We start from the raw sequence: 72,089 nt of genomic DNA, 5'->3' as shown, positions 1-72,089 counted from the left end.
TTACTGGTGGTTTGGTATGAAGAAAAATATCTCAGATTTTATGTCTAGATGTTTGACCTGTCAATAGGTTAAGTGTGAGCACCCGCGGCCAGGAGGTGTGGGTCAAAGGATGCCCATTCCTACTTAGAAGTGGGAGTGGATCACCATGGACTTTGTGGTAGGTTTACCTCCCACATGGGTGGTTATGATACTATATGGGTGGCTATCGATAGACTAATCAAGTCTGCCCATTTTATTCCAGTTAAGGTGAGGTATGTCACGACCCAATCCCGTAGGTCGTGACTGAGTTCTGATCTAGACCATGAAAAGGCTGTCATAGCATATTAACAATTATAACACGTTGTATAGGCACAGATGAAACAAACTAGTAAACAACCCACATATATATGTTTACAGACATCTAAGAATATCAATGGTAACATAAGGTGGGACAGGGCCTCTGTCGTACCTCTGAATAAACAAATATATACATCAAGGGTCAGTACCAAAATTTGGGCTCCAGCACAGTGGAGCACTTCCAAATCGCTGAGTAGAAACCCTAAGCTGGCGGATCTCTAAAGTAAGTACCTGTACCTGCGAGCATGAAATGCAACCCCCCAAAGAAAGGGGGTCAGTACGATATATGTACTGAGTATGTAAAGCATAACACACCATAATTGAGACCATAGCTGAAATAGGGATGCAGGGAACAAACATAACAATTAACAAATTACTATACCTGCACCTTAGGACACGTAATAATATACATCATCATACACTGTGCCTGGCCCGCTAAGGAACTCAGGGTCATAATTATTTCATCATATTACCATATCATCATATCATCATGTCATCATCTCTTTCCATCATGTATAATATTTCATCATGTCATCATTTATGGAATTATATTATCGTATACAGCATAATCTTATTGTATATGTCATTATATTAAATTCGATCCACTATGGGGCTCAAGGTCACAAATGTATCCCTATATTTTCATATGCATGCCTACGTAAAGTATCCGGCCCTTTAGTGACGAACTTGGTGAATGGAGTAGTGTACTTCTATAGCGTATCATTATCATATATATACATACCATACCCGGCCCTCTAGGGAGGGACTCAATACAATTATCATATGGTAAAATATGTCGAGGAATGTTCGGCCCGATCCATAATTTAAAACAATGCCGCGGAACGTATGACTCGACCCATATTTTCATCATATCATCGTATATATATATCCGGCTTGGGACTCGTGAATAACATCATCACATACGGCATCATCATATGCTTCATATTCATCATATATGGCATTTTATCATTGTATACTTCATACCTATATATATCCAACTCGGGACTTGGTGAAGTAGTAGTAAAACTGCACCCGATATAATTTCTGGCCCATCGTGGGATGCGGAGAAAGAAGGGTTACAGCATGCACGAGTGGAGTAGTGAGAAACTATATGCAACTAGGTCATTATTTGAGACTCGATAAAACAGTCAAGTGAACCGTCACTTGAAGACCCGGGGAGTAATTATCTGAGGTACCCCTTTAGATGTCATTAGGCTCACATCAGTTGGAGCCTCACAGATTACATACATGCATCAAGATAATGCCACACAATTTATGCAATCAGAATCATAGTTTTTGCAATCAGAAACACAACGTACGCGGTTAGAGACTCAACTTATGCAATCAGAGACACAGTTTATACAATTAGAAACACAACATACGCTGTCAGAGACCCAACTTATGCAATCAGAGACACATTTTATGCAATTAGAGACATTGATCATTTCAGAGCCTTTAGGAAGAGGAGCTTGTATCTCCCCTTACTATTCAACATAAGGTGGCTTAGGAGTAGTGGTCGAACCACTTTAAGACTCTTAATATTCAAAAGTGCCTACAAGTCATGAGTGATATCCAGAGTTTATAAGGGAGTTACCTTCAAATCCATATCCTATATTACATACATTCAAGTCTTTCTACAAGTAAGAAGAGACAAGTTTTACATGTGCTGCTTTTCATTTCCTAGACTCAACTATTACCGGAGTTCTAATATCAAGAACTGAATAGGAGTCTAGACTCATACTCAGAGCTTTAGGAATGGAATAAATCTCAAATTTCACATACATAACACTTACATCTAAGACATGCCAAAAAAAAAGAAAGGATAGGCTTTACATACCTGTAGTAGCTCGATTTTATTCCAACTTGTTTTGCGTCTCCTTCAACCTATTTAACATGAGAGTAATACCAAGATTACTAAATTTCAACTTTCCAGTTCCCAATCTATACTCAAGTATCTATAGGAACCATTTCCTTGCTCTCCTTCCTAGACTAGTCTGTTGGCTAGTTCCAAAGTTAACGGAAATCGGGCAACATCTCCCCTATAACTTGTCCTATATGAACTTCCAATTTTAACCTCTAACCTTAGCAGACATATCAACAACAACAAGCAGTAGCCATACACCATCGAATCACTACCATATCACGCAATACAAGTTCTACACAACTCACCTAAAACTATGACGCCAAATTAGGGTTTAGCTTTTTATTTTGCAAAATCTTAACCGTATGAAAAGGAGTATTAAGAGGCTGAAACCAGCGGCCTAAATACTCATAGTTAACTTTGTTCTATCCATGAAACATAGATAAACCACCTCCAAACACAACACCATGCTAATGACAATACTAGCCAAATTTTAACTTGCTAGAATAGCGTCAACATAGTCCCTACATGACCTGCGACATCTTTCAGCCGTAACATGTATATGTTCACATTTCCAACTCATATTTATACACCCACAAGCTGTTTAAACACTTTCCCAAATGTGGTAAAAGGGAATCAAGCCATACCTTAGCAAGCGAGCTTCCAAAACTTGCCGAAAGTTATAGGTTTATATCGAAACTCCTTGCCGCTCTAACTATCAAACTTTACGTCATTAAGAATCTTCATTTAGTTGAAGAATACCTTAGATAATTAATTGACAGAGTGAAATTGAAGGCCTCACCTTGCTTCCATGGCCATTTCTCTTTTGTTTTTGTTCTCTTAAAGTTTCTCTTAATAGCTCTAAGTAACAAGCTGAAAATATGTCAAAGTACAAAGCTGAAAATAAGAACCCTTAGTCATGACTTAGGTTTTTATACCCTTCCTTTAAGAGTGACACGTGGTAGCCCCTAGGGGTGACACATTTCCAACCCCTAAGGCACCACCTCATGCCATGCATCCAATCCTTGGCTTGCACATGGCAGAGTGGGCCCCACCCCAAGTAGGTGGGTCACCTACTTACCCCAAGTAGGTGCATCACCTACTTGTCACCTACTTGCTTCTTTTCATAAGTTCGGAACCTAGTTTTTTCTCCTTTTCATAGGTTCGTGGTCTTATCTCACTTTATGAATCTATATAACCTTTGCTACCTAAGCTCGGCGTATAATCACATAGCTTAATTTTGTAAAATGTCCAAATTGGTAGCTTATGCGAGTAAGTCGGATTCCACGTCTTTTTACTTAGCCTCCAACTCCTTCCACATCCTTTCAAATCTATTTCCAATCATTTGGGACGGCCTCATCCTCCCTTCCTTAGGATTGTTTAGTCACATTGTAGATAGTAGGGGTCACATGACAATTTTCAAGAAGCTTAAGAACACGTCCGAAGGTACAAAAGTATGGGTATAATATCTTTCCTCCCTTTAAAACATTCATCCTCAAATGTTAACTAATCTTACAGGATTTTATGAAGATTTCGGGTGTCCTCTACAACAGTTGATATCCGCTCCATTTAGGAGTTCAGATTACCCTTGGATATAGGGAACAAATACGAATATCTTTTCTCTATCTCTTTTTTGACTTCCCAGGTCATCCCCTCTCTGTTTGTTTTGCCACAATACCTTGATGGAAGTCACATATTTAGTCCACAACCTTCTAATTTGCCAATCCAAGATGGCGATAGGTTGTTCCTCGTAGGATAACTCTTCCATTTCTTGGACATTATTTATGGGACATACTCTGGGTAGATCACTAGTACATTTGTGAAGCATCCATATCTGACGGACTGGGCGTATAGTTTCCCAATCAGGTGGTAAGTCCAACTTACAGGTAATATTTTCCATCTTACGAGCAACTTGATAAGGTCTAATGTCTTCTGAGCTAAGTTTCCTTTTCTTGCCAAATCTTATTACTCCCTTCCTGAGTGACCCCTTTAAGAACACCTAATCATCAATTTGAACTTTGAATGTCGACGTCGATTATCTACATATCATTTCTATCGACTCTGGGCTGCTAGTTAATAGCTTGCTCAGTCATATCTGGGCCTACTAGCTCAGTCTTTCTAACATCGACCCAGCTAATAGGGGACTTTCACGTCTTGTCCTACAAGTCTTGTACGGGGCCATTTGGATTCTCGAATAGTAGCTATTATTATAGGCAACTTAATAAGTGGTAGATAATCATCACATCTACCTTCGAAGTCAACAACACCAGCTCACGACATATCTTCTAGCATTTAAGTAGTACCTTTAGCCTGTTTATCAGTTTTGAGGGTGAAAGGCGGTACTAAGACCTTCCTGTGTTCCCAATCTCTTCTTGGGCTGATATCCAAATACTAGCTGTAAATTAAGCCCCTTTACTCGAGACAGTAGCTGTAGAGACCTTATGTATTACTCCTTAACTTCCTTAGAAGACTTTAACTGGTACTCTACCTTTTGGGTTTCCCCTCTTCTTTATTTTTCCAGTCTTTAGGGTTGGCTACTGAGTAGCGCTGAAGTTCGTTCATACAGTGACTTTCATAGCCGCTTTGAGCTCTATCTGTCGTTAGCTAGCATAATTCTGAAGGAATGTGGCATTTAAGTTCGCTATCCTTTAGTAACCAGCTAGTTCTGCTCCTCTTAGTTAAATTATTTCACAATTTCCTTATCTCATCTTGTCCCAGCTTATAACACTCTAGATACGTTATCTCGTGTCATCCTTTACCTTTACAAGAATATGAGAATGTGCTCAACTTAACTTGAGAAATATCTTAGCGTCGTCTCTCTAGGTCTCATATGTTACCTTGCCTTTTCCTACCTTATCCTACAATCGATATCGGGATAGATCTTTGGTCCAACCGTGGCCATGTCTTACTTTGCTCTTAACATGAATTCCATATCAGTAGTTTGGCTGAACTCATCTTTGCATCTCTCATCTCCTATCATAGAGGGTTTTCTATTCCTTTGCCTTGGTTATTTACCTATCACAACATTATTTGCCTCCATCTTACCCTTGCAGTTTTCTCACTTGCTTCCCCTCTTAAGAGTGTACTTATACCTTTATTCGCTTATACCTTGCTCTATGTCTCTATGTCCAGTATCAAATTCATCTAATCTCTTTCCCCAATCTATTTGGCATTGTATCATATATCCATCTTTCTGTATATTTTATAACTAGATTATCCACGTACGGAACCTTGGCTAAATCACGAAGCAACGAGAACCTTTTCATACATAATGTGATATCTTATCTACTAATTTGTACTTGAATAATGTGACCCATGAAACAACTTATCCAAGACCACATTCTACTTATCTTTATCAAAAGTTAATTCCCACTTGTAGTCGTTCCAATTTCAATTAGGCAACACTTGTATTCCGACGATGATTGTCCAAGGTTCTGTTGGAGTAGTAGATTTATCCCAACCTATATACTTTTTTCCTTGGGGTAAATGTAGGTTGCACCATTTATTCCTTAAGTTGGCCGTCTTTGTCTATTAAGGGTTCCACTATTTTCAAGGCGACGTTGTGTGCACGCATCCTTCCTTTATAACTTATGCCCCTTACCCTTACTGTGTACCCAACAAAGGATTTTAACTTAGTCAACACATACCAAGTTCCCTTTACTAGCGGTCTTACCTTATCCCCATATTGTTGTACCACACCTTTAAATTCATACTTACATATTCCTCTTTTTGTTCATATTCATATTCAGTTCATGACATCTATCTAGGGTGCTTTTGTTAGAATTTCCTTCCATAAACTCTGTCTTCAATTAGTTGGTGAAGGGATAATAAAGTGTTATCCTAAAGCATATTCCAATCACCACCAAAAGGAAACTAGAATCCAATGAGCATCATAGTGCTCCTTAGTGCTTGACTCACATGGTCTCCCTCCAGGTTTATTCTTGAGTCGTGAATAACTTATCTAGTCCTCCAACAATAGTTGAGGGTTCTGTACTTCCCAACAAGAATGAAACTCTATCATCGGGCATCTTGCCTCTCAACACAAGCTTTTCCTAAGGCAAAGTACGACTGGAGATACCGTGGTCTAAACTTTACTGCCTAGATAGGCTTTTTCTATGATAAAATTTCCCCCAAATAAAAAGGGTGCCCCTTACTGACGATAGGAGAGTACCTCGTACAGCTTTAGTTCACATAATAGGGGTACTCGGTATCAATATCCGAGACATATTAAGAATCTATGTTTCATTCCCCTTTTTTTTGTTCTAGGAAAATTTCGACAGAGTTTCCTCTATACTCCTTACTATCCCAAAACTTGCACGCAAAAAATACCAACAATGCCTCACAAGGCCAACACACACACACATATATATATATATTCATATCATATCACAGCCACACAGGGCTTTCAATATCATCTCATATCGCAGCCACACAGGGCTTTTACTATTAATAATAGTATGAAAATGATGGACTTACCTCGTGTGTCCAACTCAACCTGCATCTGTTACAATTTTCGGCCTACTTTCCTTTCAGTTTTGACTTAATATTTCAATCGTATGTCAATCATATGTCAATACCTTACCCAACAAATATCTTTCGTGCTTTTGCTTACCTACGTGCTTTGTAACTTCCAATGTCTTCAATTACTTCCTCCTGTTTATGTTGTCCTTCTGCTAAAGTCCAAGGTTAGTATAAGGAGTTTTCCTATGACTCAGATCTATAGCACGATCTTAAATATGAAAGAAATGTAACATCCTAAATGTCCTGTAGCCTCATTCTTATAGATATGGCGCGCAATAGATAAACAAGACTCTACTAGACACGGTCTATAAACATTTCAAGGACGAACTGCTCTGATACGACTTCTGTCATGACCCAACTTGGTAGGCAGCAACTAGGGTCCGATCTGGACCCCCCGTATACATAACTATCCGATATAAGAACTATACACCAGACCCTAGTGGTTGATAATATTTTCATTATATACATGTAGCCTCTTTCAATTGTATCCTACCATAAAAGGGCGTGCAAGCCGACAAGGCTTCCATAGCATATTAACAATTATAACATGCCGTATAGGCATAAATGAAACAAACTTGTAAATAATCCACATAGATATGTTTACAGACCTCTAAGAATATCAATGGTAACATATGGCAGGAAGGGCCCCCACCGTACCTCTGAATAAATAAATATATACATCAAGGGTCAGTACCAAAATTTAGGCTCCGGCACAATGGAGTGCTTCCAAATCGCTGAGTAGAAACCCTATGCTGGCGGATCTCCAAAGTAAGTACCTGTACCTGCGGGCATGAAATATAGCCCTCTGAAGAAAGGGAGGTCAGTATGATATATGTACTGAGTATGTAAAGCATAACACACCATAATTGAGACCATAGTTGAAAAAAGGATGCAGGGAACAAATATAACAATTAACAAATTACTATACCTGCACCTTAGGACACATAATCATATACATCATCATACACTATGCCTGGACTGCTAAGGAACTCAGTGTCATTATTATTCCATCATATTACCATATCATCATATCATCATGTCATCATCTCTTTCCATCATGTATAGTATTTCATCATGTCATCGTATATGACATCATATCATCGTATATGGCATAATCTTATCGTATATATCATTATATTATATCCAGTCCACTATGGGGCTCGGAGTCACAAATGTATCCCTATATTTTCATATGCATGCCTACGTAAAGTATCCGGCCCTTTAGTGAGGGATTCGGTGAATGGAGTAGTGTAGTCTATAGCGTATCGTCATCATATATACACATACCGTACCCGAACATCTAGGGAGGGACTCGGTGCCATTATCATATGGTAAAATATATCGAGGAACGTTCGACCCGATTTAAAATTTAAAATAATACCGCAGAACGTATGACTCGATCCATATTTTCATCATATCATCATATATATATATATATCTGTCCTAGGACTCGGTGAATAACATCATCATATACGTTATCATCATATGCTTCATCTTTATCATATACGATATTTTATCATTATATACTTCATACATATATATATATATATATATATCCGACTCGGGACTCGGTAAAGTAGTAGTAAAGCTGTGCCGGATATAATTTCAGGCCTATCATAGGACATAGAGAAAGAAGAGTTACAGCATGCATGAGTGGAGTAGTGAGAAACCATATGCAACTAGGTCATTATCTGAGACTCGATGAAACAGTCAAGTGAACCGTCACTTGAAGACCCGGGGAGTAACTATCTGAGGTACCCCTTTAGATGTCATTAGCCTCACATCAGTTGGGGCCTCATATATCACAGACATGTATAAAGATAATGCCACACAATTTATACAATCAAAAAGACAACGTACGCAGTCAGAGATTCAACTTATGCAATTAGAGGCACAGTTTATGAAATTAGAAACACAACTAATGCGGTCAGAGACCCAACTTATGTAATCAGAGGCACAGTTTATGCAATCGGAGATATTGATCATTTCAGAGCCTTTAGAAAGAGGAGTTTGTATCTCCTCTTACTATTCAACATAAGGTGGCTCAAGAGTAGTGGTCGAACCACTTTAAGACTCTTAATATTCAAAAGTCCCTACAAGTCAGGAGTGATATCCAGAGTTTATAAGGCAACTACCTTCAAATCCATATCCTACGTTACATACAGTCAAGTCTTTCCACAATTAAAAAAAGACAGGCTTTACATATGCTGCTTTTCATTTCCTAGACTCATCTATTACCGGAGTTCTAACATCAAGAAGTGAATAGGAGTCTAGACTCATACTCAGAGCTTTAGGAATGGAATAACTCTCAAATTTCACGTACATAACACTTACATCTAAGACATGCCAAAAGAGAAGAAAGGATAGGCTTTACATACCTGTAGTAGCTTGATTGTAGTCCAATTTGTTTTGCTTCTCCTTCAACCTATTTAACATGAGAGTAACACCAAGATTAATAACTTTCAACTTTCCATCTTCCCAATCTATACTCAAGTATCTATAGGCACCATTTCCTTGCTCTCCTTCCTCGACTAGTATGTTGGCTAGTTCCAAAGTTAATGGAAATCGAGCAGCATCTCCCCTATAACTTGCCCTATCCGAACTTCCAATTTTAACCTCTAACCTTAGAATACATATCAAAAACAAAAAGTAGCAGACATACACCATCAAATCACTACCATATCATGCAATTCAAGTTCCACACAACTCACCCAAAACTATGACGCCAAAGTAGGGTTTTAGCTCTTTATTTTGCAAAATCTTAACCATATGAAATAGAGTATTACGAGGCTGAAACCAGCAGAATATATACTCATGTTTAACCATGTTCCATCCCTAAAACATAGATAAACCACCTCCAAACACAACACCATTCTAACGACAACACTAGCCGAATTTTAACTTACTAGAATAGCATCAAAATAGTCTCTACATGACCTGCAACATCCTTCAGATGTAACATACATATTTTCACATTTCCAACTCATATTTACACACCCACAATATTTTTAAACACTTTGCCAAATGTGGAAGAAGGGAATCAAGCCATCCCTTAGCAAGCGAGCTTCCAAGACTTGCCGAAAGTTGTAGGTTTACATCGAACCTCATTGCCGCTCCAACTATCAAACTTTATGTCTTTAAACACCTTTATTTAGTCGAAGAATACCTTAGATAAGTAATTGACAGAGTGAAATTGAAGGCCTCACTTTGCTGCCATGGCCGTTTCTCTCTTGTTCTTGTTCTCTTCAAGTTGCTCTCAATAGTTCTAAGTAACAAGCTGAAAATATGTCTAAGTACAAAGCTGAAAATAAGAACACCTTAGTCATGACTTAGGGTTTTATACCCTTCCTTTAAGAGTGACACATGGCATCCCCTAGGGGTGACACGTGTCCAACCCCTAGGGCTCCACCTCATTCCATGCACCCAATCCTTGGCTACCACATGGTAGCGGGGCCCTACCCCAAGTAGGTGCATTACCTACTTGTCACCTACTTGCTTCTTTTCGTAAGTTCGCAACCTAGTTTTTGCTCCTTTTTGTAAGTTAGTTATCTTGTCTCACTTTACGTATCTATATAACCTTTGCTACCTAAGGTCGATGTATAATCACGTAGCTTAATTTTGTAAAACGTCTAAGTTGGTAGCTTACACGAGTAAGTTGGGTTCTACGACTTTTTATTTAGCCTCCAACTCCTTTCACATGCTTCCAAATCTATTTTTAATCATTTGGGACAGCCTCATCCTCCCTTCCTTAGGATTGTTTAGTCATATTGTAGCCAGTAGGGGTCATATGACAATTTTCAAGAAGCTTAAGAACACGTCCCAAGGTATAACATTATGGGGTATAACAAGGTACACAACGAATAAGCTAGCCCAGTTGTATATCAGTCAGATCGTTCGACTTCATGGTGTTCTAGTATCTATTATTTTGGATCGGGGTTTAGTATTTACTTTGCACTTTTGGCAGGCATTACAATATGGTTTGGGTACTAGACTTGATATGAGTACAACTTTTCACCCACAGATCGATGGTTAATCCGAGCGGACGATTCAGGTGTTAGAGGACATGCTCCGAGCTTATGTTATTGATTTTGGTGCTAGATGGGATCAACACTTTCCCCTAATGGAGTTTGTCTACAATAACATTTATCACTCCAGTATTCATATGTCCCCAATCGAGGCATTGTATGGAAGATAGTACAGGTCTTCGATTGGATGGTTTAATTCGGCTGAGATGGATTCTTCAGATACAAACTTGCTTAGAGATGCCATGGAGCATGTTCGGAGGATTCAGTGTAGGTTATTGACAGCCTAGAGTTGGCAGAAGAGTTATGCAGATCGGAGGGTTCTACCCTTAGAGTTTATAGAGGTTGATCATGTTTACCTTTGAGTGTCGCATCTGAAGGGCGTGATGCATTTTGGGAGGAAGGGCAAGCTCAACCCTCGATTCATTGGCCCATTTGAGATTTTAGGATGAGTTGGAGAGGTGGCTTATAGATTGGCCTTGCCACCTAACTTATCGATTGTGCATAACGTGTTTCATGTTTCCATTCTCCAAAAGTAGGTTCCAAATGAGTCCCATGTGTTACCACTCAATTCGGTGGAGTTGGGTCTAGATCTGACATTTGAGGAGGAGCCTATAGCCATTCTAGATAGGCAAGTCCTTAAGCTTAGAACCAAGGAGATAGCTTCAATGAAGGTATAGTAGAAGCACCGTTCAGTCGGAGAGACGACTTGGGAGACGGAGGCTGACATGCGTGCTAGATATCCCCATCTTTTTTAGGCTTCAGGTATATTCCTTTACTTTATGTTTGAGGACGAACATGGTTTTTAGTGGTGGATAATTTAATGACCCGTTAGGTCATTTTGAAAATGAGTCCTCCTTCTTTCATAAAAGATCCCTCTCGTAAATTTAAGTTGGAAAATTGTGGATTTTGTGGTAACTTCGGTTAATTAGTTGATGGTTGATTTGAATAATTAATTTAATTGGTGGGCTAAAGTGTTAATTTATTTAATATCCTACACCATTTTATTTATAAAATAAAAAGTAGGGTTGGTTACATTTGGTTCACAATTATCTATAGAAAACAATTGGGTTAAGAAGACTTTCGATTACGGAGTGAAACTGCAGAAAATGTGAGAACTCTTCAGATAACCAAACTTAGAATTCATTGTTTTATATATGTGGGTAGGGATTATATTATTATTTATGTGGGTTGTGAAAGAGAAAGAAAAGAATTTGGAGTTGTAAGTTTAATTCTTTTGCAATCTGTTCACGTAGCATCCTTCTCGAACTTGGGAAAAAAATTTGATTTTGGTGGTTGCACATTCAGTGATGGCAGTGATAGTAGCAAATTATTATACCCACTTGTTGTCAAATTTTTTTCCTATTTATTCATACACTTGTTATTAACTACTTTATGAATCAGTTCCACTTATCCTATTTAATGTGCATAATTAGAAGAACTTACTAGCTTATTTGTATAATAATAACACAAAAAAGATTTCTAGTAGCTAGAGAGAGAACAAATAAGATTGGAGATCACGAAAATTAGAAATGATGTACAAATGAAGTTTTGACATGTTAAGATGGGTAATTAAGTATTAGGTATATGGTATTACATGAATACCATTAAATTTATGATATTGGAGAAAATTGAACTTACCTTTAGTCTTGAAATTTGAAAAATATGAGGGTTGACATGTTAAGTGGCATCCAGATTAGGAACTTGAGTATAGATTTGTGTGAGATCTTGGGTCTAGGCTAGATATATAATAATATGGTGTTGTTAGTTTTGAAATCTTATTGTGATTTATTTGAATAGATTGGATTAATTTGGAAGTCTAACGAAAGGGGAAGGCTCAAATCTCGAATTGATTGTTCGATTAATTAAGGCAAATAAACTTTTAATACTCTGTAAATCTTTAGAATACTCGAATTTCCTTCCTTGTATGTACTGGATAGTAATGGGAATGAGGTGATTGGTTATTTATTCACATGGATTGCCTTTAATAAATGAGCGGGGTTAATAAAAAGACAATGTTTTCCTTGATTGTAATTGAAAGGTGTGAAATGCCTTGATCTTTATATTGGTGACCATTTTTATGATATGCTTTGATAGTTGCATTGTGATTATGAATTACTTAGATTTGTCATTTCCTCAATATTGTGTAAAAAGTTAAATTGCATTTTGTTCTTGAACACTGTGATGAGATGGACATGTGTGATGGCGAGGTCATTGCTGGAGAGAGTTTGATGCCGAGGTCTTTTTCAGTAAGAGTGTGATGTCGAGGTCATTTCCGGTGAGAGTGTGATGCCGAGGTTAGTGAGAGTGTGATACCGAGGTCATTTCTAGTGAGAATGTGATGTCGAGGTCTTTTTTGGAGAGAGTGTGGTGCCAAGGTCTTTACCGACGAGAGTGTGATGTCGAGGACATTTCCGGTGAGAGTGTGATGCCGAGCTCATTTCCAGCGAATGTGGCTGATACTCGATTATTGATTGTGAACGAGCATCCTTTCATACTTATTTATGGTGTATTGGCTCGTGTGATTGATTCGTGTGCTACTTGTGATTTATGTCTTGTAATGACTTAATTGTGATTGTGGAACATATTATACTGTGTCTTGTGAAATCTATGTGGGGCTAATTTTCTATGCAGGTTGTAGTTATGAAGGTTCGGTTGGGAGGAAATGAGTTCTTGTATTCTTTAGATTTGCTTAGTTTTGTTAGTTGACTTACTGGGTACCATGTTGGTTGGTACTCACTCCTTTCTTCTACACTTGTATAGGTTCTGAGTCCGGACACTGAGTTTGAAATATCCATTATCCTCTAAGTCTTCGAGGTGACTTAGATAGGTAGCTGATTGACGCCCGACAATCTTCCTTGTCCTTTTTTACTTTATGCTTTGTTCTATTTGAGATACAAAGACATTTGAGACTTGTATTATCTTTCATTTCATATTTATTAGTAGCTTGTACACGTGACTACCAGATTTTTGGGGGTTATTTGAGATTATTTAAAACTTCCATTCTTGTTTATTTGATATACGTAGTATTTTTGCAGTATCTCCTATAATTATTGGGTTTATGCTGACTTATTCTGGTGGGATAGAAAAAGTGCCATCACACCTAGTTTTGGGTCGTGACATGCACGACCACCATAGAGGATGAAACATAGTGCAAAACATCACTTGGATAGAGCTTGGATTGAGAAGTGATATGAGAGAATATCAGAGCAAATCTAGTGCTTAAGACATCATTATCTTTTGGCGTCAAGGGATCGTTAGATCGACGATAGTGTTCTTGTGACAACCTTAATCAATCCAAAGTTCTTTCTACCACCTCGGCGATGTTGTTCCCTAGTTCTAGAACATACATAAAGGATATTTCTTCTTTTGGAGAAGACAAATAAAAATATGAGATGATTTGAATGGTGCTTGAAGCACTTGTTATCTTAGTATTTCGGTTTTACTCCTTTTAATTTGGTCGATAATTTCCATGGCAACTTTTAAGCCATTTGAGGATTCAATACCCTCAAAAGTATCAGATTCATAGTCGATATTCATTGCGGTCATAGTGATATCTTTTAAACTTTGAACAGAGAATTTGGATCCAACAATTTTTACAGATGTGGATTTCGAGTCAACCTTCTTGGAAACAATCTCAATGTTCTTGAAATTTGATTTTTTTTTGAAGAAAAGAGATGAGAGGTAAAGATTGTCCCACTGAATGTGCCAATTTGTAAGCGAATAAATTTCATTCCTGAAATATAGCGATCAAAAAGGAAAAATAGCAAGCAAACAATAATATTTATATTTCAAATTTTGTACGAAGGTTACAATCTTTATAAAATCTAATGAAAAAAATGTAATCCTCTGATTCTTCTCTTCGCGGTCATCAAGTCAAGAACTTTACTTTGTTCTTGGATTGATGAAATTCTTGTTGGAACTTTACTACAAATACGGAGCCAAGCTTTGATCACAATCGCAGAGGTATGGAAATTTGCAGCTCACAACTTAGAGACGAAGACTTCTTTGAATGCGGAAGACTTGTAGATTATCACCGAAGAGCGGAGCTTTTTTATGTATTTCTTCTTGTTCTTCTTCTTGTCTCTTCTTTTTCTCTGTCTTTCTTTCTGGTATTATGAAAATCCCTTTATATAGGTGTGAGTTAGGATTTTTGGGATATTTTGGTCTTTAAGTAATTTTAGAGGACCTTGGGCTTAAGGAGCATGAATTTGACTCGTCTTGTCAACTTAACGAATTGACCCAAATATAATTTGAATTTTATTTAAATCATATAATTTTAACTTAAATATTAATCCGACTTTATTAACCAATAATTTGACTTGATCAACATGTTGTGAATTTAAGATTTAATCTAAATGTAATATGAATTTATTAATAAAATTTCAGTGTCTACGGTCATACTTTTTGGAATCAACTAAAAAAAGAAAGTGATATAACTTGCAAGACTTAGGAAGTAATAATTTATAAGAAACAATCACTTTTACTTGTTCAGTAATTTTAAAAATAATTTTTTACTTTTTACTAATTTTTAACCTATCAAAAAAGCAAACAAAATAAAGAGTGAAGTCTATATATTAGGGGCACACTCACCCAAACACATCCATTAGCCATTGAAGATGAAGAGAATTTCTGTGCGAAATGGCGGTGTTATTCCCTTTATCTCTTTCTTTCCTACTTGGGAAATTACACTAAGAGATTATTCTTCGTATCATAGTGATAAATCCATTTCAGGAAATGGTAAAGTTGGTTTAGATAGTAGCAATTTTGAGTATTTAGATGATGCTGTTACACTCTTCAATCAAATGGTTAGAATGAAGCCTCTTCCTTCTGTTGTCAATTTCTCTAAATTGTTTAAGTATATGATAAGTATGAAGCATTACTCTGCTGTCCTTTCTTTTTTTGAGAAATGCAGAAATTGGGTATCCCAATTAATGAATTCATATTGAATACCGTGATTAATAGTTATTGTCTGATGGGTCGTTCTGATTGTGCATTTTCGGTGTTACCCATTTACTTGAAGAATGGTATTATGTTTACTGTCGTCACCTTTAACACCCTATTAAGGGGAATCTTTGCTGAAAATAAGGTTAAAGATGGAGTTGAATTGTTCAAAAAATTGGTGAGAGAGAATGTTGACACCCAATTTTGACCATCCATAACTACTTTTCGAATTGCTATCTAAAACAAATAGGCATTTTTTCAAAATTATTTCTTTATTAATTAAATAAGTTTACATTTAGTTTAATAAATAAATCGTATATTTTGATATTCACAATTTATAATATCTTGCTATTTATTAATATTACTACTATTATTTTATTATTTTTATAATAAGCTTAATACGTTTAAATATTCTTATGTATCTGTTTAGCATATGTGTGTATTTTGTTTACATAAAGAATATTTATTAACTAAGTTTATTTTGTAATTTACTTATTCATATTAACATGCATATATTATATATCTATTTTAATACGTATTGTATACATGTGCATATAAATTTATTATTTAATTAAATTTATTATATATTTTAGTTAACTATATTAATTATGCATCTATTTTAGTATGTGTTATATGCATACGTACGTCATATATATATATATATATATATATATACACATACACATATCTGCGTAGAGTATACATAAGTAGTTGCTTTATATATAAATACGGCTACTTGAATAAATTTATGTTTTTACTTATTCAATATATATATATTATGATTATTAATTAATTAGCAATCTATTCAATTTTTCTCCATATGATTTAAAACATAGTCATTTTATTCAATCCATTTTAATTTTAATCTATACTATATAACCCATTTTAAAATCTTAAACCCACCTTTTAATCATATCCATCCATTCTTTTTTTTATCAAATATCAAGATCTAATCTCAACCGTTCATCAAAATTGATGAACGGCTGAGATCGCACTTCCTATTTCTAATTACAAGAAGACCCAAAACCCTAAAACATTTCTTCTTGAGGTCTTCTTCTCCAAAGAGAAGAAGAGAAGCCGCAGCAGCCTCCAACATCGGCGCGCAGCAACTGCAACGGCGAGCCACTGACGGCGAGCTGCAGCAGCTTCTCCAGTAGCTCCACGACGCGACTTCAGCGAGCTCAAGGCGACGACGTGCAGCTCCATCAGCAACCAGTGAGCCAGCAGCAACAACGAACGACACCAACAAACAGCTCGCAGCTCTTTCTCCACGCAGCAGCCACAGCGACGTCTCCGACGAGATGCTATTCGGAGAAAATTGTCGCTCCATCAGAGAGCCATGAAGAGGACCAAACGCCGGCCAACAGTCACAAATGATAAGGAAAATCGACATGATTTGAGGCTGATTCGGTAAGAATATGGGTTTCTTGAGGTCAAAATATTTATGGGTAAGAACGGATCTTTATAGATCCGTCTCTAGTATGAGCTTCCTAACCCTCATTTTTTTTTTAAAACTCTTTGATGAATTGACTCTCACACTTGTTTGTTGTTTGGAATGATTCGTATGTGAATTCTTGGCTTAACATCGATCTTCCGCTTGACTCATTTCGTTGATATTCTATTATCATTTTAGCTCCAAATAATTTTGTTTGAATATAGTGTCTTCTCTGTGGATGTCCATATATCTTTAGCTTTGTCAAAATCATTGGCATCTCGAGTCAATTTGAAGATTAATCATTTTGTATAGGTTTGGTGGCTTCTAATCTGATTATCCTCCTTAATTAGTCTGAAAAGAATTCTCTCTTTCTAGTTTCGATTCCATTTTCTATGCCGAATGACTTAGTTAATAAATCTATTTGAATATGATTCGTAACAATTTGTTTGTTATTCCTTTGGATTTTAAGCGTTAAGACGGTGTTACATTCTCCATTTTTTGCAAACTCATCCTATTTTGATTCTAAAAATAAAAATATGAATGAATCCTGCTAGAACTTGGTTATTTTGGGTTGACTTTGATATATAGTTGATTATTTCTCCTTGAATTTACAACTTGTGTATTTAGCTTGATTATGGTTTAATTTAGTAGTTGGATTTACAAATCTTTTAACATCTTTGGTGTTCTCCTATTCTTGTTAATTATTCATTATATTTGGAAATTCAAGCATAATTGACCGATTCACATCAAAATATTGCTTGCCTTGGATATTACTTCACTTTTACCAGATTTAGTCTCCTTATCATAATTAATCTTGTCTCCTTTATTTGATTTGAGATAAAGTTAATACCCACAACTTTAGATAAAGTAGTACTCCACTACTTTAAATAAAGTTATTCCTTTTAACTTTTTAAAAGCATCTTTTTTTTTAAAAAAAAGGTTAGTCCTTTTTAACTTTTTAAAGCATCTTTTAAAAGATTTCAGAGACAAATCTTGAAAAGTGGTTTATTTTTGTCTAACTTAGTGGAAAATTTTGAATTAAAGGGATTTGGACAGTTGTCTCTCTTGAGGGAGATGGTCTTTTACCCGTCTATATAAAGACAGAGATTACACACACAGAAGACGGACCAGAGTAAGGAGAAAGCTAAGAAAGAAAGAAAATATTTTTTACTTGATAGAAAAATCTCAAACGAAAAAAAAGGGAGAGAGTTGAAAGAAAAAGAAGAAGAAAACATTTTACTTTACAAGTTAAAAATCTCAAACAGAAAACAAAAAGAAAGTTCCTTGTACACTTGATATTCTATTTCTAGCATTGAGCATTGGTTTTTAGATTTGGATTTCCTTTATAACTAAAGCATTCAGGTTAGTCCTAACCTCTCTTCATATACTAGTTTTTATTATTTTTAAAACACTTTGCCTTGTTTGTTTATTCTATTGAAATATAATAATCATTATGATGTATCTCTATATTATTCGCATACTTCTCTATATCTTCTTCATAGTTTAGCAGGATTTGAACTTCAGAGTTTGAGACGCGAAGCTTCCGCTTGGGTCGGAGAAGCTACTACATTTCACATCTTTGTCTACTCATATTATTTCTATTTACTTTTCTTTATTTTTGTTAGGTTGTAATAATTTGTAAATACTATATAATGAAATTATTTGGGGACTGCCTAAGGGGGGAGGGGAACTAACGTGCTACTTGTTTATTTTACTTTGTCATAATTTGTGTATTTGCTTATAAGTGTTGATTGATTGATCGTAGTTATTAAAGCAATGTAGTTACCTAACTCTTAGACTAAAATCTAAGTTTGGGTTTGAATATCGTTTCTATAGGTATTTGTCTAGTTAATTGGAAAAATCGCCTAAAGTTACTATACCAATGATTTAAAATCACCAACTCACGTTATTAAATAAATGGCTTAAATAATCAAGTTTACAGTAGACTATGTATTTTTTTCTAAAATCATGCATGTTGGATTTACTTAATATTTCAATATACTAAATTCATACAAGAAGATCATATCCGCACGATTAAATAAAGTATTTGCAGTCTTTAGATAGAATAATACTTTTAAGTTTAATAAACATTTTCAAATTTTTATAGAAACCATGTTTATAAGACTTAATAATAATTTCAACATGTCAATATATATATATATATACATATTTTAAGAATGTTGTTTTATGTAGAAATCATGCTTATAGATTAAAATTATCTTTGTCGTTTAAAATCATGTCTTAGTTAGTGTGATGTTATACATTTTTAACAATTTAGAAATCATGCTAATACGATGTAACCACTAATTCTCGACATACCATTTCGTATAGAAATCATGCTCCTATGATTTTATAATTTTAATATATCATTTCTGTATATATTTTAATTAATATTTTAACATACCATATTAGGTAGACATCATATTCATAGGATTTATAAGTTTTAATATATCATGTCCACATATACTTTAAGTAATGTTCTTAACATATTAATAATATAGAAATCACACTCATATGATCTTAATAATTATTTGTCATATTATTCTTACATTGAAATCACGCCCATAACTTTCGATAAATCTTGTTATATTATTTTTAATAATCTTTCGACTTACTATCAATTAGAAATCTTGTTTATATGATGTTATAAATACATTAGTTAATAACTAAAATCATTAAAATGTGCTTTTATTTATCAAATTAATCGTAAATATTCATGTCGAGTAATTAAACTTTACCTTTATGTCATCTTACCTTAGTATTCGTACACTTTTAATATTTATTTTGACTTTCACAACCTATGTTTGTTTTCAATCATGTTAATTAATTAATATAGAGGCTTATTTGAGATTTTACGTGCTCAATGTCGTCCTACTTGTTTTGTTTGACGATGTGTCTAATTAAGAAACTTATATTTTCTTTAGTCTAATACCTGTCCTAATAGTACGTCCAATGCCTCTTGGATATTAAGTTGGGACGCTAGACACCTTTTAAGACGCTAGTTTTTAATATTCCTTTTAGATCGCTTTAGGATTGAATTAACAAACAAATCTAGGAGGGGTAGGGGTAGATAGGCCCTTCGGAAATGATGGAGATCGACCCGAGCAGAAAACGACAAAATACTATATTTTGTCTTCCGATTAATAAGCCGGCGCTGATCCGAAGAACATGAGTACATAAATATTTCTACACTATTTTAAATACTTTTGTTTGTATATTATTTGGGGTAGTTTATTTATTATTTCGTTTGCCTTTTGCTATTATTTAATTAATTGATAATATTTATTTATCCTGTGTTAGTTCTAATATTAATTGTTTAATTTAACTTAATTAAATCCCTAAAGAGATACCATTTTTGTTTTCATCAGTTTTCCTTTATTTAATCATTTTACTAAGTCAAACATTCTTATAAACTATCTTAAATATTTTAAAATTTATATTTTTCTCAAAATTGTTTAATACTTTAATTATTGTTAAAACACATTTTCCCAAAGTTAGTCAAATAATTTTCATATCGTTGGACAACCGCATATTAGCGGCTATTTTAAGTGTTAAAACCTTCTTAAAATAGTAATATGAACCTCGTACCTTTTTCTATGAATTTTTAAGACTTAATCTGTTAGGGTCTTTTAAATTAAGTTTTCTTAATTTCTTTTAAAAATTAAGTGGCGACTCTTTTTTTTACTAAAATTGATTTTTTCTTATAAAGATGAAATTAATTTTAAACCACGCCCATTTTTCGATATAACAGAAATGACGACTCTGCTGGGGATTAATTAGGTTCTAACCATTAGATTTGATTGCTTGTTTGACTAACTATTTGGGTTTGTAATAATTAGTAATTCTTCTTTTCCTTAATTGTGCAATTATGTGTTTAGTTTATATATTAAATTGTTATTTGCATTTTCATAGCATTTTTCCTATTTAATGTATAGTATATTAAAGAACGATTTTGCGGTACCGTAGTCGGGCTTTTTTATACTTAACCCTTTTCGAAACGATCGACAATTTATTGATACGTTATGCGTCCAATGATTGTCGTAAGTTTCGGCCTGAGTTGTCCGCTTGGGTTACCAGTCTTGCAAAAGCCACTCTTAGTCAACCTAGCGTAGAGCAAAGCCAAAATCCCTAATTTAGTGCATTGGCCTAAGACGACCCAATACCCAAGGCGTATTGGGCCCATTAGAAGCCCACCTTGTGTCTATTTGTCCTATTGGTCAATAAAAGACAATCATGCCTATGTGTTTAATTGAAGGATGTATATGTCATTTTAAGCAAATCAATTATCTAATAGGGGTGGGGTAATTTATTTTCTTTTGTAGGATGGACCCGATAGGCGAACCCTTGAGAATCCGAATGGTGACTATACCTCATCCTTACCTCCGAGTGTGGTGGAAATTCATGAACAACGAAGATAAGAAAAAGGTTCGAAGTCACATAGGCCACATCCCGTCAATTATGGAAATGGAAGCTTGGCCTCATTTAGTTGGAACAATGGTAAAGTTTTGGGATAGTGACAACATGGTGTTTAGATTCGGGGAAGTAGAAATGACCCCAACTATCGAGGAAGTCCTTGCTAGCTACGAGAGTATAGGCATGTGTAACAAACGAAAGCATAAGCCTGACAATGACCTCCTTATTCCTAAGATATGGGATTTTGACAAGATAAAAGAAAAACTTTCACTTGTCAATGCTAAATGGATGGATAGGCTTTCCCGACCAAACATCCCTCTTCAAAAACTTTACACTCGATTTGGATGAGCGAGGGCTTTCGAAAAGTATCATGATGAATTCATCTCAGAGGAAAAATGAAAGGAAACACGTCCTCTTGCGTTTGCGGTATGCCTACTTGGGACAATGGTGTTTCCCCAAGGACCAAACTATACTATCCATCCAAGTGTAGTAATGGTCACTCACGCCATCTTCAATGGGGTAAACTACGGGTCTTCAATCAAGTACTACACTTTGGCGCCCATGATTCTTACAGACATTTATCGAGCGTTGGATAAGTGTAAAGATGGTGGACGATTCTTTCAGGGATGTAATTTGATACTTCAATGGTGGATGATGAGACACTTACTCAAAGTTGATGCTCCGGAACATCCAGACCCTTTGAGACGATCAGATGAACTTGGAGGTCACAGTTGGTGGTTATATTGCAATCATTTTCATAGAACGGGAGGTCAAAAATTCTGGTATCCAAGGCTTCAGGGATTAAGAGAAGAAAATGTGCAATGGTCAATCGAGAGTATGGTGCTGCCAGAGAAAATAACAATTCGAGGGGAAAAGGTCCCTTACTTAATATTAGCCGGATTAAGAGGAACCTGACCATATGCCCCCGCTCGAGTCCTTAGACAACTAGGAGGAAAACAGGAACTTCCACAAACCACGAGTATGAGAAAGTTTGCAACAGACCACAAAAATGGCCAAGTCTCTTTCGCTGAACAGATACTTAGAACATGGAAAACTCGAAGGGTGTTGGGTGAGTCATTGCCAAATAGATTGCAACCTGAGTGTTCCGCGGAGTACAGGGAATGGATAAAGAGTAACCTTATCAAAACCGTCGAATTAGGACCAAATGTCCCCTATCACGTTCGACTCTATCAGCTCCAAGAGAAGTATGAGAAAAATGAATTAGATCATCAACGCCAACAGTTAGATGACGCCAAAGTCATAGCCCAGCTAAAGCAAGAGTTACAAAGAGTAAGACAATGCATGTCTGAGTTAGATGATAGCATGGAGCAACAGATCCAGTCCATAGAAAGGTTAAAGCATCAAGAAGGAGCTCAGCTAGCTAGCGATCATCTATGGGCAAACAGATATGCCATATGGGAAGAGGTCAACATAGCCAAGAAAAACAAATCTAGTGAAGGATCAGAAGGAGTGTAAAGTTCACTATCATCCCCGGCGTGGGATTGCTTTTATTTGTAATTGGTTTTGTTGTTTCCATTTTGAACTTCTGTACCTGTTTTGGGACTATCATCCCCTGCGTGGGATTGCTTTTATTTGTAATTGGTTTTGTTGTTTCCATTCTGAACTTCTGTACCTGTTTTGGGATACGTTAAACATGTTGAATGTTTTTACTTTGGGGATAATGAATTTGCTTAAGAAAACATATACATCCTTCAAATCGCTAGGCCTACCCTTGGCACAAAAGGGTCACACATCTGTTTAGTAAGCGCAATAACTGTTTATGTATCTTAGGTGTTTATCTGCTTCATTATATTTTTGCATCACGTGCTATGAACAAAGACTAACATATTTATTTTTACGTTGTTTTTCTAACTCCAGGTATTTAGAATTGATCTGTGTTGATAAACTGGCTGAGCACCCTTATTTCACCAGGTCAAAGGCTTCCAAAGATTCCTTCCCCGATCAAAATTCGTTGGTACGGAAAAGGAAAATGAATGGTAATAATGACAGCACTAGTTTGACGGATATTGTTGTGACGGACCCTATTGTCGCGGAACAAAATGAGTTGATTGCACAGTTTGTGCAACAAATCGCCGAGATGAGAGTTGAGATACAGAAAAATCGAGAGTTGTCAAAACTGGCTATCGCCACCAACACGCCGGTTTCAGGTGAGGGAAGGCCTCCATTCCATTTCCCTTCTCCAAATTCAAGTACGGAACACGTTCAAAATCCATCTTTAAACCCCACTCAAAATACCTTCATTGTTGACCTCACTGCCTCAAATACCTATCATGCCTCTACTTCCCACCAAGCGCCACCTCATCCTCAAAATACCAACCCTCCAAACTTCCCCCCTCCACAAAATACCAATCCCCAAAGCTTTCCTCCCCCACAAAACACCAACCCTCAAGCATGTCCTCCACCATAAAACCAAAATGTTAACAATCTACAGACCTTTCCCCATCAACAAAATCAGTATACTAACCGCCAAACATTCCCCCAAAATTATCAAGTCCCTCAAAATACGCCAAATCCTCCCATTATCCCTCCCCTACCTCAAAAGACAGCTTTCCAAATTCCAATCCCAAATGAGCCCTATACCAACGATTCCGAACTTGATCACTATGAAGAACAAAAAAGGGAGTGGAGGACCAAAGAAGAAGTAACCAAGCAAAGCATGAAAGAGGAAATTATAAAAGCTATGAAAGAATTTCACTATGCCCCGGATGCGGTTGGTTTGAATTATGAAGATTTGTGTATCCATCCAGATCTGGACCTTCCTGAAGGGTTTAAAGTACCTAAATTTGATACTTTTGGTGGAACCGGAAATCCTTTGGCTCATTTGAGAGCATATTGTGACCAACTAGTAGGAGTTGGTAAGAATGAAGCCTTGCTAATGCGGCTCTTTAGCCGAAGTTTGAGTGGAGAGGCCTTGGAATGGTTCAGCGCTCAAAAAATAAAACAATGGTCTAATTGGAACGCTTTGGCCAGAGATTTTATCGAGAGATTCGCATATAATGTGGAAATTGTTCCTGATCGATATTCTTTGGAGAAGATCAAACAGAAATCCACTGAAAGTTATCGTGAGTATGCGTACAGGTGGAGGAAAGAGGCCGCGAGAGTTCGACCTCCCATGTTAGAGAAAGAGATTGTGGAAGTATTTGTGCGCACGCAAGAGCCCGAGTACTATGAAAGACTGATGTTGCTCGTTGGAGCAAAATTTGCCAAGATAGTCAAGGTAGGTGAGACTATCGAGGATGGGCTCAAGACCGGAAAGATAGCCCGTGTAGCCTCTTCAATTGGGTCTTCGGGATCATTTAAGAAGAAGCGAGAGGATGTATCTACCATCTCCTATACAACTGAAGGGAAGAGGTTTGCTAACACCAAGCCAGGAAAATCCACACCTTTCAAGACCTATTCACGAGGTCCACAAAATTCACATCAAGTTTACTACACTCAACCGAATTACCAAACCCCAGCTTCCAGTCACCAAACCCCATACCCAAATGATCAAGTCCCATTTAACAGTTATCAAGCTCCACCTTCTAATTACCCAGCTCCATATTACCAAAACACCCCGCTAAACTACCGAACTCCACAACCAGGTTATCAAACCCAACTGTACCCAAAATTCCAAACTCCTGCACCTTCCCACCAAAATCGTCCGAGTTATCGCCATGTGCCACCACCCCCGCAAAATAATTACAACCTTTCCCAACCCAACTTTGAAAATAGGCCTGCCAGGAATTTTACTCCTCTGGTGGAGAGTCGAACTAAGTTGTTCGAAAGATTGAGAGACGCAGGCATTATTCACCCCATTGCACCTAAACTGGCTGATACAAGCTCTAGATTCTATAGAGCTGACAAAACATGTGCGTATCATTCCAACAGTGTCGGGCATGATACTGAAACTTGTGTTAATTTGAAATACAAAATTCAGGATTTGATTGATCGTGAGGTCGTTACTCTCCAAACCGCCGCCCCTAATGTCAATAGTAATCCTTTGCCGAATCATGGAGGGGTTAATATTCACATGATTGAGATGGAAGAAGATTGGTGTGTAACAAAGGCCATAGTCCCAACCTATACTAACAGCCTTGAAATGGCTGTGGCTTCATTGAGCATAAAGGAGAAATCAAATTTTGTGATTTTGACACCTCCAAAGGTTGTTGCTTTGGTGTCGAAAGAAATTCCTAATCAAAAGAAGTTCATGATCGAGACTGCAGCAACTCAGGGAATGACGCGATCTGGTAGATGCTACACCCTAGAAGAATTGGCTCAAGGATGGAATAATAAAGATCAACAAAAGAGACCGATTAGTGAAGCTGAGGCTAAAGAGTTTTGGCGGAAAATGCAGCCAAAAGAATATTCCATAGTGAAGCATCTGGAGAAAGTACCTGCCCAAATCTCAGTGTGGGCATTGTTGATGAGCTCACAACAGCACATACATGCTTTGATGAAAGCTTTGGATGACACCTATGTACCTGTGGGCACAGATGGAGATAATCTGGCCGCTATGGTGAGTCGAGTTGTTCAAGGACACCGCATCAGTTTTTACAATGAAGAGTTACCGTTCGAAGGTGCGATGCATAACAAAGCTCTTCATATCACTGTTGTGTGTGTCGAGAAAAGATCATGAATCGTGTATTGATCGATGATGGATCGGGTCTTAATATTTGTCCTTTGTCGACTCTCAAACAATTGAACTTTGATTTAGGGAAAGTCCGACAGAATCAAGTTAATGTAAGGGCTTTCGATGGGGGTCAAAGAAATACATTAGGTGCTGTGAATTTGGATATTCAGGTAGGGCCTGTTGATTTCATTATAGAATGCTAGGTGATGGACATCACCACCAGCTACAACCTACTGTTAGGAAGGCCATGGATCCACATGGCTGGAGTCATTCCCTCTACTCTCCACCAAATGATAAAGTTCGTAAAGAATGACCGGGAGGTGGTTGTTTATGGTGAGGGGAGGCATTCAAACAGTTATGCATCAATTATCGATGATATTACCAGAGGTACTGATTTTTATATGGTTGAGCTGATGAATGCCACTGATGATGACTCAGCCCTACAACCTCCTATGCCGTCAGTTTATAAAATGATAGTCACCGTCATGCTACAAAATGGTTTTGAGCCAGGTTTTGGATTGGGGAAGTACTTCCAAGGAATCATCGAGCCCATTCAGATTCCCGATAAAGGATTAAAGCATGGTTTGGGATATGACCCTACAAAAGACGACGAGGCAGATGTGACAAATAGAAAGATTGATCGGAGACTCGCTAGGCCAATACCTCACTTGTATATGTCATTTCCAGTGAGAGAATGTGTCAATGATGGTGATCATGGGGAAGGAATCTGGAATCTTTTTGAAGAAATTGATGCAATCCTAGAGGAAGAAATAGGGACATCAAGCATTCGTCATGCTGAGTTAGGGGAGCAACTGTCTAATTGGACGTCTGCACCGCTCTTAGTCCCTCACTCATCTTGGTAGATAAAGACATATTATCTACTGATTTTTAAGTCAATGGTAGTCCGGAGGAGGCCCGAGACCCACCCTCATTTTGTTTCTATTTTATTACGCTTTAAGTTACCTTTATGATATTTGAAAAAAGGCAAATTGACCCACGGTCATGGCCAAAATTTGTATCTATTTTGGTAAATGAAGGCCTCCTTTATTATGAATTTTACTTGTTATTTGTTTATCGGTCTATATTTTACTTATCTGACTTTGTTTGCTTTTGATTTCAGTAAAAATAACTTAAAACCTGCCAATATCATGTCATGTCACAAGCTAAATGAACAAAATGAGATAGATGGTGATGAGTTTGAGGATTATAATGAAGAGGCTACCATACCTGAACACCTCACCGAGGGTTTGAAACAATTTGAGGATCAGTACAAGCCAAATCAAGAAGAAACTGAGGTTGTGAATCTGGGAGATGACGAGTGTACCAAGGAAACCAGAATCAGTGTCCACTTAACAAAAGCTCAGAGGAAAGAACTTACCAGTTTGCTTGGAGAGTATATCGACATATTTGCTTGGTCTTATGATGATGTGTCAGGTTTGAGTGTAGACATCGTGTCTCATAAATTGCCGATAAATCCGGATTGCAGTCCAGTAAAATAAAAGACTCGAAAATTCAAGCCAGATTTAAGTTTGAAGATCAAAGAGGAGGTTACCAAGCAAATTCAATCTGGAGTTGTGGAAGTGACAAAATATCCGACTTGGTTAGCCAACATTGTTCCAGTCCCTAAGAAGGATGGCAAGATCAGAATTTGTGTTGATTATAGAGATCCGAACAAAGCTAGCCCTAAAGACAACTTTCCATTGCCAAATATCCACATTCTCATTGATAATTGTGCCAAGCATGAGATGCAGTCATTTGTGGATTGCTATGCAGGTTATCACTAGATTCTAATGGATAAAGAAGATGCAGAAAAGACAGCCTTCATCACACCATGGGGTGTATATCACTATCGAGTAATGCCATTTGGTCTTAAAAATCCTGGGGCTACTTACATGAGAGCCATGACAACCATCTTTCATGATATGATTCATAAAGAAATTGAAGTATATGTGGATGATGTCATTATCAAATCCTACGAGAGTGAAGGTCATTTCACTCACTTGAAAAAATCCTTTGATCGTTTTCACAAATACAACCTGAAATTAAATCCCGCTAAATGTGCTTTTGGAGTGCCAGCTGGCAAGTTATTGGGGTTTATAGTCAGTAGAAGGGGTATCGAGCTTGATCCCTCTAAAATCAAATCGATTCAAGAATTACCTCCACCAAAGACTAAAAAGGAAGTGATGAGTTTCTTGGGAAGATTGAACTACATCAGTCGATTTATAGCTCAATCCACATTGATTTGTGAACCTATCTTTAAGCTACTGAAAAAAGATGCATTGACAAAATGGACTGAAGAATGTCAGACAGCTTTCGAGGCTATCAAAAGTTACTTGTCTAATCCACCGGTGCTTGTTCCTCCGAGGGAAGGAGTTCCATTGTTGCTATATATGTCTGTCTCGGATAATGCATTTGGATGCGTGCTAGGCCAGCATGATGAGACGGGAAAGAAGGAACGATCAATCTACTACTTATGCAAGAAGTTTACTCCATACGAGGCTCGTTACACTCTTTTGGAGAAAACTTGTTGTGCTTTAACCTGGATTGCTCAAAAGTTGAGACATTACTTGTCTTCATACACTACATATCTCATTTCCAAGATGGATCCTTTGAAGTATATTTTTTAGAAAGCGATGCCCACTGGGAAATTGGCAAAATGGCAGATGTTGTTGAGTGAGTTTGATATTGTGTATGTGACCCAAAAGGCGATAAAAGCACAAGCCTTAGCGGATCATCTCGCAGAAAATCCAGTAGACGAAAAGTATGAACCGCTCAAAACTTATTTTCCCGATGAAGAGCTATTATTTGTAGGAGAAAATATCTCTGAAGCATACCCTGGTTGGAGAGTATTTTTTGATGGAGCGGTGAATCATGAAGGAAGTGGAATTGGAGCAGTCCTAATATCGAAATCTGGCCAACATTACCCTATGGCAGCCAAACGCTAATTTTATTGCACGAACAACATGGCTGAGTATGAAGCATGCATCATGGGTCTAAAGATGGCAGTCGATAAAGACATTCAAGAGTTGTTGGTAATAGGAGATTCAGATTTGCTGATTCACCAGGTTCAAGGGGAGTGGGCTGTGAAAAATTCAAAGATTGCACCATACGTGAAGTTAGTGCAAAGGTTGTGTAAAGGATTTCGCAAGATCGAATTTAGGCATACCCCAAGGTTGCAGAACGAATTTGCTGATGCTCTTGCTACTATCTCCTCAATGATCAAACATCCAGATACAAGTTACATTGATCCTGTGGAGATATACTTGAAAGAACAACCCGCTCACTGTTCGTATGTCGAAGCAGAACCAGATGGGAAACCTTGGTATTTTGATGTAAAGAGGTATCTGGAAACTGGAACTTATCCAGAGAATGCGACTTTCAATCAGAAGAAAGCAATACGTCGGATGGCTAACAATTTCTTTCCAAGTGGAGAAATCCTTTATAGGAGAACTCTAGATATGGGTCTTCTCAGATGTGTCGATGCTGTTGAAGCCACGAAGCTTCTCGAACAGATTCACGCGGGAGTTTGTGGAACTCACATGAATGGGCTTACCTTGGCAAAAAAATCCTTCGAGCCGGCTATTTTTGGATGACTATGGAGCATGATTGTTGTAAGTATGTGCAAAAATGTCATCAATGTCGAGTGCATGGTGATTTGATTCGAGTACCTCCTTACGAACTTAATGCTATGAGTTCTCCTTGGCCATTTGTGGCTTGGGGCATGGATGCCATTGGTCCAATAGAGCCATCCGCCTCTAATGGACATAGGTTCATTTTAGTTGCTATTGATTACTTCACCAAGTGGGTGGAAGATCCTCGTATAAATCAGTCACGAAGAAGGCAGTAGCAGAATTCGTCCGTAATAATTTGATATATAGATTTGGGATACCAAATTCCATCATTACCGATAATGGAGCAAATCTCAATAGTCATTTGATGAAAGAGATATGTGAGCAATTCAAGATTAATCATCGAAACTCAACTGCATATCGTCCTCAAATGAATGGAGCCGTAGAAGCTGCCAACAAGAACATCAAAAAGATATTGAGGAAAATGATTGGCAATCACAGAGGTTGGCATGAAATGTTGCCATATGCTTTGTTGGGATACCGAACAACTGTCAGAACATCAATTGGAGCAACTCCATACTTGCTAGTGTATGGGACGGAGGCCGTAATCCCCGCCGAAGTGGAAATACCTTCATTGAGAATTATTCAAGAAGCTGAATTGAGCAACGCTGATTGGGTTCGTAATCGAATTGAACATTTGGCCTTGATTGATGAAAAGAGAATGACTGTCGTTTGCCATGGTCAACTGTACCAGCAAAGAATGACTCGTGCTTTTAACAAGCGAGTGAGACCAAGAACATTTGAAGTTGGTCAGTTGGTTCTCAAACGTATTTTTCCACATCAAAATGAATATAAAGGAAAGTTTGCGCCAAATTGGCAAGGACCATACATGGTGCGCCAAGTGTTGTCTGGAGGTGCCTTGATATTATCCGAGATGGATGGACAAGAATGGCCGAAGCCAATCAACTCAGACGCCGTCAAGAGATACTATGTATGAAGGTTCAATATTTTGTAAGTGTGTCATTTGCTTGTAATCATTTCTATGTTTGTTAATTTTAAAATTAGCCCTCATATTTGAATGAACTACGTTTGACCTAAATTCTCAAGAATGAGATACGTAGGCGGCCTATGTCGGCTTCGGTCATTTTCTTATTAAAAATCTCTATTCCTTAGTTATCTCCCGAGAAAGGGGAACTACGTTTGACCTGATTCCTGTCTCAACGGGATACGTAGGCGCCACAACGGTTCGGTCATATCTCCCGTGAGTTCTCTATTTATGATAGAAACTGGGACAGAAATTTTGAGAGGGACTCAAAATTTCAAAGAAAGATCTCTTCACAAGAGAAAACAAGACTGAGGTGCATCAGAAAAGTAACTGGGACAGAATTATTTGATAGGACCTCAAAAATTCTGCAAATCTCTTATTGGTAGTATGATATTTACCAAGACATCTAACTGGGACAGAAATTTTTGAGGATGACCTCAAAATTTTTATCTAATATCATCAGAAGGTTTTACTTAACTTCAAAGTTCAAGGTTGGCTTCGAATGATCCCTGACATTGTTGGAAGGTCAATGTCAACCTCAATAATGTCAAGCACCATCAGAGTTCAAAGTCAATTACAAAACTTTCTAGTTATGTGAGAACTTCGCAGCTTCAACCTTCAAAAATCCTCAACTATTTGAACAAGCTAGCAAACATGCTCAAGGTTTCGAATCAAGGATGTTCGTTCGAGCTATGCATGACATGACATCTGGCAGTAGCCTTTCTCAAATTGCTTTTCAAAAACTCATCTTTATTAAAGCTTTTAATACATCAAATATTTTTTACATAGAAATATTTTGTCTTGTATCTACTGAGAAGTGGGGAATTAGAGCAAGCAATCGAAGATAACAAGACAAGGAGAAAACAAATGGAGAATTCAACACAGATCAATTCATTCAAAACTAACAATTTTTCTGTGGATGCAGATTTATAAAAGACCACTGTATCCCTCCTTTCAGCAAATACAAAGAAGTTAAAAGAACAAAGAGTTTTCAAAATGACGATTTTGTCAACAGGATTCGTCAGACGAAAAGGAGACGTTCAAAAAAATGAACAACAATGCCTCTTTCAGATATCCAGCAAACCATGTGCCAAAATGAATATAAAGTGTTTGAAAACGAGCATGACATTCACACACTAATGTCAAAGTGATCAGGCACTTTGTACATATCTTCGAAACTTCTCCCTAAAGATTTTTACTCAGTCATTAGTTAAAACGACATTGGGTCTATTACTTATTTTCTTTTGAGTATAGGAAAACGCCAAGGAGTTACTTTCAGTGCAAACATCCATAATGACGTCAAATTATATTCTCCATCCTCAAAGACGTCAAATAGGCATGCCTTATAATGCTGTATATGATGATCTAATGCCGTATATGATGATTCATATTTATTATTCGCCAAGAGGGCCATTCATATTTATTATTCGTATTATATTACCGGAGGTGGTAATATCATTTGCCAAGAGGGCCATTCATATTTATTATTCGCCAAGAGGGCCATTCATATTTATTATTCGTATTATATTACCGGAGGTGGTAATATCATTTGCCAAGAGGGACATTCATATTTATTATTTGCCAAGAGGGCCATTCATATTTATTATTCGTATTATATTACCGGAGGTAGTAATATCATTTGCCAAGAGGGCCATTCATATTTATTATTCGCCAAGAGGGCCATTCATATTTATTATTCGTATTATATTACCGGAGGTGGTAATATCATTTGCCAAGAGGGCCATTCATATTTATTATTCGCCAAGAGGGCCATTCATATTTATTATTCGTATTATATTACCGGAGGTGGTAATATCATTTGTCAAGAGGGCCATTCATATTTATTATTCGCCAAGAGGGCCATTCATATTTATTATTCGTATTATATTACCGGAGGTGGTAATATCATTTGCCAAGAAGGCCATTCATATTTATTATTCGCCAAAAGGGCCATTCATATTTATTATTCGTATTATATTACAGGAGGTGGTAATGTCATTTGCCAAGAGGGCCATCATTTTCATATCATTGCCGAGAGGGCCATCATTTTCATATCATTGCCAAGAGGGCCATCATTTTCATATCATTGCCAAGAGGGCCATCATTTTCATATCATTGCCAAGAGGGCCATCATTTTCATATCATTGCCAAGAGGGCCATCATTTTCATATCATTGCCAAGAGGGCCATCATTTTCATACCATTGCCAAGAGGGCTATCATTTTCATATCATTGCCAAAAGGGCCATCATTTTCCTATCATTGCCAAGAGAGCCATCATTTTCATATCATTGCCAAGAGGGCCATCATTTTCCTATCATTGCCAAGAGGGCCATCATTTTCATATCATTGCCAAGAGGGCCATCATTTACCATATCATTGCCGAGAGGCCATCATCATATCATCTCATTGTATATTACATCAAAATTGAAACTATTTGCAATCGAGAAATATATTATAAATCACATCAACTTAGGAAATACATTTTGTTTTGTTCTACGTCAAAACCGGAGGAGGTTGACATTCGTACACAGTAACGACACTACCATTTTCTTTGAGTTACATTTTTCTACTAATGAGTTTTGTTTGTCTTTGGCGGGATCATCCAAGAGGATAGATTCTCAATTTAACCACAGGTACGGATGACATTAAAAGAACGCAACACAACGTAGAACTTTTCTCAGTAGCAAATTAGAACGCGAGTTGAAGAACATATCACACCACACCACACCACTACAAGAAGGCATGTGGTATTCCTTTAAGTTTGGTAGTCTCAATTTCACTCCAGAAAACTTCAACTTGTCACCAGAAGCAATTTCTCAATCTCAGTGACGATACACCAAGAGTTTTGGAAATTATGTCCGTGTAAGTTCTTAATTATGAGTGTGAAGCTAGCCACATGCATGGTTAAGAGCAAATTAAAAGAACGCAACACAACATAGAACTTTTCTCAGTAGCAAATTAGAACGCGAGTTGAAGAACATATCACACCACACCACACCACACCACTACAAGAAGGCATGTGGTATTCCTTTAAGTTTGGTAGTCTCAATTTCACTCCAGAAAACTTCAACTTGTCACCAGAAGCAATTTCTCAATCTCAGTGACGATACACCAAGAGTTTTGGAAATTATGTCCGTGTAAGTTCTTAATTATGGGTGTGAAGCTAGCCACATGCGTGTTTAAGAGGTTGCAAGCCTATTTTTCATACTCGATTCATGTATCACTCCTCCCAGTCGAAGGGTGATCTTAGCATAAAAGATTTCTTTTTCAACCGATTGAGTCGAACTACAAGCAATGTGATTCCTAAGTTTAAGGATATGTAGGCGAGCTCAATTTTGAAAACTCGACTGTACTCCAACAAACCTCCTCATCCAGTTCACAAGCTTTCTGGTTTCTCCATAATTCGACATCAGGATAATTCTGGTATTCTTTCAAAAAAAAATCGTGCATCAAATCAAGCGTCAAAATTGGATTCATCAATTTTCTTTGACCCGGATCTCTTTCATCGACACTACTCAAAGAAAGGGACAACTGTTGACACCCAATTTTGACCATCCATAACTACTTTTCGAATTGCTATCTAAAACAAATAGGCATTTTTTCAAAATTATTTCTTTATTAATTAAATAAGTTTACATTTAGTTTAATAAATAAATCGTATATTTTGATATTCACAATTTATAATATCTTGCTATTTATTAATATTACTACTATTATTTTATTATTTTTATAATAAGCTTAATACGTTTAAATATTCTTATGTATCTGTTTAGCATATGTGTGTATTTTGTTTACATAAAGAATATTTATTAACTAAGTTTATTTTGTAATTTACTTATTCATATTAACATGCATATATTATATATCTATTTTAATACGTATTGTATACATGTGCATATAAATTTATTATTTAATTAAATTTATTATATATTTTAGTTAACTATATTAATTATGCATCTATTTTAGTATGTGTTATATGCATACGTACGTCATATATATATATATATATATATATATACACATACACATATCTGCGTAGAGTATACATAAGTAGTTGCTTTATATATAAATACGGCTACTTGAATAAATTTATGTTTTTACTTATTCAATATATATATATTATGATTATTAATTAATTAGCAATCTATTCAATTTTTCTCCATATGATTTAAAACATAGTCATTTTATTCAATCCATTTTAATTTTAATCTATACTATATAACCCATTTTAAAATCTTAAACCCACCTTTTAATCATATCCATCCATTCTTTTTTTTATCAAATATCAAGATCTAATCTCAACCGTTCATCAAAATTGATGAACGGCTGAGATCGCACTTCCTATTTCTAATTACAAGAAGACCCAAAACCCTAAAACATTTCTTCTTGAGGTCTTCTTCTCCAAAGAGAAGAAGAGAAGCCGCAGCAGCCTCCAACATCGGCGCGCAGCAACTGCAACGGCGAGCCACTGACGGCGAGCTGCAGCAGCTTCTCCAGTAGCTCCACGACGCGACTTCAGCGAGCTCAAGGCGACGACGTGCAGCTCCATCAGCAACCAGTGAGCCAGCAGCAACAACGAACGACACCAACAAACAGCTCGCAGCTCTTTCTCCACGCAGCAGCCACAGCGACGTCTCCGACGAGATGCTATTCGGAGAAAATTGTCGCTCCATCAGAGAGCCATGAAGAGGACCAAACGCCGGCCAACAGTCACAAATGATAAGGAAAATCGACATGATTTGAGGCTGATTCGGTAAGAATATGGGTTTCTTGAGGTCAAAATATTTATGGGTAAGAACGGATCTTTATAGATCCGTCTCTAGTATGAGCTTCCTAACCCTCATTTTTTTTTTAAAACTCTTTGATGAATTGACTCTCACACTTGTTTGTTGTTTGGAATGATTCGTATGTGAATTCTTGGCTTAACATCGATCTTCCGCTTGACTCATTTCGTTGATATTCTATTATCATTTTAGCTCCAAATAATTTTGTTTGAATATAGTGTCTTCTCTGTGGATGTCCATATATCTTTAGCTTTGTCAAAATCATTGGCATCTCGAGTCAATTTGAAGATTAATCATTTTGTATAGGTTTGGTGGCTTCTAATCTGATTATCCTCCTTAATTAGTCTGAAAAGAATTCTCTCTTTCTAGTTTCGATTCCATTTTCTATGCCGAATGACTTAGTTAATAAATCTATTTGAATATGATTCGTAACAATTTGTTTGTTATTCCTTTGGATTTTAAGCGTTAAGACGGTGTTACATTCTCCATTTTTTGCAAACTCATCCTATTTTGATTCTAAAAATAAAAATATGAATGAATCCTGCTAGAACTTGGTTATTTTGGGTTGACTTTGATATATAGTTGATTATTTCTCCTTGAATTTACAACTTGTGTATTTAGCTTGATTATGGTTTAATTTAGTAGTTGGATTTACAAATCTTTTAACATCTTTGGTGTTCTCCTATTCTTGTTAATTATTCATTATATTTGGAAATTCAAGCATAATTGACCGATTCACATCAAAATATTGCTTGCCTTGGATATTACTTCACTTTTACCAGATTTAGTCTCCTTATCATAATTAATCTTGTCTCCTTTATTTGATTTGAGATAAAGTTAATACCCACAACTTTAGATAAAGTAGTACTCCACTACTTTAAATAAAGTTATTCCTTTTAACTTTTTAAAAGCATCTTTTTTTTTAAAAAAAAGGTTAGTCCTTTTTAACTTTTTAAAGCATCTTTTAAAAGATTTCAGAGACAAATCTTGAAAAGTGGTTTATTTTTGTCTAACTTAGTGGAAAATTTTGAATTAAAGGGATTTGGACAGTTGTCTCTCTTGAGGGAGATGGTCTTTTACCCGTCTATATAAAGACAGAGATTACACACACAGAAGACGGACCAGAGTAAGGAGAAAGCTAAGAAAGAAAGAAAATATTTTTTACTTGATAGAAAAATCTCAAACGAAAAAAAAGGGAGAGAGTTGAAAGAAAAAGAAGAAGAAAACATTTTACTTTACAAGTTAAAAATCTCAAACAGAAAACAAAAAGAAAGTTCCTTGTACACTTGATATTCTATTTCTAGCATTGAGCATTGGTTTTTAGATTTGGATTTCCTTTATAACTAAAGCATCCAGGTTAGTCCTAACCTCTCTTCATATACTAGTTTTTATTATTTTTAAAACACTTTGCCTTGTTTGTTTATTCTATTGAAATATAATAATCATTATGATGTATCTCTATATTATTCGCATACTTCTCTATATCTTCTTCATAGTTTAGCAGGATTTGAACTTCAGAGTTTGAGACGCGAAGCTTCCGCTTGGGTCGGAGAAGCTACTACATTTCACATCTTTGTCTACTCATATTATTTCTATTTACTTTTCTTTATTTTTGTTAGGTTGTAATAATTTGTAAATACTATATAATGAAATTATTTGGGGACTGCCTAAGGGGGGAGGGGAACTAACGTGCTACTTGTTTATTTTACTTTGTCATAATTTGTGTATTTGCTTATAAGTGTTGATTGATTGATCGTAGTTATTAAAGCAATGTAGTTACCTAACTCTTAGACTAAAATCTAAGTTTGGGTTTGAATATCGTTTCTATAGGTATTTGTCTAGTTAATTGGAAAAATCGCCTAAAGTTACTATACCAATGATTTAAAATCACCAACTCACGTTATTAAATAAATGGCTTAAATAATCAAGTTTACAGTAGACTATGTATTTTTTTCTAAAATCATGCATGTTGGATTTACTTAATATTTCAATATACTAAATTCATACAAGAAGATCATATCCGCACGATTAAATAAAGTATTTGCAGTCTTTAGATAGAATAATACTTTTAAGTTTAATAAACATTTTCAAATTTTTATAGAAACCATGTTTATAAGACTTAATAATAATTTCAACATGTCAATATATATATATATATATACATATTTTAAGAATGTTGTTTTATGTAGAAATCATGCTTATAGATTAAAATTATCTTTGTCGTTTAAAATCATGTCTTAGTTAGTGTGATGTTATACATTTTTAACAATTTAGAAATCATGCTAATACGATGTAACCACTAATTCTCGACATACCATTTCGTATAGAAATCATGCTCCTATGATTTTATAATTTTAATATATCATTTCTGTATATATTTTAATTAATATTTTAACATACCATATTAGGTAGACATCATATTCATAGGATTTATAAGTTTTAATATATCATGTCCACATATACTTTAAGTAATGTTCTTAACATATTAATAATATAGAAATCACACTCATATGATCTTAATAATTATTTGTCATATTATTCTTACATTGAAATCACGCCCATAACTTTCGATAAATCTTGTTATATTATTTTTAATAATCTTTCGACTTACTATCAATTAGAAATCTTGTTTATATGATGTTATAAATACATTAGTTAATAACTAAAATCATTAAAATGTGCTTTTATTTATCAAATTAATCGTAAATATTCATGTCGAGTAATTAAACTTTACCTTTATGTCATCTTACCTTAGTATTCGTACACTTTTAATATTTATTTTGACTTTCACAACCTATGTTTGTTTTCAATCATGTTAATTAATTAATATAGAGGCTTATTTGAGATTTTACGTGCTCAATGTCGTCCTACTTGTTTTGTTTGACGATGTGTCTAATTAAGAAACTTATATTTTCTTTAGTCTAATACCTGTCCTAATAGTACGTCCAATGCCTCTTGGATATTAAGTTGGGACGCTAGACACCTTTTAAGACGCTAGTTTTTAATATTCCTTTTAGATCGCTTTAGGATTGAATTAACAAACAAATCTAGGAGGGGTAGGGGTAGATAGGCCCTTCGGAAATGATGGAGATCGACCCGAGCAGAAAACGACAAAATACTATATTTTGTCTTCCGATTAATAAGCCGGCGCTGATCCGAAGAACATGAGTACATAAATATTTCTACACTATTTTAAATACTTTTGTTTGTATATTATTTGGGGTAGTTTATTTATTATTTCGTTTGCCTTTTGCTATTATTTAATTAATTGATAATATTTATTTATCCTGTGTTAGTTCTAATATTAATTGTTTAATTTAACTTAATTAAATCCCTAAAGAGATACCATTTTTGTTTTCATCATTTTTCCTTTATTTAATCATTTTACTAAGTCAAACATTCTTATAAACTATCTTAAATATTTTAAAATTTATATTTTTCTCAAAATTGTTTAATACTTTAATTATTGTTAAAACACATTTTCCCAAAGTTAGTCAAATAATTTTCAAATCGTTGGACAACCGCATGTTAGCGGCTATTTTAAGTGCTAAAACCTTCTTAAAATAGTAATATGAATGTCGTACATTTTTCTCTGAATTTTTAAGACTTAAATCTGTTAGGGTCTTTTAAATTAAGTTTTCTTAATTTCTTTTAAAAATTAAGTGGCGACTCTTTTTTTTACTAAAATTGATTTTTTCTTATAAAGATGAAATTAATTTTAAACCACGCCCATTTTTCGATATAACAGAGAAGATTTGTGAGCCTGACAGTCATGTATGCAACCGTCATGAATGGGCTTAGTAAAAGGGGTCATACTCAAAAAACTTTAAGTTTGCTCCGTTTAATGGAACAGGGAAACACTAAGACCAACATATATATATCTACATCATTGTTATAGATTCCTTTTGCAAAGATAGAAACTTGGATGCTGCTATCACTCTTTTGAATGAGATGAAGCAGAGAGGTATTTCTCCAAACATAGTCGCATGTAGTTCATTAATTGATGGTTTGTGTAAGCTTGGTCAGTGGGAAATGGTTAAGACTTTGTTCTCTGAGATGGTGAACCATAATATTTATCCAAATGTGCACATCTTCAATATTCTAACAGATGGCCTATGCAAAGAAGGGAAAGTAGAAGATGCCGAGGAAATAATGAAACACATGGTTGAAAAAGGTGTAGAGCCTAATATAATCACATACAATGCAATAATGGATGGATATTGTTTGCGTGGTCAACTAGATAGAGAAAGGAGAACTTTTTGATATAGTGATAGAGAAGGGCATTGAGTCTGACATTTTTAGTTATAACATACTAATAAATGGATACTGTAAGAAAAAGAAACTCGCCAAGGCCATGCAATTGCTTGGTAAAATTTCTCAAAAGGGATCAAAGCCTGATACTTTTACCTACAATACTATCTTGCAAGGTCTGTTTGAAGTTGGAAGAACTGGTGATGCAAAACAAATTTACGCTGAGATGCTATCTGCAGGGACCATGCCTGATATATACGGTCATGTCACTTTTCTCAATGGTTATTTTAAGTACGGACTTGTTGAAGAAGCTATGTCACTCTTTAATAAGTTAGAAAGAAGCAGAGAATATACTAATAATACATTTTATAGTGTTGTCATTAACGGATTGTGCAAAACTGGTAAACTTAACGAAGCACATGCTGTTTTCAAGAAGCTTTCTTTCATTGGATTGCTCCCGGATGTGAGAACATACACTGTAATGATAAATGGATTTTGTCTTGAAGGGTTCTTTGATGAAGCTAAAGATCTTCTAAGAAAAATGGAAGACAACGGTTGTTCTCCAAACAATGTCACTTATAATGTTATTTTGCAGGGATTTCTCAGGTGCAACAAAATTAGTGAAATGACATCTTTTATGAAGGAAATGGCTGGAAGGGGCTTCTCATTTGATGCAACTACATTTGGTTTTTGGTAAACATTGTAAGGGAGAATCCTTCTGTCCTTGACATGATACTAGAGCTTCACTCGAAAAATAAGAAGTGAATATTTCTTTTGTTTGATTTATCCGGCTACGCTATCACTGTGATACAATTTCCTTTTTTTTTAATCCCTGCAAAAGAAATGACACCCAATGCATTTGCCAAATGTGATGGCAATTGGAACATTGCTTGAGCTTTCCAGACAACCTTTTGAGGAGGTACATCAGTTTTGATGTGAGAAAAAATGGAGACCATATAGATTTTCTTAAAAAAGAAATAATGGTAAGTTCCCTTTTGTGTACACATTTTATAAGTCTAGTAATATCATTTTCAGTGCTATTTGGTATCTTTAGAATTCAGAAACATCAAAATATTCATGTTTCTGAGTAAACCCTCCCAAAGAAAAAAATATCTATTATTTCTTCTTTTGCCGATTTAACCAGCATTGCTTGTAATTGTCTTTCATCTTCTAGGTTTACCCTTTTTAATGTTTTCACATTATTTAGTGTATGTTAATTTATCTGCAGGTTGATGCAGGGCAAGTTGCTAGTACCGGAATGGTTGCACCGAGTTACAACAAGCTTTTATTATGATTACATCCTTCAGCAGGTAACCATTTGTTGTAATTTTTTCCGAAAATCTAACTTGATTTCTTGCAGGCTAGTGTTGGTCTTGACACTTTTACTATGTGCATTTCCAGTAGTTTTGCAGTTTTTTTGTTGGCTTGGAAATCGTTTTTCCTAGTTTCTAACTTGGTGATCTGATCTTGTGTAACTGTAATATTAGCTACAACTGTGCACAATCTAGTGAAAAATGAAAGCTCCAAGTTTAAGGCAGATAATTGTGGCTCTTTTGTAGGGAATCATATCTTTTTTTTTAAACTTGTAGTGAATCATATCTCTGTGTGTGTTTCTATGAAATGACTAAAGAGCTGGTATAAATGGCATCAAGATGACGCAGGTTATATAGTTACAAAAGTAGTGAGATTGTATGCTCATTGATAAGTGTCCTATGCAATGACTAAAGAGCTTACAAAGTTCAAAAGGTTGACATTAGAGTCTAAGGGGGATAACTTATCCCAACTATATAAATTTAAAAAGACAATTGGTCTTAAGCTGTTGGATTGAAGTTGATATTTCATCAAAGCACCTTTTGTTTCTCTCCGTCCATACACACCAAAAAATACAAGTAGGGAGCATTTTCCAAACTTGTCTAATGGATATATCATCTTTCTAAGAGTTCCAACTAATGTAGGCATCCTTCCTAGACCCCACTTGTGCTTGTGAGATTACACTAGGCATGTTATTGTTATTGGATAACTGTAAGCATCCTTCCTAGATCCCACTTGTGAGATTACACTGCTGTCCTTTCTCTTTTTTGAGAAATGCAGAATTTGGGTATCCCAATTAATGTTTTCATATTGAATATCGTGATTAATAGTTATTGTCTGATGCGTCGTTCTAATTGTGCATTTCGGTGTTAACCATTTACTTGAAGAGTGACATTCCATTTACTGCCGACTGCCGTCACCTTTAACACCTTATTAAGAGGAATCTTTGCTGAAAATAAGGTTAAAGATGCAGTTGAATTGTTCAAAAAATTGGTGAGAGAGAAGATTTGTGAGCCTAATGAAGTCATGTATTCAACCGTCATGAATGGGCTTAGCAAAAGGGGCCATACTGACAAGACTTTAAGTTTGCTCCGGTTAATGGAACAAGGGAACACTAAGCCTAGCATAGTTAACTACAACATTGTCATAGATGCCCTATGCAAAGATGGAAACTTAGATGCTGTTATCAACCTTTTGAACGAGATGAAGCAGAAAGGCATACCTCCAGATGTAGTCAGATATAATTCAATAATTGATGGTTTGTGTAGGATTGGTCAGTCGGAAAAGGTTAAGATTATGTTCTCTGAGATGGTGAACTATAATATTTATCCAAATGTGCACTCCTTCACCATACTAATAGATGGACTATGCAAAGAAAGGAAAGTTGAAGATGCCGAGGAAGTAATGAAACACATGGTCGAAAAGGGTGTAGAGCCTGATATAATCACCTACAGTGCGATAATGGACGGGTATTGTTTGCGTGGTCAACTAGATAGAGCGAGGAGAATTTTGATATCTTGATATAGACAAGGGCATTGAGCTTAACATTTTTAGCTTTAATATGCTAATAAATGGATACTGTAAGAAAAAGCAACTTGCCGAGGCCATGCAATTTTTTGGTAAAATTTCTCAAAAGGGATCAAAACTTGTTACTGTTGCCCACAATATTGTCTTGCAAGGTCTGTTTGAAGCTGGAAGAATTGATGTTGCCAAATCAATTTATGCCGAGATGCTATCTGCGGGGCCCATACCTGATTTATACACTCATCACACTTTGCTCAATGGTTATTTTATGTATGGACTTGTTGAAGAAGCTTTGTCAGGCTTATCGAGGAGGTACATCACTTTTGATATTTTGTTAGTTTTTCCACTATTCTTTATCTTGGAAATCAGATATTTCTGCTCTCATGATATGATAAATAGTGTGAGTTTTCCTTATGTGTACACATTATAAGTTTAGGAATATCTATTTCCAGTGCTATTTATTTATCTTCATGTATTGTCATTTTCTATCTATTTGAGAATAAATAATAACCTCCTGCAACATATTGAGGAGTGGGCAGCAGCATATATCAGATAGGTATTTATTATGGGACAATTTCCTATATATACAATAAACTAATTAGTTTACAACAAATATAACCATGTTTTATTACACAAAAAATAGTCAAAATCATAGGCAATATACAATGACTATACAATATAGGTTGCCAAAAGTCATAGAAAGTATACATATATAGATTACTTATACATGAGCTATACACTGAATATATATTATGATACATTCTATACATGAATATACACCGAATGTCCAATTTTTTGGTAATTAAAATGACCGAATGACCATCTACTGTAATTATCCCTTTTATTATATGATGTCAATTTTGCTTATGTGTGGGTTTGCAAAACAGGTTCATCACGGTCACGAGTGAAACTGAAGTTTTGAAAGCAAAGAAACTGATGATAGGATCTACTTTCTGCTTCATTTCTTTTTGATGCCCTTTTTAGGGTATTTGCTTCACACCCAAGAAGATAAGCTTAAATACATTACGACATGTTAAGAGTAATTTAAATGTGGAAATCCACCAAGTTCTTTTATTATGAGTAGTTGACATAGTTTTTGACAATAAAGAATTTTATCATTTGTATATCCTCGGGGTATTCAGTTTGTTGAAATGAACCGAGGGAACTTATCATCGTCTCAGCTTCCTGTACGTTTTCGTTCTTACATCTATATCTTACAAATATTCCCTTTTACGCCTTCAAAATAATAATTGCTGTTACCAACGCACCAAAGTGTCCAGTCGCTATTTGATGTCCCACCCTTTTCCAACTCAGCAGCAGTTCTTTCCAAGTTTCTGACATGCGTCATTTCAGTTCAAATAAATTCAGAAACATGTACCAAATGTGAGCTGTAAACTTGCAATGTATGACTATGAGTTCCTTGCATCTTCATAACCTTCTTCACATAGGATACACCTGTTGCAGACTATCATTATATGCCTTTCCTTTGTAAGTTGTGTTGATTCAAACATATATGATGTGACGAAACAAAGCTCCTTTCAAGCCTTTTCACTGTCACTACATATTTTCAAAGGTATGTTCTATACTTTTATCCTTGTGGAGACTAATACACTTTTACTGCTCCACAGTGATTAGCTGCAAAGCTGAAAATCGTGGGAAATTGCTCCTTGAGTGGTCTGTTCCATATCCGTCCGTCTTGCCTGAATAGGATTTTTCTACTATCTCCTAGTTTAATGTGAATTATGAGGAACCATTGTGATCCAGAAGTTTCCCATCCCATATTTTTACACGTTCAATTCTTCCTCTTTGCAGAACTTCATAAGAAGACTGATATTGTGTATCCTAAGGCTTCTTATTCCAAGTCCAAGTCATTTAATAAATATTCGTAATGACTTGGACTTGTAAATCAAACAGCAAATTTTATTGGCATAAAACTGGGCCGAGATATATCCTAGTAGATCCTGCTTTTGTTTTTTGAGGCGTAAGATAGCGTACATAGAGTGTAGATCTGCTCTTAGTTAGCTCAGATTAACACATCTTCCTAAGACTAACGTAGAATTGAGTGATGATTTTTTTCTTATATTGTCTAGTATGAAATTCTATTGTATTGGAGCTCATTTCCCAATCAGTGTACTTACAGTTAGTCAGATTGTCTTACCTGGAGGGTTGATGTTGTAATCTAGAACACTGAATTCTGAGAATAGCTTCTTTCTATGGAAGCAAATCGAAGCTAAACTTTCCTTTGAAACTGATGTGTCAACGTATCTGCTCTCTGTAATTCTTTCATACAGTTTAGTGGTGTTATTTAAGATTTGAGTCTTAACTATGCTTTTGTGACAATCTTTCTGTCGTTGTCATTTTCCATCATTGTAGTTCTGTTATCTTAAGATGCTTTGACATCTGACTTTAAACTTTGGAGGAATATCAGCGAACGAATTGGTGACATCTGACTTTAAACTTTGACATCTGGCTCACATTATTTGTCTACCTTTAGTGAATGCCAACTAGTTTCTGTCCACTAATTTCTGATAAATTGCTTCAACCTTTTTTCCATCAATTAGGCTATAATTACATATAATCAAACTAATGACATTCTAGTGAAAGTACTCTACAGCTTTCAACACATCATTCCAACATTTTTTTATTAAAAGCCGTGGTGAAGCCTTCTGGACCAGTGCCTTTTCCCCTGCACATCTGCTAACAACTTTCAATTATTTCTGCCTCTTTGAAAGGTCTTTCAGTCCATTCAATCTCTTCGTCGTTTAGTCATGGTAAGTTATCATACTTCCATGTTTGTCTCCATTCTTCTCGATAGAGGGCCTTGTAAAAATTGGTCCTATCCCCTTGGTGCAATCAAGGGCTTCTAGATTTGTCTCCATGAAATTTCCTCACGAACTAACTGTGTGGTTGAAAGAGTGTTGTCTTCTGCTTCTTTGTCCAACAACATTAACTTATGCATGGCTCTGATTTTCTCCTCTAGATATTTCTAAAGACTTTTATGTTCATAAATAACTCTTTCAAGTCTGTTTCCGCCCTTTATTGCTGTTTGTACTACCTTCATAGTTTATATGAAGGTCAAGTTTCTTTAGTTCATTCCTCCTCTTTTTTTTTTAGTTTATTAGCTTCTCAAGTTATCAGACCTGCCCCTTTCCATTCTGACTCAGTTCTTTCTCAAACCCAATACATTTGACTCCTGGTATTTTGCCGACCCTTGTTGAGTTTCTTCTTATGCTGAGTGTATTCGTCTGCTCTTTTGAAGATCATTCTTGCACAGAAAATTCCCCTTCTTGCCAAGTTAATGAGGATTTGGCAAGAAAGGGAATACTTCTAAGCAAATGACTTGGACTTGTGGCTCGGGTGTCAGTTGGGCCGGACCTTCAAGTAAAAGGCTATATTTATGTTTATATTTATCTACTTAGTATTTATTTCTAAGACATGTTTTAGCTTTATTGTAACATTATTTTGAAGTTTATGTTTTGAATTCTAATTGTAATACGTGTTACCTTTTCTAAATAGCCTTCTCAACCTCTAGAAATTACTCCTTCCTTGAAAGTGACTTATCAATTTGCAGTGCACGTTTAACGTTCTGGCTTTATCATTTCTTAAAGAAACTTTTATGTATTCTTCTAAATAGTATGCATTTAATATTTCTTCAAGAACACAACTTTTTCACGCTTCAAAGCTTTCTTTCAACTCTGACTTCCTATTTTTTTGACACATGTTACTTGCCACACATTCCCGGTATTTCATCAGACTGATGTTATAGAGATGGTGTCCATCAGAGATGTTGTCTCTACTGTTGCAAGTGAGCATATGGATGAGCTGAACCATTTGAAATTTTGAATGCTTACATACAAGGAGGAGGATGGTAAATACATGGTTCAAGTGCTTAATCCTATAGATATTTGCATGCTTGGTTCTTTTAGTATTGGTATGTGCCTTTTAAGATGTGGCCTACTGCATATTTTCCCAGTTTCATGTGCCTTATAATATGATGAGAGATGTTATGCGACAACTTATGGAGGTAGGTTTATCTCGTTAAGTTCACAACTAAGGAGCTGTTAGCTGCTGAGGGTTGAAAAGTCCCACTTTAAGTTGGTTGCAACAAATGCGGAGCCGGAATTTAGAGTTTATGGGTTTTGAACTCACCATTGAACTAATAATCGTCACAGTTACTGGGTTCACTCATCCGAACGTGAAACTAACACCCTCCCTTCACCTCTGAGTTGCAACTCGCAAATTGAACGACCCAAAGATTCATGTTTGAAGAATTGGACAACATTGGAGATGAAGCCTTGTTCTTGTGTGACCAGTTTTGTATACTATATGAACTAAATTTTATGATTGGAATCATCAGGAAGTCAATACATGATGGATCTCATACTCTATTATGATTGTAACAACATGCAACCAATGTTATAAATTTCTGCTTCAAGAGTTATTACTTCTCATCCGTTTCATTTTATGTGTCTTAATTTAACTAATCACATTGTTTCTTCTATTACCAATGGTATGAAATTCGCATCTTCTGTTCAAACTTCGTTGAAAATATTGGCTTAATCTTGTAACTGATTTTTTGTGTGAAATGAAAAGAGTTGAGTGACTTTACTGTTACAAACTAAAGACGTGAGCTTACTTGAATTCTAAAACTTTCTTTCATCCAACGTTGCATTTTTTTCTTTTGAAGAAATTATTTCAATATAAGTTTACCAACGTTGTATAAAATCTTTGGCAGCCAAACTTACTTTAACACTTTAATTTTATGAGTGTTTATTTACTCCCTATCTTAAATAAAGTGAATAAATCCCTAAAAATATAATATCAATCTCACAATGGCAAGTGCATTACACACGTGTCATGTCATTGCCGCATTAGCACCACGTCATTGTCATATCAGCATGCCAAAAATTATTTAAATTAAAAAAAAATTTCTTCCCTCTCTCTTCTTCCATGGATGCACCACCCTCCACCTCCATTAATGCCCTTCTAGTCTTTGTTTAATCATCTTTAATTTTCATTAATGACCTCTATATTTTCAACCTCAATTTTTTCTAACAATATTTCACCAATTTCTTTTGAGAGAACTCTCTTATGCATTTTTCTAACAGTATCCATTGATGTGAGATTACAACAATATGGATCCTCTATTAAATTTCTTATCAATTTCTTTCAAAAAAATGGATCCTCCAACAATATGGAACCTTCAAAAAAAAATAAAAAAATACAATCCCCTTTATCAATACTTTAATCTCTCCAAACCCCTTTAATTTTCATGAAATAAGATATTAAAATCTTAAAATATGTTAATGTGATTATTTTGTTTTGACAGAAATCTCAATTTTAATAGAGCAAAGTTTGGTGATTTTACTCAATTTCCATTAATAATTTTACCCTCTTTAGTTTCTTTAGATTAAAAAAAATGAAAATGAAGATTAAGATGCAAAAAAGGTAAGATGAGGTTGGAAGATTCGAAGAAGGAGAAAGGAGGTGGAATGATCGGTTCAAAAGAGGAGAAAGGGGTTGGGGTTGGGGCGGGCAGCTGGAAAAGGGAGAAAGGGTGAAGATTTGCAAAATAAGAAAGGGGATGGGAGGGGGGAGGTGCGGGGTGGGTGGGTTTGGAGAAAATGAAAGGAGGTGGGTCAGGTGTTTTTTAAAATTTTTATTATTATATAGACATATATCAGTAAGATGACTTTAAAAAAAAAGTACGTGCCTTTATATTTTTGTTATGCCACATTAGTGTTGGGGGCGATACTTATTTCACTCCAATTAAAATTAAGAGGTAAATAATTACCCGTAAAGTTAAGGTGCTAAAATAAATTTGGCTGTCAAATTCAAGGGAGATTTTATGTATTTATATATATATATATAGCGTGTGTTCGGTATAAGAAAAATATCTTTCAATTTTCTTATGTTTGTGTAGTTGGTCAAAATAAAATTAATTTTTTTTTTTTAGGAAATCAAGCCCGTTAAAAATGAGGAAGTAACTTCTCTAGTAGAAGAATGGAAAACAAATTTCCCCAATAATATCCCAAATTAATTGTGTTTGTTCTCCATCCTCCAACACACCTATATTCACCATGTAACCCTTTCTCCACCACCCCTACCCCTGCCCCCACCTCTCATATTAAAAGTTCATCATCTTAAAATCATAAAATGTTATAGCGAACAGTACAATAGTATATTTGTTACTCCACTTCACACGTATTTGACCATGAATTTCTTTTAATTTCTTTTCCAGAGTTGAATTTCGGAAAACATCATTTGACCATAAAATTATGGAATTTAACATTCAAAATTTTCAAGAATTTGAAAACAACAAAAATGTGTCTTCACTCCAAATTATTTACAAAAAAATAAAAAAAATAACTCTAATTTATTTTCACGGACAAACATAACTTTTTAAAATATTACTTTTTTTGTTTACTTTGAAAGTGACACTTCACTCCTAACCCTGTAAGACCCCAGAATTTGAAAAGTCAGAAAACGATGATCAAAAGATGAATTCTTCGAAAATCTCAGATTTTTGCACCAGGTGATGACCATGAAGGCCATCACGGGCCATGGTGTGCCACCGTGGTGGTCATTCAGGGACTCAGTCCTGCAGGATGAGGTCCACTACAAGGATCCATGGTCTGTGGTGAGCACCACGAGCCATGGTGCCCTCTGTGGTGACCCTTCCCTCAAGTCCCTCACAAACTATTCCAAGTCTAGGACCAATATCGAACCACCACGGGCCCTGTAGCCCTTCACGGACCATGGTGGGTTCCATGGTGGTCGACCCTGCAGACCACCCTGCAGGTCCTGTATTACGATCCACTTTCACGGACCATATTTCATCTTCACGAACCGTCATGGTCTCCGTGAAGGAAGTCCTGAAACTTTCTACAAACTCCAAAATTTCTAGTTCAAGGCAACCACCACGGACCGTGGTGCCCTTCACGGGCCATGGTGGGTCTCGTGGTGGGCAGACTCCCCAATACCCTTTGTTAGAATCTTCTAAGTCTAGCTTCACGGAGGGGACCACAAACTGTATTTCCCTCCACAGTCCATGGTGATGGTCCGTTATGGGTCTCGAATTCATTTTTAATGAGGGTTATTTTAGTCTTTTCCCTATATCTCATTGATGTGTGTGGACATTTTTGGGACTAGATTCATTATGTAATTATCCTAAATACTCCTAAGTCCATTCTTTTCCCTCATTAACTCCCAACCAACTTTAAGACTTCTCTCTCAGGGTTCCTTCAAAGTTCACCTTCTTCATTAAGGTTTTTGGCTAGGGTTTCTTCAAAAAACAAGTCTCCAAGCTTGATTTCTTTCAAGGTATGTGGGACTTAATCTATGGGTACCTTTCACCCATGGAATCCCAACGAATTTTTCTCAATTCTCTTATGATTTCTTTAATTAAAAGCCCTAATTTCATGATTTACATTGGGTCTTCTCAATTATGATATCTTTCAATATTATTAGCCTAATTATGCAAATTTACATCTTGATGCATGTTCTCAAGTAGAATTTCAATGACCCATGACATATGCTAGTTTCAAGCATGATTTATGAGATGTGATCATGATTTTCAAGTTATATTTTTAGGAAAGCTTTATGCTATCAATTTAAGATGCTTTATGCAAGGAAGTTATGAATGATATTTGTATGATGCTTCAAGCAAAGTTAAAGATTGGGCAAGTTAAATCCCTAAAAATATTTATGATTAAAGATATGTAATGATGGATGACCTACACCCACATTGCATGCGTTATATGAAAGATGAGCTAATCTTATATTTTATTATGATGATGCTAGATGAGCTATTCTTATTATGTTTTATAAAGTTGGATTGATAGGAAGTTACTATCTTTCCCTATGATGTCTATTATTATATTTTATGAGTGTCGTTGGGATATTGACTAAGCACCAAGAGGACATTTAGGTGGGGTTCGGTCCGGTAAAGCAGTTAGTTATCCAAGAAAATCCTAGTAAAAACCTTTAGTATCAAACTACGTTGTCCGCGTAGGTTTACATATGCCAATATGGTAAAGCTAGTGGATCTACATAGCCCAGTTAAAAGAGTTACTTATGAAGTATACCTTAACAAGGCACCCTCCCCTGTCTCGATGCAAGTGTCATCAAATTTCATGTATTAGCTCTCATGGTCATATATGTCGGTTAAAGGTCTTATCCGACACAGTTTCAATTGAGGTATGAGTTCTTATGATGATTATGTGTCACGACCCAACTCCGTAGGCCATGACTGGTGCCCGAGTTGGGCACCCATACGTACCCTTAGCCCCACTTATTACATTAATCGAATAAACATAGGTAATGATTAGAAGGGATCTCTAAACAGATATAATGCACGAGGGCCGATAGGCCATCACGAAATACAAAAAAAAAAAAAAACATATATACAAAACCCACATCTCATGTCTACAGACCTCTACAGAATGATATGCTAGTTATATGACGGGACAAGGCCCCGCCGTACCCTGAACAACGTATATATATATATACAACAGAAAGTGTCAGTACCAAAATAGGGCTCCCGACAAAGAAGCACTGTCGAACAACATGGTGGATGTCCTAAGCGAGCGGATCAGCAAACCAATCATCTGTACCTGCGGGCATGTAACGCAGCCCCCGAAGAAAAGGGGTCAGTACGGAAAATGTACTGAGTATGTAAAGCATGGACTGAAATCAGTAAAGTCATTACCAGAGCAAAATGTACAAAAATGAGCAAAATATCCAAAAATATCAAATGTTTATCAAACCACATATAATGGATTGTAATAAGTAAAGTCATTACCGCGATAGAATGTACAAAACTGAGCAAAATGTCCAGAGATATCAAATGCTGATCAAAACCTCAGATAATGTATACAGAAAAACATATGCTATATCCGGCCCCATTATGGGACTCGGTGAACAAAGTGTGGTTTCCCTCCCATCATCGGCACCACGGCACAACATAACACTAGAGTAGGGAATATCTCCGTAACAAATCATATCATATCAGATGGCCATATCAAATCATATCATATCATATCATATCACAAATATATATGTACATGGCACAGCATAACTCCGTGGCATAATATTTACCACCCCATGGTACATGTCATACCTGCCCCCTCACGTCGGGACACGGCGAATAATGCAGAGAAATACGCACGAAAACATATCCTGGCTCAGGCTCAGTGAAAGAAGCATTGAGGCATCCACGAGTGAAGTAGTGAGAAACTATATGCAATTTAAATCAAATTTAAGACTCAATGAAATAATCAGAATGAGCTATCATTTAAAAATCAAGACGAGACTCCTGTCAAGTACCTTTCAAAAGTTACCCCGGATTATATCAAAATAAATCTTCTGGAATCATATAGACGTATCGAAGCATAATAAAATACCTTTTGGAAATCAAGGAATTGGCTATCCTAATGGCTCTAGGAATAGGAACCTCTTTGAAATTATATAAAAGTTATATTTTTGTTTCATAAATACCATACCAAAAGAAATATTAGCTTTACATACTTATGTCAAAACATAAAAATCGAAAAAATATGCTTTACATACTTATAACAAATACATGCCAAAAGAAAGAAAGGTTCGCTTTACATACTTATGACAAAGACATGCCAAAAGAAAGAAAGGTTCGCTTTACGTACCTCTTACGGATTACTCTTAACTATGCTCGCCTCGTCGTCTCTTGAACCTATTTAACATGAAATTAATACTAAAGTTAATAAATTTTCACTTTCCAATTTCCAACTCTACACCCAAGTAACCATAGGAATCATTTCCTTATCTATGTCTCTCAACTAGTTTATTACTAGCTCCGAATCTACCGAAAATCGGGCAGCATCTCCCCTATAACTTGAACATCCCCGAGTTTTCAACTCGGCCACCATGTCAACAACCATACCAACAACAACAGCCAGCAGCATGTATACAAGTAAAGCACTTCAAATTTACACAATACAAGCTCTATACAACTTATTCCAAACTACGGTACCAAAATAGAGTTTTTAACCTTTATTTCGTAAAATATGTAGTCATACCAAACGGAGGGTTGTGTGGCTGCAACCAGAAGCAACTACATCCATTTTTGAGTACTTTACAGCCCTACAACACGCAATTAAACCTCCACCAAACAGCAGCACCACAACAACAACACACTATGCGACTTCGATTTAACTACTACTACTTCCATTTAGTTTGTTTCCAACGTCAAACATCCTTATACATTTTTTTCCACTTCCAGCATATTTTAAGACATGTAATATACTTCATAACATCATCATAAAGTCCAGTTTAAAACAGAAAACTTTACCTTTCCCGAAATTCACCAAAACTCGCCAAAACTTGCCTCGGAATTTCCTTTAGCGCAGCTGAAACTTAGGGACTGTTTGGTAACGTTTTGGGCTGCCTAAAACCATAAAATTTCATTACTAACATCTTCATAACATCATGGTATAGCTCATATAATTAATTCTTGGAACGGAATCGGAGAACTTACCTTTTTCTCCTCCCAAAATCGTAGCTCTTTCCTTGTTTCTAGCCTAAGTTTCTCTTCTCTTCTCTTCTCTCTTTCTCTTGTTATTTCGTTTTGTTTCTCTTGAAATCTCTAGATAGTTATGGAAATTAATGAGTCATAAGACTCATATATATATACAACTTTAGGGGTGACACATGTCATTCCCTAAGTGGTGACACGTGTCAAGCCCTAAGTGGCGACAAATGTCAAGATCTAAGTGGTGACACATGTCAAGGTTTCATTGGTCCAACACACCCCTTTTCTCCAATCATGGGCTGCCATGTGGCATGTGGGACCCACATGAGTCTTCTTGAAGACTTTGTGAAATTCCCATTTTACCCCTAGCCTTCCACAATATTACCATAGGCCACTTTGCGAATTTTCCTTTTTGCCCTTTGCCTTTTCCAATATTTCCACACTATTAATGATCATAAATAATATTCATATCCAACTTGTATATTAAATAAATTTTGGAAGATGTCCATTCCCTTAACTTTACCACGTCTACCTTAAAACATCCAACCGTATAAAATACGGGATATAACATCCTCCATGAGAAATTCCAATTTTTGGCCCTTACTTTTTCTAATATTTCCAAATTAAAATTCCAATTTAGTCATAAAATTTTTGTATCCAACAAGATCAACCATAGCCTTGCCCTTGACTTATTACCGTTATCCCGAAATGCCCTAATGTGCAAAATACGGGTTATAACATTATGAGATTCTTTTGATGCATTTACCAATGAGATAAATGTTTAATGTTTTCGTGATTTTAGACAAGCTTTAAAGATATTGGTCTTACATCCCGTGATTCATATTGATTATGTCCTATCCTTATTGTTCATACATATTCTCACATACTTAGTGCACTCCATGTACTAATGCATATTTTTGCCTACATTGTATCATAATATAGGGGCCGTCGATCACGTTCATTATCCTCCCGCTCATGGCTAGAGTTTGTTAGCGTTTATTGTTGGTGAGTCCTCATGTTCCGAGGACAAGACATTTTATTTCCTATGAATATTGTGACTTTCTTATATTTCTATATTAGGTGAGTTGGGAGATTGTCTCATTCCCCCATCTAGTATTAGAGGCATGTTAGATAGTACGAGTCTATGTTGTCGCTTTTCATTTTTTAGACTTATGTCCAATATAAGATTTTATTTCTCTATCGTGATTTAGCTTTATCACTTAATTTCCTTATGTATTCTCATGAATGATATGATAAGAGGCTTGGTTGGAGTCATTTGGGATTCTAATTGCCGTGTTACGACTAGGCCCTAGGTCGGGTAGTGACAAATCCCAACTCAATCAAACGTCCACTTTACACCTTATTTGGATGGTTGTTACCTATTTTATTGTATCATATTGTTAATTTAGATATAATGTTTGTTTTGGTTGTTACTAAAATTTCATTGTATCATACTGTTTAAATCCATTCTCTTTACTTATTATTTCATAATCTTATTTTATCCCTTACTCTACCTTTTTACCTTATATTCTATGTTTATTATTCAAATTGTTGATGTGTTACATTATGTAAGAGAAAATGGCATAAATAGTCTCTTAACTATAGAAGTAGGTTTACAATGATCCTTTAATTGTACACTTGCCGAATTTAGTCCTTTAACTATTCAAAAACTTATCAGGTTTGGTTCCTTAACTATACACTTACCAATTTTAATCCCTTAAGTATTTAAAAACTTATCAAGATTGGTCTTTGTCCATTTTTTTATACAAAAAACTTTGGTTTATATTAATAGGATCCATGCCTATGTGAAACTAAATTCTTAAGCCATTTTCTAGTTGTTTCTCTCTCCCCGCTATTTATTTTTTCAAATTACTTTTATGAAAAAAATTTAACCTCAACAATTCAAAATAAAATTCACGAGGAAAGGAAATATAACTCATAATTTTATTCAGCGGATGATAAATGAAGCATATTGTTGCTACCAATGACTTGAATATACTGAAATTTACTATAAAAAGAAAAAAAAATTATCTGTTAGGTGTGGGGAGAGATTTATTAATATTTAATAAAAATAAATTTCTTGCAATGAAAATAAAAACTAAAAGTTCTTTTCTCACATGCTTTGATTCCAAATTTTGTACTCCAACGACTTTATTGAAGAGAATTTGTTTAATTTTTCAGAAGTTGAAATTATAAAATAGTAGATTTGCAACTCTTTTTTTAGCTTCTTTTTTTTTTAATTTTGAAATAGATCGATTTTATAATTCTGTTCATTTTATTTTACGTAAAGAAATTTGAGTAATAAGATTAAATCTTTAATTTTTCTTTTGTATGGAAAATAAAATTAAAAAAAATTGTGTTGATTATGATTTGTTAACTGCTAAAGAAGAGAATTGTCACAACCCAAGCTAGGCCCTAGGTGTGACACAGTGATTAGAATCCCAAATGACTCCAACCAAGCCTCTTAGCATATCATACATGAGCATACCTAAGGTAAATAAATAAAGGCGAAACCTATCGGTGACCCTCTAAAGTTGACACCAACTTTTACTTAGACACCTCAACTAGGCTTTGTTCATTTTAGACACCTCAAGTAAGACTCCGATGTGTTATTTTGACACTTTGTGCTGACTTGACACATTGCGTGTGCTGCACCCATTTTAAACGCGTGAAAAACGGATTTTTCTTTAAAAATATTTTTTTATTATTTTTTTTGTTGTTTTTCTTCTTCTTCATTTCTGCCATCATTTTTTCTTCTTTTTCTTCTTCTTCTTCATTGAGTGTTCTTCTTTTACAAATTCCTTTTACAAAATACAATCTTTCTCCATTTTCGTCAACACCCATTTTTCCAAAATCCATAAATTCCCCTCCCCCAATCTCTCCAGACGATTCAAGAATCGTTGATAGACTTGTTTACATATTCACTAAGCCTCTCGATTCATTTATTTTTTAATTGGACTTAGAATTTTGTTGTGGGTTCTTTAAAATTTGAATTCTTTAACAATTTCAAAGAAAATAATTTTAGATTTGTATTAATCTTGTCGGAACAAATGGAGGTTCATCGAATTTTTTGATCCAATTTGATTTATATTTTTATTTGCCATTATAGCTCTATTTTTTCCTCTTTAGATGATATGGATAGCGTTGGGTGGGTGTTGGAGGAGAAGATTTGGTGGAAGGGGGAGGGGTTGGGATGGGGTGGGTGAGGTTGGAGAAGATGATGGCGGGGTGGGGGAGCGGTTGGGGTGGATAGGGTTGGAGAAGATGACGGTGGGGTGGGGGAGCGGTTGGGGTGGGTAGGGTTGGAGAAGATGACGGCGGGGTGGGTAGGGTTGGAGAAGATGACGGCGGGGTGGGTGGGGTTAATAGTTGTTAATTTTTGGTTTTTTTAAAAAATATTATTTGGATTAAAAAAATGTCACGTGTCATCAAATAATTGGTTATTTTTTTCTATTCAAAAGTCATTATTTGATAATTATTTTTGATATATATTTATTCCAGTGTCTTTATTTAATTTGTTGTTTTTGATACGTCAGGCGAGTGCATTACACACACTTAATATATCTTGGTGATTGTCAAAAAAGTATAAAAATAACACATTGGAGCCTTACTTGAGGTGTCTAAAATGAACAAAGCCTAGTTGAGGTGTCTAAGTGAAAGTTGGTGCCAACTTTAGGGGGCCACTGATGGACATAGATGCAGAAGTAAAATCTCAACATGAAAAATCTCAAAAAGAGAATAAGTCTCAAATGGAAAGACGACATAGACTCCATGAACATCAAATGTGCATCTACTAATCTAGATGGGGTCATAAAAAAGTTCCTAGTTCACCCAAATTTAAAAGATAAAGTCATAAAACGATGAAAAGATAAATGTCTCGTCCTCGAAATATGAGGACTCACCAACAATGAGAAAGTAATGCTCAATTCTAGCCGCGAGTGGGTGGTGCGTGATGCTCGTTGGACCCTACATTATGATACAATGTATGCAAAAATATGCTTTAATACATGGAATGCACTAAATATGTGAGAAGTATGCATGAACAAGGAAAAATAACACATAATCAATATGAGCATGGGATGAATGACCAATATCATGAAAACATGAGTAAAACTTGAAAATATTTGAATAATATCATAACCATGTGGTCAATGCAGTTACCGATGTTGAGAGAGAAACCCCGACCATATTATGAGTTATAAAAGAATAATATTTATTTATTAATAATTTAATTTCTTTCCTAAGCTTTGTCATCTTATCAATCATTTGGTAACTTTTTTTTTGAAATTAATTAGTTGAAAAAATATAAAAAATATTTAATCTTCAAAAATCATAAGTAGGTAGCAACAATCAAGTCATATCTTACCTTTTAATCTTTGTTATCAATACTCACATAATCTCAAAATTAGTCAATACCCTTATACTTCTCTAAATTGATTTGTAACTCCCTAGTGTAGTTGAGTGCAAGAAGGTAGAAACAGCTTCTCTCTTTGACAAGTCCTCAAATAAAACGTGAAGCAGTTTGGTCTGAATTCTTCTTGCTCAGTCAGATTGTTTTAATCTCTTCTCTTTTCTCCTCTATAAATCTTCGATAAAAATTCATTTAGGGTTTTCAAACCCCATTAATGGTAGCAACAATTATCGATGTTGAGATAGCAACCCCGGCGAAAATGACCGTCTTTTGCAAGAATGCATACCCAGAGGTGGATTTTCTCTCATCTAAATTTCCTTCCCAATCAACATCAGTGTAGCCTTTGAGTTGAAAATCATTTCCTTGATAACATAAGGAATAATCAATTGTACCTTTGAGATAACTCAATATCCTTTTAACTGCTTTCCAATGTTGTGGTCCTGGGTCGGATTGATATCTGCTAACTAGCCCTATGGCATAACAAATATCCGTCCTTGTACACATCATATCATACACAAGACTTCCAATTGCATTGACATAATGAACTTTTCTCATTTGTTCCTTCTCTTGTAGAATCTGAGGGCACATCATTCAGTTCAAAGCTTCACTTTTAGAAATTGGAGTGTTTATGAGTTTGCAGTCTTGCATATTAAAGCGTTCAAAAACTTTCTTAATGTAAGGTTCTTCTAAAAGAGATAACAATCTCTTCGAATGATCTCTTGAAATCTTAACTTCAAGAATGTATGCTACTTCACCCATATCTTTCATTTCAAAAATATATGATAACCACTCTTTTGTTTCTTTTATAAATCAATGTCACTTGCAGCTATTAGTATGTCGTCTACATACAATGATAAGATGACAAACTTATCTTTGAATCTTTTGATATACACATAATGGTCTTCATGAATCATACCAAATCCATATGATATGATCGCATTATGAAAACGATGTACCATTGTCTAGAAGATTGTTTAAGGCCATAAATCGACCTTTGAAGTCGACATACTTTATTTTCTTCGTCTTTTTTCATGAAACCTACAGGTTGTTCCATATAGATTTCTTCTTATAGTTCTCCATTGAGAAATGCAGTTTTCACATCCATTTGATGCAATTCAAGATCCAACTTAACCAATATAGACAAAATTAATTTTATTGAAGTAAAACGTACAACAGGTGAAAAAATTTCTTCATAATCAATTCCTTCTTGTTGTGTGTATCCCTTCGCTACTAGGTGAGCTTTGAATCTTTCGATACTACCATCTACCTTCACTTGATTCTGAGAATCCATTTATTTCCAATAGCTTTTCGACCTATGGGTAGATCAACCAATTTCCATACTTGGTTAGATTTCATTGACTCCATCTCCTCATCCATAGCTTTAAACCATTTTTCTTTAGCGGGGCATGTGAGAGCCTCATTTATATTTCTTGGATCTTCATCATCCGGAGTTACTATAAATACTTTCCCTTCGATCTCAAATCGATGATAGGGAATTTGTGGATGACTTGTTCATCGAGGTTGAGATTGACAAATTAATTTATCAATTGGTAAGTTACTCCCACTCAGACCAGCAATATCAATATGATTTGTTTCAGATGGTGTATCTGTGGAAATAGGAACTGATCCATTATCATTAAAATGACTCCCACTCAAATTCATTTGAACTTCGACAGTGAAAATGGTCTGGTCCGTAGTTTCATAAAGAGATAAGTCTTGACCTATTTCGCCCTGCTTTCATTCTTTATGAATGTAACATCATGTGACTCAATTTCATTTACAGTGCCACTATTTTTTCACCTATGAACACATAACCCTTAGATTGTTCAGAGTATCTTATAAAGATACATTTTCTTCCCCTTGTACCTAATTTTGCATATTGAGAAGAAGGATTATGAATAAAAGTAGCACAACCCCAAGGCTTCAAAATGCTTAAATCAGGTTTTTGTTTAGTCCATAACTCATATAGCGTAGTTGTAACTGATTTTGAAGGACACGATTAAGTACAAATGCAACAATGAGCACAATATCACCCCAATAGGTGATTGGCAATTTTGTTTGCGCTATCATCGACCTAATCATTTCTAACAAGGTTCTATTTTGTCGTTCCACAATACCATTTTGTTGTGGAATATAAGGATTAATTAATTGTCTTTGAATTCTCTTTTCTTCACACAATCGTTTGAACTCATCAGAAAATTACTCTCTTCCTCGATCGGTTCTTAGAGCTTTTATTTTTATATCTAATTGATTCTCAAGTAAGTTCATAAACTTAATGAAGCAACTTAAAGCTTCAGATTTGTGAGAAATCAGATATACATAATCAAATCCAGTAAAATCATCAATAAAAGTGGTAAAGTAAATAGCACCATGTCTTGCCCTTATATTCATTGGACCACAGATGTCAGAATGAATTAATTGCAATGGAGTATCAGTTCTTGTGCCTTTCCCAAATGGTTTTCTTGCAGTTTTTCCGGCTAAGCAAGATTCACAAGTAGACAATTCTACTTTATCTATTGTGCCAAGCAAACCTTCCTTAGCTAAGCGATTCATTCTTTGTTGACCAATATGTCCAAGCCTAGCATACCATGTATTTACATCATTCTCATAATTAGAAGACATAGATAAGGAAAAACTAATATTATTATTATTGGGACTTTGACAAACGTCCAATACAAAGAACAGATCGTATAAACAATCAGTTCCATATTTTGTCTTGTCCAAATACATATCCATACCATGTTCATAAAAGAATAAATTAAATCCCAACTTAATCAACATTCAGACAGAAATTAGATTACGATCAATTGATGGAGAAAATAACACATCATGTAGGAGTAGAGTTCGGCCACCACACATTTCAACTTTGCAGATACCAATCCCCTTAACCTCCTCTTTGGAGTAATTTCCTACATACACCCATTTGGATCCTTGTGGGATTCGTGGTAATCTACGAAAGCATCTCTTTCCGTTGCTATATATTCGGTGGCTCCCGAGTCTACAATTCACATAGGAAGTGACTCAGTTAAAAAAGCAGAACAAGAAACATTTACATCACTATGTAAATTGTTCATAAGGTCATGTACCTTTTTAGGCTAAGGACAATCACGAGCAAAGTATCCGTTGTTCTTACAATTATAGCACTTAAGCTTAGCCACATTTCGATAAATCATTGGAGAAGAAATATTTTTCTCTCCATGTTGGTTAACTTTAGGTTTATTTAAGCTTTTCACATATTGGAGCGTATTACCATTTTCAGGAAGTGTCATAGACACATTTAGAGCTTCAAGAGTTTCATGCTCTTTCAGGACATAATTGGTTTTCATGTTCCATATTTCACAGTTATCACTTTTGTTAAGCTCGACAATAATATTTTTTGCAGCAGTTGACATACTGATTAAACAAGTATAAAATTATGTTAGACAATTATGTACAAATTATAGCCTAAATTCATATACATATTTGTTCTTGAGATAATTAACTATGTCAATATTCATTTCACATTAGGTTCAGATTCGAAAGTTCACTAAGTTCCCAATCATCATCCAAATTTCAATATGTCATAAATCTAACACAATCAATTATCTAAGTACTACTTATCTTAAATCACATAATTCAAGACTAAATATGCATAATTCTATAACAAATATAGAAAAATTTCAACTAAGAATGTAATTGCATAAATAATATAAATTTAAATTCATACAACTACAAATACATACAAATAATATACACATTATCACTATAATATCTCTTTGTGAACAGGAATAGATAAAATAAAAACTATATGCAACTCTATAGACAATTTATATCTTATAGGTAGACAATGAGAATGACACACAGTCTTCTTAACTATCAAGTCAATGTATTTATCCATAAAATGTTGGACTAATGACTTATAAGATCTCAACTTTTTGAGATGTAACTTATGCTAAGATTTGTCAAGTAAGTTCTTTTGAAAAACATCAGGCAAGGCAATGCAGACCGTAAAACCATATATTTCTTCTCCACGGTTAATGAACTCTGAGCCCACACAACTTCTTGAATTAACTTGTTAATCCTCGTTATGTGTTTCACAAATCTTGTAAGATCATCATCTAGAACATTAGCTTCTGGCAAAAGATTAACCAAATTGTCAATCAAAGTTTTCATTCTATCCTTCTGTTGCTTTGTGAAAACTCGTCTGGGTGTCCTTATCATTACCATGAGTTTTTGTAACACATACAAAAAATGATTAGGACTAACCATGTATCAACAAAATTATATGAAGTTTAACAAAAAAAAAACTCAATTACGATCTACTCTCAAATTTTATAATAATTGAGTGCCTATAAAAATGATCATCTTAAAAACGGATGACTTTATTATATTTTTAAAAAAACTTCAATCGATATTTTTTTTTCACTGTATCAACATTAGAGTTCCCAACATATGCTAAACATACACTATATCTAAACTTCTTCTCTTTCCCATTTTTTTCAATGAGAAGATATCTCATTCAATCAAAAAAAATAAAGAACCTTCTGCACTTTCCATAAAACTAATGGATAAACTTTTTCAATTTAAAAACTATATTTTCCAATATATTTTCTTAAGCAAAAAGCAATCTGGTTTCAAAAAGTATACAAAAACAAAACAAAAAAAACAATCACTGCAACATTATTAAAAGAACAAACACAAAGGGCAAATAAATTTGTTTAAATTTGTTCCCTCATGCGTCATCACTGTTCATTATCTGTCTTAACAGTTTTTCTTCTTTTCCGTCTGTTACAAAAAAAACTTACGAAGACTAAAAAAAAATATTCCATCATGAAGAACCTAATCAAACACATAACTTGCAGGATCATTCAATTTGTTTCGCTAGTCTAATAGTGTAATCACATCTATAGAGACACGAACTACACCAAAAAATCACATTCTATGAATCGTACCTTGTCACAGAATAGTTCCAATACTTTTCGTAGAAGAAATCTTTACAAGAATCTTTTTAGAACTTTACAGGAATTAGAGAACAAGAAGGAAAAAAGAACTTTTTCTTTCTGATTTTCGTGATGAAAAGATGTGTTATTTGTTTTCAACAGAAACCTTTTATAAGCCTAAAAGGACATTACTATTCAAATAGTTGTGTCTTATTTCCAATCAAATGATTGTCTTTTCTCTTGATATTTATTAATATATCTAATACATAATTATATATTTAATCTAATGAATCCGGATTGACCCAAATGGGTACCCGTACAATCTCCTTCATGTGGGTTTGCAGAATAGGCTCATACCAGAAACTGAAATAAATTTCAAAACATGAAGATAAGCTTAAATAAATTGAAACATGTTAAACGTAATTTAAATGTGGAAGTCCACCAAGTTTCTTTATGAGTAATTGGCATATTGTTTTTGATAAATACTTGACCTAAGCACCTAAGCCTTTATTTTTTTTAAGGGTACAAAAAAAATCACCTAGGTGTGATGTGCAGTTACCAAAAATAAAAAATCAGTTTGTTGGAATGAAGTGAGTAAACTTATCATTCTCTCAGGTTCCAGTACATTTTAAATTACAAATATTCTCTGTTTCGCCTTCGTGTCCTTGTTTCTGCTCTTTCAAAACCATCTACTAAACAATTGCTTGTCCTAGTGTTCCAAATTGTCCTGGAGTTATTTGAAGTCCTACCTTTTTCCAACTCAGCAGCAGTTGTTTCCAAGTTTCCGACATGCACCATTTTAGTTCAAATAATTCAGAAACATGTAACAAATCTGAGCTGTAAACTTGCAATGTATGAATAGTATTTTGCATCTTTATAGCCTTGTTCACAGAGGATACACCTGTTGCAGACTATCATTCCTCTTCTTCGTAAATTCTGTTGTCATACAGGCCTAACTGATACAAACCTCAACAGAACTTGCATAGTAATCTTCAATGTCATGTTGAATTTGCTTCGCGGAATTCCCTACAGATTGTGCACATCCTCTTATATCAATTAGCTCAAGTGTGGTTATTTGTGCAAAATCTTGAGGTATTGAATCCAAGTACCAGCAAGCCTTGACGAACAATCGTTCAAGGCATGGGAAGTGAGTACTATCGGCTCTCCAGTACCATATGCTCAAACGTTTGAGTAGCAAGTATTTCAAGCAAGGAAATCCTTCCTTAACTACCTCCCACTCCATGCCTACACAAGCATCATATTCTAGCTTGAGGGCCTCGAGTTTGGGCAATTTAGCAATGATGCTCAAATCCTCCAACAACAAACAAGTCCCACTTAAGGCTAAATTCTTAAGGTTTTCTGGAAAAGCACCCGGAGAAGGTAGGAGCAAAGGTGGAAAATCATCTTCAGGAGGAAGATCTCGTGGACCAGCAATACGAAATTCCAATTCCTCAAGCTGATCTAAGTAGCGGAAATAGAGAATGTCCTTGCTCCTACGAAAGTCTTCTCTGATGCCACATATTTGCAACTTCTTTAAGTTGGGAAGTAGTCTAAAGACGGACCAAGTACAGAATAACGGATTCCATCCAAATAGACTAAGCAAATTTTTCAGAACCAAACTTTTCTCTTTATGCTCGTGATAACGCAAGTAATTCCAGTCCAGACAGAGGTGACTCAATTGCGGTATTGTCAAAATATCTGATGGTAATATGAAAGGATATCGCGAGATCTCGTGATGTGAAACCTTAAGTATAAAAGTTTGCAGATAATGTAGGCTAGATATCGATAGAGGAATGTCTAGTGATGAAGGTATATCTTCTCCTAGACGGCTTTGCAAGCCTGGGGAAAGAGTCAAAGCTAGATATCTCAAGTGAATTAGATCAAGTATCCAACTAGGAAAACTAAAACACCTCAATAAAGCAAGATCTAGTACTCTTACTAGCTTGAAACGCGATAACTCTGGCTTGAACCCTCGATATCTATAAAAAAGGAAAATAGCGCAGGCCTCACTACTATTACCACACCTAGCTAACTCTTCTCCATTTTGAATACTGATCCGACCACGTCTCTTAGAGGCGATATGCATGGATTGTGCATATGGAGTAGTTTGATATTCATTCTTTCCTCCATTATCATTCAAAAAATTCAAGTTTCGAGCTTCTTTCAAGCAGAATTCACGGATTACATCATGAATTCTACAACTCTTGAGTTTTCCATCAAAACTCAAATGGTGCACGAAAACTAAACTTCTATCTATAAGATCTTTCAGATATTTCTCCGCCATTTCTTTAATGCTTTTCGTCTCTTCTACCTTCAAAAATCCTTCTACAACCCATAATTCCATTAATTTATCAACAAAAATCACTTCATCCTCCGGGAAGATTGCAAAATATAGAAAGCATGATTTTAAGTGTTGTGGCAAGTGATGGTAACTCAAAGCTAGCACTCTTGAGCAATGATCATCAAGATTTGTGCTTACCATTGAACTTACATTTTCTGCTACACCTTTCCACTCATTCAATGTTTTTCCTATTTTGGAAAGAAGTCCAGCAATTACAACAATTGCTAGAGGCAATCCTTTGCATTCTAGAGCAATTTGTTTCCCAAGTTGTTCAAATTCAGAGGGAAAAAAGGCTTTTGCAAAGACCTTTTCACACAATAAACTCCAACTTTCATCAAAATTCATGAAGCGCATTCGATAAGGAGGATTACCTAAGTTAGCATATTCAGCCACCTTCATATCCCGAGTAGTCAGGAGTATTCGACTTCCACAATTAGATTCTGAGAGACATAGTTTTATATCATCCCAAGCTCCTTTAGTCCATATATCATCGATGACTACCAAGTACCTCCTGCCTTTTAGAAGCTTTTGCAGTCGGTCTGCTAGTTCCCCATCATCGTGCTGCTCATGAAATTCATCGGTCTTCCCAATTATACAAGAAAGAAGGCCTATGAGTACAACTCTCGCGCAATACCCTTGTGAAACAATAGCTTTTGCACGAATGTCAAAACGAGACATAATGAACGGATCATTATAAATCTTGTTAGCCAGAGTTGTCTTTCCTATACCTCCAATACCTACAATTGACACAACTTGTAGTTCCCTCGTTCCTCGAGCAAGTTGATCCTGCATCATTTCAAATTCATTTTCATGGCCAACCATCATATTCTCCTCATCAGGCTCAAATGCATATTGAGATGCACTTGGTAGGGTCAGTATTTGTAGTTTCACATCTTCCATGTCCAACCTAGTTTCCAACCACTTGTTTATAGCGGAATCAATATGCAATAATGCCTGTTTCAATACGAAACGAAGTTCCCAAAATTCTATTTTTCGCGTGATTTCGTTTTCTGCTAAGAAAACTTTTCTTGATTCTGAGTCAACCAAATCTTCTGTGCTACATACTAGCTCTGTGATTTCACCTTCCAAGCTTGTCAACGCCTCTAAATGGCCGGTTATTAGACAGTTTTTCTCCAAAATAGATCTCAAAGATTCAAACCTCTCATAAAAAGATTGCAAATTATACCCAGTAAGTTGCATTGATTGATGTATGGTTCTCATAAGAGAAGTAATAGCAGCATAAGCCATAACTCTTTTTCTTTTCTTTTCTCTGTTTCTCAATCTTGTGTGTGTGGTGTTGGGACTTGGGAGTTTCAATTTAAAAAATTGGAAAAAAAGCTAGTCACCATCATACATAAAGACTAAAGAGCCACAATATTATTCTCAATAAAACAAAATTAAACAACTTGCTTTAAGTACTTCAAATAAACAAAGCAGAAAGATTGCAAAGTTAGCTGGATCTTGGAATTCACACATTGAATACTTCTCCCTTAGTCCCAAAATAAATATTATTTTAGCCAAATAAATAAAGAAATCATGCCTATTAAGAAATAAAAAATATGTGTAATTTACTTAATTACCCTTGTTTAATAAAAACATGTCTTGAGAATTGAAGATAAGACTATAAGACTAGAGATGAAAAAACCTAGAATTTAGGCGTAATAAATAAATGTATCATTTAACTTGTGTTCACCTTTTATCTATGTTTATCAATTTTCGATGTGCATAAAGAGATTCTTAAACTTGTATAAAGTTAAACAAGTAGACATATCCGTCCTATTTAGCTTCTTATGTGTATGATGCCATACAAAAAAAATGTATCTACTTGTTAAATTTTACATAAATTTAAGTATCTACTTATTTACGTTCAAAGTTGAAGACACTGATACGAGCTAAGATCAAGTTAAAAAACCTAGAATTTAGGAATACTACATAAATATATCTTTTTAACTTGTTCACCTGATATTTATGATTTTCAACTTTCGGTATGCATAAAGAAATATTTAAATTTTTATAAAATTGAACAAGTAGACACATCCATCATATGTAGCGTCTAATGTGTATGATGACACGTAAAAGACATGTATCTACTTGTTAAAAACATGTTTATGTATTATACCTAGAATTTATCGTTTCATTACTTCTACATAATGTTGGTAGATTTACCATATCCACTCTAGACGACTCGGTCAATTTGTATCTTCACATGCCAAATTGTACTCAAGTTATTTATATATGTTCACCTAACTTCAGATCATTCATTGACTTATTATACAAAAAAATATATTGCCCAAATAGTCTAAGTAATAAATATATTGCCCGGTGCACTGGTAAAGTTGCTGCCATGTGACCAGGAGGTCACGGGTTCAAGCCTTGGAAACAGCCTCTGGCAGAAATGCAAGGTAAGGCTGCGTACAACAGACCCTTGTGGTCGGGCCCTTCCCCGGACCCTGCGCATAGCGGGAGCTTAAGTGCACCGGGCTGCCCTTTTTTTTTTTTTATATTTATTATAATATCAGAAGGGGAGCCTTGGAGTAACTGGTAAAGTTGCTGCCATGTGACCAGGAGGTCACGGGTTCAAGCCTTGGAAACAGCCTCTGGCAGAAATGCAAGGTAAGGCTGCGTACAATAGACCCTTGTGGTCGGGCCCTTCTCCGGACCCTGCGCATAGCGGGAGCTTAAGTGCACCGGGCTGCCCATATTTATTATAATATCATCTTAAAAATACTAAAACACTCAGTCAAGTAGCGTACTGACAGTACGACAAAAAGATAACAATGTTACTTCTCTTTTATATACGAATTATATATATAACTTAAACTCAAAATTTTACACCGTGAATATATATAACTTGAAGTCTTAGATATATAAACACAATGACTTTTTCTTTCCTTGTGTAGATTAATTAATTTACTCAGACTTTTTCTTTAAACAAAGTTTTTTTGGTCAGTAAAAATTGTACGTCAATTCTTTCTACGTAATTGCACACACTTTTTTCAGACATATTTAATTTATATATATTATAAAACTAGAAAACCAAATTCATGGCACTTAGGTCGTTGCCGAACCCACAACCCAAGTAGTGTAGCATGGTGGGGGGGGGGGGTGATTTTTTACAAAAAAATTTAAATTAAATAAAAATTCCTATATATATACATATTCAACTATCTAGTAGAATCAATCATCATAAGTTAACATATTTTCATTTTATATGGATAAAGATTTTGATTTTGATTTGGCGTTAACAGTGGTTGGAATTGCAGGTGGTGACACGGTTGAGCCACCATGATGTTTTCCTCCTTCCGATGATCACGACGTGAGTACTCAAGTTCAATTGCCTACTGTTAATTATGAAATTGGCCTTTGTATAGTATGCATGGAAGGTTTTCAAAGAGGTGTTGTTGATAATGGCAAAAAAATGCCCTAATTAACTTGATTGTAATATCTCGCAAATTCTAATCTAAGATGTGATTTTTAGTTATACATAGGTGTTAAAGTCAAGTACTAAGTGTGGAAGTGTATTGGAAGTGAGCTAAGGTCATAGAAAACCTTTAGCACAAAGTCGAGTTGTGAGTTTCCCTAATGATTAAGTTTTTGTGTAAGTTCAAACAAGAATCAACTTGAAATAGATATATCTCTTAGAATATAAAAAATCATGTGACTCATAACCTATTCAATTAAAGGCACGTGAGTCTTATCTCCAACATATCAAACCGTTTATAAATCCGATATGTGAGCAAGAAGTTATTAGCCAATTTACTAAGCACTACATGAGGTCCGTGCCACACCTGTCACCATACATCAGTGGCTGTGATGGATTCCATGAGGAAGGGTCTTTAGAGGCGTGATAGGGTTGGCGGGGCACACTTTAGAGTGTGTGTGCGCGTTAAACCCACCGACGCACCCCACTTATACAGGTGCAAAATCCGCCCAACTTCGTATAATTAAGGGTATTTTTGTCTACTATCTATGAATATTCAACTTATATGTATTTAAACTTATTTTGACTGAGAAAGAACCCTTACAAATATTATGTTAAATATGCCTCCATCCTCTCCAACTTAGAACGCAAGGTTTCAAGCAAAAACCCTTCTAAAGGCTAAAGAAGGAGCAAGCTTTCAGAAGTCTCTCAAAGAGCCAAATCTAAGGTTCTTCGAGCTTCATCCAAAACAATCTATTCTTCCAGGTATGTAAGGCTATCATAGAGGAACATAATTCTTCCTCATACCCTATATCTACAGTTTCAGTTAGAAAGATCAAAGATAAGGTTTTTACTCCAAAGTCTATTGTTTCAATTTCTCTTTATTTCCAATTGTTTAGTGTTGATCCTATTATTGAAATTATTGTACTACTTATCATTGACGATCTCTGATCTATGGTTCATTCTTATTCTACCATATGGACCCTTCTTAGCTAAAGTTATTTAAAAATTTTATCATAGTTTTTTATATACATTGTTTTCATAATTAAAGTATATTATAAGTTTTAAAGAAATATTTTAAGAAAGTATATATATTTTACCTCAAGTGCATATTTTCAGAAACAAAGCAAAGTCAATTTTTACAGAAAGCTTAGTCACTTGAAAGATTCCTTATGAAAGTTTACAAATTTTCCTTACATACATAAATATGATTTTCCAAAGAAAATAGTCTTTATCATGAAACCTCAGAATGTCACTATGTTTCTTATAGTTGTGAGCATAAGCTCACCAGTAGTACAATTTTACAAATTATGAGTAAAGTTTCATAGTTGATTCAGAAAGATAGATAATTATCTATTTATGAGCATGCCATTATATACTGATTATCTTAGGAGGATTATTTACCACCGAAAGGATACTGGTTCAGGAAAAAATTCAAGTTCCATAACTATGTGCCATCATAAGATGCATACTGCTAGACGGTTAACTCTTTTAGCCTAAGAGGTTTAGTAGTGTATCAACATTAGATATACATGTTTTATACCTTGCCAAGCTATAGGAAAACCCTCAATTGGGCATCATGAGCTCACATAATGTATGTGGATTGCAAAAAACTCTCCACTTTTATATATATATATATATATATATATATATATATATATATATATATATATATATATATAGCAATGCTAGACATATTTTCAAGTCCTCATAAAAATAGTTTTATATATTATGTTTCAGTTAATCAATTTTAGAACATGTCCCATCTTTTCAGTTGAAAAAAAAATCTTGTTTTATACTATTCAGTCAACTTTGTTTTTGTCTATCTTCCGATTTGCTCATTTAACTCAGTATGTTCAGTTTTAGCCAGTTGTTTCATTCAGCTATTTTACATACCATATATTTCATGTATTGACGTCATTCGGCGCTTCATCAATTTATGATATAGATTCAAGTATTTAGGATTGATCGTTGTCACGATCAAAAAATCGGATGTGATAGTAGCTATCTTATCCCACCTAGACAGGTAAGCCTAAACAATTCTCTACAAGGGTAATTGCAGAAAACGAAAAGAAAAAAAAACAAGGAAACACTACGCAAATTCCATAAGTATATATGTATAAAATATTTCTCAAAATATGGTGTCACGTGTACACGCCACTAGATAATAATACAAATTCAAAGAAAATATAAGTCTGAATGTCTCCATTTCTAGAATAGAATAAGGTCACAATGTAAAAGGTATGTGATGTCAGCTGAAGCAACTAGCAACTACCTCACGTACTCCTAAATGCAAGTCTCGGATACTGATGCAGGAAGGTGGGGTGAATCAGGCCTGCTGTCGCGCCCCATTTTTCTCAAAATAGATTTGCAATGATGTGACAACTCTTTTTAGAATTAAAAAAGAGAAGAGTCACCATCTAACGAATTAAAGGCGTGTTAGGGCACTGTTCTATTCTATATAAAAATTAATTAATTTTAAAAAGATCTGCGAAATCATAATTGGGTAAGAGTTTAAATTACCTCAAAAAAATGTGTTAGAAACCTTTTGAAGTCCACAAATGTGGGTCCCGACCGAATATTATAAATTATGGGGGGTTTAAAAATATAGCAAATAAGGCCTCTTTATTTATTTTAATTAACTAATGGATGACTAAGGTGATAAAGAATATTTTAAAAAAAATTAAGTAAAAGAATAGAAACTAAACATTAACTAACATAAAATATGAAGGAAAGAAACAGACAAGCGGGAAGACAGAATTTGCACAATTAGATATAGAAGAAAAAATATTTTTATTTAATTAGACTAACCCAAATAAATACAAACAAAAATATTAAAGATTTAAGTAAATAAAGATTTTAACGAACTAAATTAATTGTTATCACTCGGATCAACACCCAGCTTATTAACGAAAGACAAATACATTTTTTTTATTTTATGTTTGGGTCACCTTACATCATTTTCGAGGAGCCTATCTACCCCTATCCTTCCTAGATTCATTTATTATTATCATAAGAGCGATCTAAAAGAAGTAAAACTAACATCCTAGAAGGTGCCTAGCACCCCAACTTATGTCCAAGAGGCATTGGACGTACTAATTGGATAGGTGGTAGACTTAAAAGAAATCATAGAGTTTCTAATTAGACATATCGTCAAACAAAACAAATAGGCCTCTAGTTTGATTATTAATGTAATGACCCTCCAGGTCATTTTTGCCTTAATGCCTCCTTTTCATCGTTTGGAGCATTCATGTAGTGACCCAAGTCATTTATGACTTGCTGACACTGATTGTTTTGTTGACTGATCGTTAATTTGGATTTTAGGTCCGTTTCCCTATTTTGGAGTTTTTATAACTTGACTTCGGTCATTACTTCAGGTAAACGACCTCAGAATGGAATTCTGGTAGGTCTATTAGCTCTGAAATAGCCAAATTATGCTAGTAGCATGGTCGGCATAAGTATCGAGTGAGGCTGGCAACGGACCGAACCGGAACCTACCGGATTGATCTTATCGAATTCTAAATCGAAACTGGTTCTGTTAATCTGTTCCAATTACCGAAACTAGGTCTATCGGTACATTTCCAAGGTTTTAGTTCGTTCCTATATATAACAGGTTGGAACTGAATTGAATCGGTACCGGAACCGGGTCATTACCATTTTTTAAATTTTTTTAAATATTTAAAATGCTATTTAAATATTTATCAATAACTCATTAAATATTATAAGTTAACTTAGTATTATATTATTACAAAATTTTCGTAACTTTTTATAAAACTTTCAATTTGAAACTTGTAACCTATAAGAATTGCAATTTAAGTAAAGTTTAAACTTTAAAGTTTA

At 35.2% G+C, this 72,089-nt stretch overlaps 2 protein-coding genes and 2 long non-coding RNA genes across 6 annotated transcripts; 2 read left to right on the top strand and 2 right to left on the bottom strand.

The window, feature by feature from the left end:
- The first annotated feature begins 22,513 nt into the window (after window positions 1–22,513).
- On the top strand, window positions 22,514–26,171 carry LOC129872485 (uncharacterized). Its single transcript, XM_055947465.1, has 3 exons — window positions 22,514–23,004; window positions 23,411–23,700; window positions 24,301–26,171. The coding sequence occupies exons 1-3, from the start codon at window positions 22,514–22,516 to the stop codon at window positions 26,169–26,171; spliced, it is 2,652 nt and encodes an 883-aa protein (XP_055803440.1).
- Window positions 26,172–35,096: 8,925 nt separating this feature from the next.
- On the top strand, window positions 35,097–47,110 carry LOC129875248 (uncharacterized). Of its 3 annotated transcripts, XR_008763114.1 has the most exons (5): window positions 35,097–36,920; window positions 40,411–40,798; window positions 41,044–41,125; window positions 42,087–42,962; window positions 46,404–47,110. It is a non-coding gene; the product is annotated as an uncharacterized LOC129875248 (long non-coding RNA). The 3 variants fall into 3 exon arrangements; XR_008763115.1 differs by lacking the exon at window positions 35,097–36,920 and having other exon boundaries at window positions 37,764–40,798; window positions 42,806–42,962; XR_008763113.1 differs by lacking the exon at window positions 35,097–36,920 and having other exon boundaries at window positions 37,764–40,798.
- Window positions 47,111–51,094: 3,984 nt separating this feature from the next.
- On the bottom strand, window positions 51,095–53,273 carry LOC129874455 (uncharacterized). The gene is made up of 4 exons (XR_008762897.1): window positions 53,164–53,273; window positions 52,978–53,073; window positions 52,313–52,359; window positions 51,095–51,265 (listed from the first exon to the last, which is right to left on the bottom strand). It is a non-coding gene; the product is annotated as an uncharacterized LOC129874455 (long non-coding RNA).
- A 9,665-nt stretch (window positions 53,274–62,938) lies between these two features.
- LOC129875203 (putative late blight resistance protein homolog R1B-16) lies at window positions 62,939–66,122 on the bottom strand. Its single transcript, XM_055950650.1, has one exon. The coding sequence runs from the start codon at window positions 66,074–66,076 to the stop codon at window positions 63,440–63,442; it is 2,637 nt and encodes an 878-aa protein (XP_055806625.1). The 5' UTR covers window positions 66,077–66,122; the 3' UTR covers window positions 62,939–63,439.
- Between the last annotated feature and the right edge of the window lie 5,967 nt (window positions 66,123–72,089).

The sequence above is a fragment of the Solanum dulcamara genome, chromosome 11 (assembly GCF_947179165.1).
Source record: "Solanum dulcamara chromosome 11, daSolDulc1.2, whole genome shotgun sequence".
NCBI lineage: Eukaryota > Viridiplantae > Streptophyta > Magnoliopsida > Solanales > Solanaceae > Solanum > Solanum dulcamara.
Note: the sequence above shows the minus strand (reverse complement) of the source record. Positions and strands in the feature narration are given on the sequence as shown.

Coding starts and splice junctions, on each gene's coding strand:
- LOC129872485 (XM_055947465.1), top strand. CDS start 22,514: ATGAGAAAGTTTGCAACAGACCACAAAAATGGCCAAGTCTCTTTCGCT. Junction 23,005..23,410: donor AGTGAAGGATCAGAAGGAGT/GTAAAGTTCACT, acceptor TTCTAACTCCAG/GTATTTAGAATTGATCTGTG. Junction 23,701..24,300: donor CACCAACACGCCGGTTTCAG/GTGAGGGAAGGC, acceptor GTATCCATCCAG/ATCTGGACCTTCCTGAAGGG.
- LOC129875203 (XM_055950650.1), bottom strand. CDS start 66,076: ATGGCTTATGCTGCTATTACTTCTCTTATGAGAACCATACATCAATCA.